Source organism: Triticum aestivum, chromosome 5D, assembly GCF_018294505.1.
Source record: "Triticum aestivum cultivar Chinese Spring chromosome 5D, IWGSC CS RefSeq v2.1, whole genome shotgun sequence".
Classification (NCBI taxonomy): domain Eukaryota; kingdom Viridiplantae; phylum Streptophyta; class Magnoliopsida; order Poales; family Poaceae; genus Triticum; species Triticum aestivum.
Window position 1 is genome coordinate 461,488,391 of NC_057808.1, and position 72,089 is coordinate 461,560,479.

The 72,089-nt window shown below is 47.4% G+C and overlaps 2 protein-coding genes across 4 annotated transcripts; one reads left to right on the top strand and one right to left on the bottom strand.

Moving 5' to 3' along the window:
* Positions 1–24,688: 24,688 nt before the first annotated feature.
* On the top strand, positions 24,689–26,329 carry LOC123122762 (uncharacterized). The gene is made up of 3 exons (XM_044543100.1): positions 24,689–25,472; positions 25,576–25,675; positions 25,766–26,329. Exons 1-3 carry the CDS (start codon positions 25,008–25,010, stop codon positions 26,098–26,100), a joined length of 900 nt encoding a protein of 299 aa, XP_044399035.1. The 5' UTR covers positions 24,689–25,007; the 3' UTR covers positions 26,101–26,329.
* A 263-nt stretch (positions 26,330–26,592) lies between these two features.
* Positions 26,593–30,653, bottom strand: LOC123122763 (uncharacterized). Of its 3 annotated transcripts, none has more exons than XM_044543102.1 (7): positions 30,437–30,653; positions 28,974–29,107; positions 28,821–28,880; positions 28,666–28,716; positions 28,422–28,516; positions 27,019–27,156; positions 26,593–26,885 (listed from the first exon to the last, which is right to left on the bottom strand). In XM_044543102.1, exons 1-6 carry the CDS (start codon positions 30,528–30,530, stop codon positions 27,153–27,155), a joined length of 438 nt encoding a protein of 145 aa, XP_044399037.1. In that variant the 5' UTR covers positions 30,531–30,653; the 3' UTR covers positions 26,593–26,885; positions 27,019–27,152. The 3 variants fall into 3 exon arrangements, with proteins under 3 accessions (XP_044399037.1, XP_044399036.1, XP_044399038.1); XM_044543101.1 differs by having other exon boundaries at positions 28,231–28,516; XM_044543103.1 differs by lacking the exon at positions 26,593–26,885 and adding an exon at positions 28,231–28,297.
* Between the last annotated feature and the right edge of the window lie 41,436 nt (positions 30,654–72,089).

Here is a 72,089-nt window from a genome sequence, read left to right on the forward strand (position 1 = left end):
GGTATTGCAATGCTTGGAAACAAGGCCTAGGGTTCATACTTTCACTAGTGCAAGTTCTCTCAACAATAATAACATAACTGGATCATATAACTATCCCTCAACATGCAACAAAGAGTCACTCCAAAGTCACTAATAGCGGAGAACAAACGAATAGATTATTGTAGGGTACGAAACCACCTCAAAGTTATCCTTTCTGATCGATCTATTCAAGAGTCCGTAGTAAAATAACACGAAGCTATTCTTTCCGTTCGATCTATCATAGAGTTCATACTAGAATAACACCTTAAGACACAAATCAACCAAAACCCTAATGTCACCTAGATACTCCAATGTCACCTCAAGTATCCGTGGGTATGATTATACGATATGCATCAAACAATCTCAGATTCATCTATTCAACCAACATAAAGAACTTCAAAGAGTGCCCCAAAGTTTCTACCCGAGAGTCAAGACGAAAATGTGTGCCAACCCCTATGCATAAGTTCACAAGGTTACGGAACCCGCAAGTTGATCACCAAAACATACATCAAGTAGATCACGTGAATATCCCATTGTCACCACAGATAAGCACATGCAAGACATACATCAAGTGTTCTCAAATCCTTAAAGACTCAATGCGATAAGATAACTTCAAAGGGAAAACTCAATCCATTACAAGAGAGTAGAGGGGGAGAAACATCATAAGATCCAACTATAATAGCAAAGCTCGCGATACATCAAGATCGTGCCAAATCAAGAACACGAGAGAGAGAGAGAGAGAGAGATCAAACACATAGCTACTGGTACATACCCTCAGCCCCGAGGGTGAACTACTCCCTCCTCGTCATGGAGAGCGCTGGATGATGAAGATGGCCACCGGTGAGGGTTCCCCTCCGGCAGGGTGCCGGAACAGGGTCCCGATTGGTTTTTGGTGGATACAGAGGCTTGCGGCAGCGGAACTCCCGATCTAGGTTATGTTCTAGAGGTTTCTGTATTTATAGGAATTTTTGGCGTAGGTCTCGCGTCAGGGGGGTCTCCGAGCCGTCCATGAGATAGGGGGGCGTGCCCAGGGGGTGGGCGCCCCCCCCACCCTCGTTGGTAGCCCGGAACTCTTCTGGCCCAACTCTTTTACTCTGGGGGCTTCTTTTGGTCCATAAAAAATCATCAAAAATTGGCACGTCAATTAGACTCCGTTTGGTATTCCTTTTGTGTAAAACTCAAAAACAAGGAAAAAACAGAAACTGGCACTGGGCTCTAGGTTAATAGGTTAGTCCCAAAAATCATATAAAATAGCATATAAATGCATATAAAACATCCTAGATGGATAATATCATAGCATGGAACAATCAAAAATTATAGATACGTTGGAGACGTATCAAGCATCCCCAAGCTTAATTCCTGCTCGTCCTCGAGTAGGTAAATGATAAAAACAGAATTTTTGATGTGGAATGCTACCTAACATATTTATCAATGTAATTTTCTTTATTATGGCAAGAATATTCAGATCCATAAGATTCAAGACAAAAGTTTAATATTGACATAAAAACAATAATACTTCAAGCATACTAACAAAGCAATTATGTCTTCTCAAAATAACATGGCCAAAGAAAGTTCATCCCTACAAAATCATATAGTTTGGCGATGCTCCATCTTCGTCACACAAAATATTCAAATCATGCACAACCCCGGTTTCAACCAAGCAATTGTTTCATACTTTAATTTTTTCAAAAAAATTCAACTTTCACGCAATACATGAGCGTGAGCCATGGACATAGCACTATGGGTGGAATAGAATATAATGATGGGAGTTGTGTGGAGAAGACAAAAAGGGAGAAAGTCTCACATTGACGCAGCTAATCAACGGGCTATGGAGATGCCCATCAATTGATGTCAATGCGAGGAGTAGGGATTGCCATGCAACGGATGCACTAGAGCTATAAATGTATGAGAGCTCAAGAAAAGAAACTAAGTGGGTGTGCATCCAACTTGCTTGCTCACGAAGACCTAAGGCATTTGAGGAAGCCCATAGTTGGAATATACAAGCCAAGTTCTATAACGAAAATGCCCACTAGTATATGAAAGTGACAAAATAAGAGACTCTCTATCATAAAGATCATGGTGCTACTTTGAAGCACAAGTGTGGAAAAAGGATAGTAGCATTGTCCCTTCTTTTTCTTTTTTTGGGCCTTTCTTTTTTTGCCTTTCTTTTTTTATTTGGCCTTTCCCTTTTTTTGTGGGACAATGCTCTATTAATGATGATCATCACACTTCTATTTATTTACAACTCAATGATTAGAACTCGATACTAGAACAAATATGACTCTATATGAGTGCCTCCGGTGGTGTACCGGGATGGGCAATGAATCAAGAGTGACATGTATGAAAAATTATGCAAGGTGGCCTTGCCACAACTATGATGTCAACTACATGGTCATGCAAGGCAATATGACAATGATGAAGCGTGTCATAATAAACGGAACGGTGGAAAGTTGCATGGCAATATATCTCGGAATGGCTATGGAAATGCCATAATAGGTAGGTATGGTGGCTGTTTTGAGGAAGATATAAGGATGTTTATGTGTGATAGAGCGTATAGTATCACGGGGTTTGGATGCACCGGCGAAGTTTGCACCAACTCTCAAGGTGAGAAAGGGCAATGCACGGTACCGAAGAGGCTAGCAATGATGTAAGGGTGAGAGTGCGTATAATCCATGGACTCAACATTAGTCATAAAGAACTCACATACTTATTGCAAAAATCTACAAGTCATCAAAACCAAGCACTACATGCATGCTCCTAGGGGAAGGGTTGGTAGGAGTTAACCATCGCGCGATCCCGACCTCCACACAAAGGATGACAATCAAAGAACACCTCATGTTTCAAATTTGTTACACAATGGTTACCATACGTGCATGATACGGGACTTGCAAACTTCAACACAAGTATTTCTCAAATTCACAATTACTCAACTAGCACAACTTTAATATCACCATCTTCATATCTCAAAACAATCATCAAGTATCAAACTTCTCATAGTATTCAATGCACTCTATATGAAAGTCTTTATTATACCCATCTTGGATGCCCATCATATTAGGACTAAATTCATAACCAAAGAAAATTACCACGCTGTTCTAAAGACTCTCAAAATAATATAATTGAAGCATGAGAGTTCATCTATTTCTTCAAAATAAAACCACCGCCGTGCTCTAAAATATATAAGTGAAGCACTAGAGCAAACGACAAACTACTCCGAAAGATATAAGTGAAGATCAATGAGTAGTCGAATAATTATGCAACTATGTGAAGACTCTCTAACATTTAAGAATTTCAGATCTTGGTATTTTATTCAAACAGAAAGCAAAACAAAAGAAAATAAAATGATGCTCCAAGCAAAACACATATCATGTGGTGAATAAAAATATAGCTCCAAGTAAAGTTACCGATGAACGAAGACGAAAGAGGGGATGCCATTCGGGGCATCCCCAACCTTAGGCTATTGGTTGTCCTTGAATATTAACTTGGGGTGCCTTGGGAATCCCCAAGCTTAGGATCTTGCCACTCCTTATTCCATAGTCCATCGAATCTTTACCCAAAACTTGAAAACTTCACAACACAAAACTTAGCAGAAAACTCGTAAGCTCCATTAGTATAAGAAAATAAATCACCACTTTTGGTATTGTTGTGAACTCATTCTAAATTCATATTTGTGTAATTTCTACTGTATTCCAACTTCCCTATGGTTCATACCCTCCGATAATACTCATAGATTCATCAAAATAAGCAAACAACACATAGAAAACAGAATCTGTCAAAAACAGAACAGTCTGTAGTAATATGTAACTCTCGAATACTTCTGTATTCAAAAATCCTACCAAATTAGGAAAACTTGAGAAATTTGTGTACCAATCCAGAGCAAAAAGAATCAGATCAAAAGCATGTTTCTGTGAATTATCAAAGCTAATTTACTGGGCGCAAAAGTTTCTGATTTTCAGCAGGATCAACACAACTATCACCATAAGCTATCCTAAAGGTCTTACTTGGCACTTTATTGAAACAAAATCTGTAAAACATGATGACTACAGTAGAATGATCATGTGAACACACAAAAACAGTAGGGGTAAATATTCGGTTGTCTCCCAACAAGCGCTTTTCGTTAATGCCTTTTTAGCTAGGCATGATGATTTCAATGGTGCTCACATAAAAGATAAGAATTGAAACATAATGGAAGCATCATGAAGAATATGACTAGCACATTTAAGTCTAACCCACTTCCTATGCATAGGGATTTTGTGAGCAAACAACTTATGGGAACAATAATCAACTAGCATAGGAAGGTAAAACAAGCATAGTTTCAAGATTTTCAACACATAGAGAGGAAACTTGATATTATTGCAATTCCTACAAGCATATCTTCCTCCCTCATAATAATTTTTAGTAGCATCATGAATGAATTCAACAATATAACCATCACATAAAGCATTATTTTCATGATGCACAAGCATAGAAATTTTACTACTCTCCACATAAGCAAATTTATTCTCATCAATAGTAGTGGGAGCAAACTCAACAAAATAACTATCATGTGAAGCATAATCCAATTGAAAATTATAATCATGATGACAAGTTTCATGGTTATCTTTATTCTTTATAGCATACGTGTCATCACAATAATCATCATAAATAGGAGGCATGCTTCCATCATAATAAATTTGCTCATCAAAACTTGGGGGACTAAACATATCATCTTCATCAAACATAGCATCCCCAAGCTTGTGGCTTTGCATATCATTAGCATCATGGGTATTCAAAGAATTCATACTAACAACATTGCAATCATGCTCATCATTCAAAGATTTAGTGCCAAACATTTTAATGCATTCTTCCTCTAGCAATTGAGCACAATTATCGGAATCCTTATTTTCACGGAAGACATTAAAAAGATGAAGCATATGAGGCACCCTCAATTCCATTTTTTTCTAGTTTTCTTTTATAGACTAAACTAGTGATAAAACAAGAAACAAAAAGATCCGATTGCAAGATCTAAAGATATACCTTCAAGCACTAACCTCCCCGGCAACGGCGCCAGAAAAGAGCTTGATGTCTACTACGCAACCTTCTCCTTGTAGACGTTGTTGGGCCTCCAAGTGCAGAGGTTTGTAGGACAGTAGCAAATTTCCCTCAAGTGGATGACCTAAGGTCTATCAATCCACGGGAGGTGTAGGATGAAGATGGTCTCTCTCAAACAACCCAGCAACCAAATAACAAAGAGTCTCTTGTGTCCCCAACACACCCAATACAATGGTAAATTGTATAGGTGCACTAGTTCGGCGAAGAGATGGTGATACAAGTGCAGTATGGATGATAGATATGAGTATTTTTATTCTGAAAATATAAAAACAGCAAGGTAATAAGCGACAAAAGTGAGCGTAAACGGTATTGCAATGCTAGGAAACAAGGCCTAGGGTTCATACTTTCACTAGTGCAAGTTCTCTCAACAATAATAACATAACTGGATCATATAACTACCCCTCAACATGCAACAAAGAGTCACTCCAAAGTCACTAATAGCGGAGAACAAACGAAGAGATTATTGTAGGGTACGAAACCACCTCAATGTTATTCTTTCTGATCGATCTATTCAAGAGTCCGTAGTAAAATAACACGAAGCTATCCTTTCCGTTCGATCTATCATAGAGTTCGTACTAGAATAACACCTTAAGACACAAATCAACCAAAACCCTAATGTCACCTAGGTACTCCAATGTCACCTCAAGTATCCGTGGGTATGATTATACGATATGCATCACACAATCTCAGATTCATCTATTCAACCAACATAAAGAACTTCAAAGAGTGCCCCAAAGTTTCTACCGGAGAGTCAAGACAAAAACGTGTGCCAACCCATATGCATAAGTTCACAAGGTTACGGAACCCGCAAGTTGATCACCAGAACATACATCAAGTAGATCACGTGAATATCCCATTGTCACCACAGATAAGCACATGCAAGACATACATCAAGTGTTCTCAAATCCTTAAAGACTCATTCCGATAAGATAACTTCAAAAGGGAAAACTCAATCCATTACAAGAGAGTAGAGGGGGAGAAACATCATAAGATCCAACTATAATAGCAAAGCTCGCGATACATCAAGATCGTGCCAAATCAAGAACACGAGAGAGAGAGAGAGAGAGAGAGAGAGAGAGAGATCAAACACATAGCTACTGGTACATACCCTCAGCCCCGAGGGTGAACTACTCCCTCCTCGTCATGGAGAGCGCCGAGATGATCAAGATGGCCACCGGTGAGGGTTCCCCCCTCCGGCAAGGTGCCGGAACATGGTCCCGATTGGTTTTTGGTGGCTACAGAGGCTTGCGGTGGCGGAACTCCCGATCTAGGTTATGTTCTGGAGGTTTCTGTATTTATAGGAATTTTTGGCGTAGGTCTCACGTCAGGGGGGTCTCCGAGCCGTCCACGAGATAGGAGGGCGCGCCCCCCACCCTCGTGGGCAGCCCGGGACTCTTCTGGCCCAACTCTTTTACTCTGGGGGCTTCTTTTGGTCCATAAAAAATCATCAAAAATTGGCATGTCAATTGGACTCCGTTTGGTATTCCTTTTCTGTAAAACTCAAAAACAAGGAAAAAAACAGAAACTGGCACTGAGCTCTAGGTTAATAGGTTAGTCCCAAAAATCATATAAAATAGCATAAAAATGCATATAAAACATGCTAGATTGATACTATAATAGCATGGAACAATCAAAATTATAGATACGTTGGAGACGTATCAACACTCTCCCCCTCTCGTTGCTATGCATCTCGTAGATAGATCTTGCGTGAGCGTAGGAAATTTTTTAAAATTGCATGCTATGTTTCCCAACAGAAGCTTGTGTTAATTTATTCTCTAAAATTACCTAAAAACTTGTTCTCATGAGGGAGGGGCTCCCATACGACGTGTTGTGCATCATTTTTGCGGCATTTCGCACAGGGCTCCCCTGACTTGGCATGTCCATGTAGCGAGTCGTGTTACTATAACGAGCCGATATAGTAGTGGCTTGGGCACTATAATGTTCAAAGGCTTTAGTCACAAACATGTTGGGATAGGGTAGAGGTGAGACCCATAAGATCCCGCGATCAACTCATGGCTCTGGCACATGGATAGCAAGCTTCCACGCACCCCTGTCCATAGCTAGTTCTTTGGTGATACTCCAATCCTTCAGGTCTCGACAGACTCCTCCCATGTCAAATTCGATCTACCCTGACCTCTCTTGACATTCTCCACATGCTTTAGTCGTCCGCTATGCACTAGAGCTTCTGGATGCCTGCACTGAATATGCCCAAACCATCTCAGACGATGTTGGACAAGCTTCTCTTCAATTGGTACTACCCTAACTCTATCTCGTATATCATCATTCCAGACTTGATCCTTTCTTGTGTGACCACACATCCATCTCAACATACGCATCTCCGCCACACCTAACTGTTGAACATGTCGCCTTCTAGTCAGCCAACACTCAACGCCATACAGCATTGCGGGTTGAACCGCCGTCATGTAGAACTTGCCTTTTAGCTTTTGTGGCACTCTCTTGTCAGAGAGAATGCCAGAAGCTTGGTGTCACATCATCCATCCAGCTTTGATTCGATGGTTCACATCTTCATCAATACCCCCAGCCCCTTGCAGCATTGACCCCAAATATCGAAAGGTGTCCTTGTGAGGCACCACCTGCCCATCAAGGCTAGCCTCCTCCTCCTCCTCGGAGCATCTCTAGCCGCGCCCCCAACACGCCCCCCTAGGCGATTTTTTCTTGCCGGTGCCCAAAAATCGGCCCAGTCGCGCCCCCAGGAGCCCGTTTTTCGCCAGTTTGGGCCGAAATTGGCGCCAGCAGACCCAGGCCGAACCCGGCACACTGGGGGCGCCCGGGGGCGCCAGGGCAAGCGATTTTGGCGCGAACTAATTGCGGGCCCACCGAGTCAGCGACACCCGCCTCGTCGTCCTCAGAATGCCTCGGTTTCCCGCGGAGAATCAATGCCAAGGCTGCCGCCGGTCAGCCTTCCATTGATTCCTCACGGGCGGTGCGGCGACACCTTCCCTCCCGTCACGCGTACACACGGCGTCGGGCGGCTATAAAATCAACGCCTCCCCTCGCCTCTGGCCACACACCGACGTGCTCTGCCACTCTCTCCCCATGCGCAGCCACCGCTGATGATCCTCCCCTCTCTCCCCAAGCCTAGCCGCGACGATGGGCGAGCGATTCCCCGGCGATGGGGCGGCGGCCAACGGCTTCGACCGCTGCTCGTTGCACGCATGGGAGGCGTATTTGCTCTTCGAGGCCAACATCCCGGCGCCTCCAGACATGCGCGCAGGGCCGGGCGGGTGGAGGCTCAGCGCCGGTGGCGTCCCTATTCCCCCGCCGCCCGATGTCAATGCGCGCACCGACTACTTCGCCGACGAGGTCGACCGCGTGCGAGCGTCGCTGACCAAGGAGCAGCGCGCCCTCCCGCAATACGCCGCTAACAACCATGAGGCGTGGGCGGCGTACTTCCAGCACCGGCAGGCACAGCGGCTGGCCTCCGCCAATGGGGCGCCGGTGGTGGGGCACCAAGAACAGCGAGGGGCGTCGCCTGTGGTGGGCGCCCCTGGCCGCATGCTCCACGAGGTTCTTCGGCACCTCGAGGGCGGAAACAACCCGCCACTGACATACCCTCCCGCGGACGCCGCCCCGGTCCCCCGCTAGAGCGTCGGGCAATGGATGCCCAGGAGGTTCGGCCCCTCCTCGTCTTCCTCCCCCCGCTCCTCCCCCCGCTCCTCTTCCCACTCCTCCGGCTCGCCGACGGTGTTTGCCGTCAAGGTCGATCCCGCAGCGGAGACGCCGCTCGGCCGGCGCACCCGCAGCGCCGGCATCATCATCAACAAGGGCGGCGGGCGCGCCTCCTCCTCGGCTCCTCCCCGCTACGTCAAGATGAAGACGGAGCCGGGGCTCGCCGCCATGAAGAAGGAGCCAGGGCTCGCCGGCGCGTGAAGGAGGAGCTCGACGACGCGGCGGCCTTGAAGTGGGTGCGTGAAGACTGGGCGCGGACGGAGCTGGAGCACCAGTGCCGCGCATATGAGCAGTTCGTCGCTCAGCGCCATGGCCGCGACGAGGAAGGCGTCGTCGTCCTCGACGACGCGCCACCTCCACTGGTCCGCCAGGGCGACGCCGGGCAGGGGTCCAGCAGGGGCGGCCGCGTCAAGGAGGAGAAGGACGGCGAGGACGATGGCGAGGATGGAGGCAACGTCGGAGACTTCGCCGCGCTCAGCACATTCTTCGGCCCGTAGTTGTAGTTGCGGCCCATTTTTTAAAAGTACTTCACTTTGCTATGTAAAAAACTATGTAGGTCGCCCAAGTAATGTCATGATCGCTGAATTTTAGCCGAATCTTTGTCCCGTTTGCCAAACTTTAGCCGAATTCCTTTTCAAAAAAACCCCGCCTTCTGGGGGCGACCCTGGGGCCGGCGGCTGATACGTCCATTTTGCATCATGCTTTTATATTGATATTTATTGCATTATGGGCTGTTATTACACATTATGTCACAATACTTATGTCTATTCTCTCTTATTTTATAAGGTTTACATGAAGAGGGAGAATGCCGGCAGCTGGAATTCTGGGCTGGAAAAGGAGCAAATATTAGAGACCTATTCTATACACAACTCCAAAAGTCCTGAAACTCCACGGAAGTTATTTTTGGAAATAATAAAAATTATTGGATGAAGAAAATACCAGAGGGGGGCCACACCCTGGCCACGAGGGTGGGAGGCGCGCCCCCCTGCCTCGTGGGCCCCCTGGTGGCCCTCCGGTGCCCATCTTCTGCTATATGAAGTCTTTCGTCCGAGAAAAAATCATAAGCAAGCTTCTGGGAAGAAACTCCGCCGCCACAAGGCGGAACCAATCTAGGGCTCCGGCAGAGCTGTTCTGCCGGGGAAACTTCCCTCCGGGAGGGGGAAATCATCGCCATCGTCATCACCAACGCTCCTCTCATCGGGAGAGGGCCAATCTCCATCAACATCTTCACCAGCACCATCTCCTCTCAAACCCTAGTTCATCTCTTGTATCCAATTCTTGTCTCTAAGTCTGAGATTGGTACCTGTAGGTTGCTAGTAGTGTTGATTACTCCTTGTAGTTGATGCTAGTTGGTTTATTTGGTGGAAGATCATATGTTCAGATCCTATATGCATATTAATACCCCTCTGATTATGAAAATGAATATGATTTGTGAGTATTTACGTTTGTTCCTGAGGACATGGGAGAAGTCTTGCTATTAGTAGTCATGTGAATTTGGTATTCGTTCGATATTTTGATGAGATGTATGTTGTCTCTCCTCTAGTGGTGTCATGTGAACATCGACTACATGAAACTTCACCATTATTTGGGCCTAGAGGAAGGCATTGGGAAGTAATAAGTAGATGATGGGCTGCTAGAGTGACAGAAGCTTAAACCCTAGTTTATGCGTTGCTTCGTAAGGGACTGATTTGGATCCATATGTTTCATGCTATGGTTAGGTTTACCTTAATACTTCTTTTGTAGTTGCGGATGCTTGCAGTAGGAGTTAATCATAAGTGGGATGCTTGTCCAAGTAAGGACAGCACCCAAGCACCGGTCCACCCACATATCAAATTGTCAAAGTACCGAACGCGAATCATATGAACGTGATGAAAACTAGCTTGACGATAATTCCCATGTGTCCTCGGGAGCGCTTTTCTCTATATAAGAGTTTGTCCAGGCCTGTCCTTCGCTAAAAAAAGGATTGGGCCATCTTGCTGCACTTTATTTACACTTGTTACTTGTTACCCGTTACAAATTACCTTATCACAAAACTATCTATTACCGATAATTTCAGTGCTTGCAGAGAATACCTTGCTGAAAACCGCTTATCATTTCCTTCTGTTCCTCGTTGGGTTCGACACTCTTACTTATCGAAAGGACTACGATAGATCCCCTATACTTGTGGGTCATCAAGACTCTTTTCTGGCGCCATTGCCGGGGAGTGAAGCGCCTTTGGTAGGTGGAATTTGGTAAGGAAAATTTTATATAGTGTGCTGAAATTTACTGTCACTTGTCACTATGGAAAGTAATCCTCTAAGGGCTTGTTCGGGGTATCTTCACCCGGACCAGTAGAGCAAAGAGTTGCTCCTCAACCTATTGAACCTACTGAAAATGTTTACTTTGAAATTCCTTCAGGTATGATAGAGAAACTGCTAGCTAATCCTTTTGCAGGAGACGGAACATTGCATCCCGATTTACACTTAATCTATGTGGATGAAGTTTCTGGATTATTTAAGCTTGCAGGTATGCCCGATCATGTTATCAAGAAGAAGGTCTTCCCTTTATCTTTGAAGGGAGATGCATTGACATGGTATAGGCTATGTGATGATATGGGATCATGGGACTACAAGCGATTGAAATTGGAATTTCATCAGAAGTTTTATCCTATGCATCTTGTTCATCGTGATCGTAATTATATATATAATTTTTGGCCTCGCGAAGGAGAAAGCATCGCTCAAGCTTGGGGGGGCTTAAGTCAATGTTATATTCATGCCCCAATCATGAGCTCTCAAGAGAAATGATTATTCAAAAAATTTATGCTCGGCTTTCTGACAACAATCGCTCCATGCTCGATACTTCTTGTACTGGTTCTTTTATGACGAAGACTATTGAATTCAAATGGGATTTATTGGAAAGAATTAAACGCAACTCCGAAGATTGGGATCTCGACGAAGGTAAGGAGTCAGGTATAACACCTAAGTTTGATTGTGTGAAATCTTTTATGGATACTGATGTTTTCTGTAAATTTAGCACCAAATATGGACTTGACTCTGAGATAGTAGCTTCTTTTTGTGACTCTTTTGCTGCTCATGTTGATCTCCCTAAGGAGAAGTGGTTTAAATATCATCCTCCCATAGAAGTAAAAGTAGCTAAACTTATTAAAGTTGAAGAAAAGACTATCACTTATAATGATCCTATTGTTCCTACTGCTTATGTTGAGAAACCACCTTTCCCTGTTAGAATAAAGGATCATGCTAAAGCTTCAACTGTGGTTCGTAAAAGCAATATTAGAACTTATACACCTCCTGAGCAAGTTAAAGTTGAACCTAATATTTCTATGGTTAAGGATCTCTTGGCTGATAATATTGATGGGCATGTTATTTATTTCCGTGAGGAAACTGCTAGAATTGCTAAACCTGGTGCTAAAGATAAACATAGACCTGTGGTAGGCATGCCTGTTATTTCAGTTAAAATAGGAGATCATTGTTATCATGGCTTGTGTGATATGGGTGCTAGCGCTAGCGCAATACCTATTTATTTATACAAAGAAATTATGCATGATATTGCACCTGCTGAGTTAGAAGATATAGATGTTACAATTAAACTTGCCAATAGAGATACTATTTCACCAATCGGGATTGTTAGAGATGTTGAAGTCTTGTGTGGAAAAACTAAATATCCTGCTGATTTTCTTGTTCTTGGTTCCCCACAAGATAGCTTTTGTCCCATTATATTTGGTAGACCCTTCTTAAACACTGTTAATGCTAAGATAGATTGCGAAAAGGATGTTGTTACTATTGGTTTGGGTGATATGTCTCATGAGTTCAATTTTTCTAAATTTCGTAGACAACACCGTGAAGAGGAATTGCCTAGTAAGGATGAAATTATTGGTCTTGCTTCTATTGTTGTGCCTCCTAATGATCCTTTAAAACAATATTTGCTAGACCATGAAAATGATATGTTTATGAATGAAAGAAGGGAAATAGATGAAGTATTCTTTAAATAGGGACCCATTTTGAAACACAACCTGCCTGTTGAAATCCTAGAGGATCCTCCTCCACCCAAGGGTGATCCAATGTTTGAGCTTAAACCGTTGCCTGATACTCTTAAATATGCTTATCTTCATGAAAAGAAGATATATCCTGTTATTATTAGTGCTAACCTTTTAGAGCATGAAGAAAAGAAATTATTGAAAACTCTGAAGAAGCACCGTGCTGCTATTGGATATACTCTTGATGATCTTAAGGGCATTAGTCCCACTCTATGTCAACACAAAATAAACTTGGAGAAGGACGCCAAACAACAAGTTATTGATCATCAGCGATGGTTAAATCCTAAGATGAAAGAAGTCGTAAGAAAGGAAATACTAAAGCTCCTTGAGGCAGGTATAATATCTATCACGTTGTTGATAGTCAGTGGGTAAGTCCTGTCCATTGTGTCCCTAAGAAGGGAGGTATTACTGTCGTTCCTAATGATAAAGATGAATTGATTCCGCAAAGAATTATTATAGGTTATAGGATGGTAATTGATTTCGACAAATTAAATAAAGCTACTAAAAAAGATCATTACCCCTTGCCATTCATTGGTCAGATGCTAGAAAGATTATCCAAACACACACATTTTTGCTTTCTAGATGGTTATTCTGATTTCTCTCAAATACCGGTGTCAGCTGATGATCAAGCAAAGACCACTTTTACTTGCCCTTTCGGTACTTTTGCTTATAGACGTATGCCTTTTAGTTTATGTAATGCACCTGCTACCTTTCAAAGATGCATGGTGGCTATATTTTCTGACTTTTGTGAAAAGATTTGTGAGGTTTTCATGGACGATTTCTCCGTTTATGGATCCTCTTTTGATGATTGCTTGAGCAACCTTGATCGAGTTTTGCAGAGATGTGAAGAAACTAACCTTGTCTTGAACTGGGAGAAATGCCACTTTATGGTTAACAAAGGAATTGTCTTGGGGCATAAAATTTCTGAAAGAGGTATTGAAGTTGATAAAGCTAAAGTTGATGCTATTGAAAAGATGTCATGTCCCAAGGACATCAAAGGTATAAGAAGTTTCCTCGGTCACGCCAGTTTTTATAGGAGGTTCATTAAGGACTTCTCAAAAATGTCTCGGCCTCAGACTAATCTATTACAAAAAGATATACCTTTTGTCTTTGATGATGATTGTGTAGAAGCATTTGAAATACTTAAGAAAGCATTGATTTGTGCACCTATTGTTCAACCTCCTGATTGGGATTTACCCTTTGAAATTATGTGCGATGCTAGTGATTATGCTGTAGGTGCTGTTCTGGGGCAAAGAGTTGATAAGAAATTAAATGTTATTCAATATGCTAGTAAAATTCTAGACAATGCCCAGAGAAATTATGCCACTACTGAAAAAGAATTTTTAGCAGTTGTTTTTGCTTGTGATAAGTTCAGACCTTATATTGTTGATTCTAAAGTGACTACTCACACTGATCATGTTGCTATTAAATATCTTATGGAGAAGAAAGATGCTAAACCTAGACTTATTAGATGGGTTCTCTTGCTACAAGAATTTGATTTGCATATTATTGATAGAAAGGGAGCTGAGAACCCCGTTGCAGACAACGTGTCTAGGTTAGAGAATGTTCTTGATGACCCACTACCTATTGATGATAGCTTTCCTGATGAACAATTAAATGTCATGAATGCTTCTCGTACTGCTCCATGGTATCCTGATTATGCTAATTACATTGTTGCTAAATTTATACCACCTAGTTTCACATACCAGCAAAAGTAAAAGTTTTTCTATGATTTGAGACATTACTTTTGGGATGACCCACATCTTTATAAAGGAGTAGATGGTGTTATTAGACGTTGTGTACCTGAGCATGAACAGGAACAGATCCTACGCAAGTGTCACTCCGAGGCTTATGGAGGACACCACGCTGGAGATAGAACTGCACATAAGGTATTGCAATTCGGTTTTTATTGGCCTACTCTCTTCAAGGATGCTCTTAAGTTTGTCTTATCTTGTGATGAATGTCAAAGAATTGGTAATATTAGTAGACGTCAAGAAATGCATATGAATTATTCACTTGTTATTGAACCATTTGACGTTTGGGGCTTTGATTATATGGGACCTTTTCCTTCCTCTAATGGGTATACACATATTTTAGTTGTTGTTGATTACGTTACTAAGTGGGTAGAAGCTAATCCAACTAGTAGTGCTGATCATAACACTTCTATTAAGATGCTTAAAGAAGTTATTTTTCCGAGGTTTGGAGTCCCTAGATATTTAATGACTGATGGTGGTTCACATTTTATTAATGGTGCTTTCCGTAAAATGCTTGCTAAGTATGATGTTAATCATAGAATTGCATCTCCTTATCACCCACAGTCTAGTGGTCAAGTAGAATTGAGTAACAAAGAGCTCAAATTAATTTTGCAAAAGACTGTTAATAGATCTAGAAAGAATTGGTCCAAGAAACTTGATGATGCATTATGGGCTTATAGAACTGCATATAAAAATCCTATGGGTATGTCTCCGTATAAAATGGTTTATGGAAAAGCATGTCACTTACCTCTCGAACTAGAACATAAGGCATATTGGGCCATTAAAGAGCTCAATTATGATTTCAAACTTGCCGGTGAGAAGAGGTGATTTGACATAAGCTCACTTGATGAATGGAGAACCCAAGCATATGAGAATGCCAAGTTGTTTAAAGAAAAAGTCAAAAGATGGCATGACAAAAGGATACAAAAGCGTGAGTTTAATGTAGGTCATTATGTATTGCTATACAACTCTCGTTTAAGATTTTTTGCAGGAAAACATCTCTCTAAATGGGAAGGTCCTTACGTCATCGAGGAGGTCTATCGTTCTGGTGCCATAAAAATCAATAACTTTGAAGGCACAAATCCGAAGGTGGTGAACGGTCAAAGAATCAAACATGATATCTCAGGTAATCCCATAAATGTTGAAACTAATGTGATTGAAACCGTAACCCCGGAGGAATACATAAGGGACACTTTCCGGAACGTTTCAGACTCCGAAAAGGAATAAGTACGTGGTACGGTAAGTAAACCGACTCCAAAACAGTTCAAATGGCAATTTTTCTCCGTTTTGGAATATTTAAGAAAATAGGAAAATAAGAAGTAGTCCGGGAAGGACACGAGGCTTCCACGAGGGTGGGAGGCGCGCCCTACCCCCCTGGGCACGCCCCCTGCCTCGTGGGCACCTCGTGCGCTCTTCGGACTCCGTTTTCTTGCACGATACTTCTTTCGGTCGGTAAAAATTCATTATATAATCTCCCAAAGGTTTTGACCACCGTATCACGCAAATATCCTCTGTTTTTGTTTCGAGCTGTTTCTGCCGTAGATTAGAGCAAGATGTCTTCTCAAGAGTCAGTCGGGGAGAGTCGGGTGTCTCATCCGACACCAGGTCCAGGGGCAAACAGCGATGCCTACCACTTTGGGCCCTCAACGGAGGAAGAGATGGAAGCTGACTTGAAAAGGATAGATGCCATGGAAGAGGATCAAGAAGTTTCTTCTCGTTTCCAGGCAAGAGTCACGATGGGGGAACTACAGAGCTCAGCTATCCCAAACTCGGTCTCCAATGTTAAATTTCTCTCTTATGAAAATATGAAAAGGAGTGTTACTTGTTCTCCCACAGCTATGCAGCATCCATGGGTGCAAGGAGCTTTAACCGTCACGGGTAAGCTCCGTAGGGAAATGATGGATCTTAAGTGGCAAGTCAACAAGCTCGAGGAGGAGAATCGTATCTTGAGGGGTATCATAGCCAAGAATATCACATCACCACCTCCGAAGAAGGAGACATAATCACATGGGTATGGGCACTCCCCTTGGCAACTGCCAAGCTTGGGGGAGGTGCCCCGGTATCGTATCACCATCACACTCCTATCTTTACCGTTTTTCTTAGTTCGATCCTTTTAGTAATATCTTGATCTAGTAGAATAAAGTTTTTAGTATGGTTTAGTTTTGAGTTTTGCCTTATGATCCCTTTATGTAATCAAGTCCGTGAGCTATATAATAAAGATTAGTGCTGAGTCAAGGGCTTCATTATCTTGCTATGATCTTGAGGGAATAAAAGAAAAGACAAAGAATAAAAAGAAATAAAGAGATCATATTGATCTTATGGAAAGTAATGACTTCACATAGAAAGAGTATGATGATTAAAATTTGTTGAGAGTTGACAAATATAGTTTTGGTCATCGTTGCAATTAATAGGAAGTAATAAAGAAAGAGAGGTTTCACATATAAATATACTATCTTGGACATCTTTTATGATTGTGAGCACTCATTAAAATATGACATGCTAAAGAGTTGATGTTGGACAAGGAAGACAACGTAATGGGTTATGTTTTCTTATATCTGAAATAAAGTATATTGTCATGGATCATCCAACATGTTGAGCTTGCCTTTCTCCCTCATGCTAGCCAATTCTTTGCACCAAGTAGAGATACTACTTGTGCTTCCAAATACCCTTAAACCCAGTTTTGCCATAAGAGTCCACCATATCTACCTATGGATTGAGTAAGATCCTTCAAGTAAGTTGTCATCGGTGCAAGCAATAAAAATTGCTCTCTAAATATGTATGACTTATTAGTGTGGAGGAAATAAGCTTTATACGATCTTGTGATGTGGAAGAAATAAAAGCGACGGACTGCATAATAAAGGTCCATATCACAAGTGGCAATATAAAGTGACGTTCTTTTGCATTAAGATTTTGTGCATCCAACCATGAAAGCGCATGACAACCTCTGCTTCCCTCTGCGAAGGGCCTATCTTTTACTTTTAATCTCTTACCCTTATGCAAGAGTCATGGTGATCTTCACCTTTCCTTTTTACATTTTATCCTTTGGCAAGCACATTGTGTTGGAAAGATCCTGATATATATATCTAATTGGATGTAAGTTAGCATGAACTATTATTGTTGACATTACCCTTGAGGTAAAAGGTTGGGAGGCGAAACTATAAGCCCCTATCTTTCTCTGTGTCCGATTAAAACTCCGTAACCACAAGTATTGCGTGAGTGTTAGCAATTGTGAAAGACTAAATGATAGTTGAGTATGTGGACTTGCTGAAAAGCTCTTATATTGACTCTTTCTGATGTTATGATAAATTGCAATTGCCTCAATGACTGAGATTATAGTTTGTTAGTTCTCAATGAAGTTTCTGATTCATACTTGACATTGTGAATAGATTGTTACTTGAGCATAAGAAATCATATGACAATATCCATATATGTTGTTGTTATAAGAATGATCATGATGCCCTCATGTCCGTATTTTATTTTATCGACACCTCTACCTCTAAACATGTGGACATATTTATCATTATCGGCTTCCGCTTGAGGACAAGCGAGGTCTAAGCTTGGGGGAGTTGATACGTCCATTTTGCATCATGCTTTTATATTGATATTTATTGCATTATGGGCTGTTATTACACATTATGTCACAATACTTATGCCTATTCTCTCTTATTTTACAAGGTTTACATGAAGAGGGAGAATGCCGGCAGCTGGAATTCTGGGCTGGAAAAGGAGCAAATATTAGAGACCTATTCTGCACAACTCCAAAAGTCCTGAAACTCCACGGAAGTTATTTTTGGAAATAATAAAAAATACTGAGCGAAGAAAATACCAGAGGGGGGCCACACCCTGGCCACGAGGGTGGGGGCGCGCCCTACCCCCTAGGCGCGCCCCCTGCCTCGTGGGCCCCCTGGTGGCCCTCCGGTGCCCATCTTCTGCTATATGAAGTCTTTCGTCCGAGAAAAAATCATAAGCAAGCTTTCGGGAAGAAACTCCGCCGCCACGAGGCGGAACCTTGGCGGAACCAATCTAGGGCTCCGGCAGAGCTGTTCTGCCGGGGAAACTTCCCTCCGGGAGGGGGAAATCATCGCCATCGTCATCACCAACGCTCCTCTCATCGGGAGGGGGCCAATCTCCATCAACATCTTCACCAGCACCATCTCCTCTCAAACCCTAGTTCATCTCTTGTATCCAATCTTTGTCTCAAAGCCTGAGATTGGTACCTGTAGGTTGCTAGTAGTGTTGATTACTCCTTGTAGTTGATGCTAGTTGGTTTATTTGGTGGAAGATCATATGTTCAGATCCTATATGCATATTAATACCCCTCTGATTATGAACATGAATATGATTTGTGAGTAGTTACGTTTGTTCCTGAGGACATGGGAGAAGTCTTGCTATTAGTAGTCATGTGAATTTGGTATTCGTTCGATATTTTGATGAGATGTATGTTGTCTCTCCTCTAGTGGTGTTATGTGAACGTCGACTACATGACACTTCACCATTGTTTGGGCCTAGAGGAAGGCATTGGGAAGTAATAAGTAGATGATGGGTTGCTAGAGTGACAGAAGCTTAAACCCTAGTTTATGCGTTGCTTCGTAAGGGGCTGATTTGGATCCATATGTTTCATGCTATGGTTAGGTTTACCTTAATACTTCTTTTGTAGTTGCGGATGCTTGCAATAGGAGTTAATCATAAGTGGGATGCTTGTCCAAGTAAGGACAGCACCCAAGCACCGGTCCACCCACATATCAAATTATCAAAGTACCGAACGCGAATCATATGAACGTGATGAAAACTAGCTTGACGATAATTCCCATGTGTCCTCGGGAGCGCTTTTCTCTATATAGGAGTTTGTCCAGGCTCGTCCTTTGCTACAAAAAGGATTGGGGCATCTTGCTGCACTTTATTTACACTTGTTACTTGTTACCCGTTACAAATTACCTTATCACAAAACTATCTGTTACCGATAATTTCAGTGCTTGCAGAGAATACCTTGCTGAAAACCGCTTATCATTTCCTTCTGCTCCTCGTTGGGTTCGGCACTCTTACTTATCGAAAGGACTACGATAGATCCCCTATACTTGTGGGTCATCAGCGGCTGGGAACCCGAAAGCCCCCACACCGATTTTAGCGTCGGTTCGCCCCGGGCAGCGATTTTACGCGCCCCCTAGGGGGCCAACGGCTAGAGATGCTCTCACATCTAGTAGTACTGAAACAGCACATCATGTACTCGGTTTTAGTTCTACTAAGCCTAAACCCTTTTGATTGCAAGGTTTATCTTCATAACTTTAACTTCCTATTTACCCCCGTCCGACTATCGTCAACTAGCACCACATCATACCCAAAGAGCATACGCCATGGGATATCTCCTTGTATATCCCTTGTGACCTCATCCATCATCAAGGCAAAAAGATAAGGGCTCAAAGCTGACCCCTGATGCAGTCCTATCTTAATCGGGAAGTCATCAGTGTCGACATCACTTGTTCGAACACTTGACATCATTCGATTTTTAATACACAGAAAATCTTATTTTGAAAAAGTGAATATTATTTGAGGTCATTTTTTAAAACCATGAATAGATTTTGGAAATGCGAACATTTTTTAAAATTGTGAAAATGTCTTGAAAACACGAAAAAATTGGAAAGTAAAAATAAAAATAAAAATTGAATTTGTTCGAAATCATGATTTTTGTTTTGGAAAGGTGAGACTTTTTCTGAAAACATGAACATTTTTTAAAACACAAAAATTTTCCATTTGATTTTCAAAAGTGGCCATTTTTTAAAAGGAAACATAGAAAAATGATTTTTCAAAAAAATAAAAGAATTGAAAAATATAATTCGAATGCGAGTAATTGTTAAAACATGAACAGTTCTTGAAAGCACGAATAATTCTTTAAAAGTTTGAACATCTTTTGTTCCAAAAAAAATTATAAAATAAATTCCGAAAAAAACTAAAAATTTTGAAATAAAAAATGAAACCATAATAAAATTCTGCGAAATAAAATAACTGGAATAAGGAAACTCGAAAAAAGATAACATAAAATTCCAAAAACCTGCCAGGGCCCAAAACCAGGTCCAGTACGTGGGGTAGGACCATTTCCCTGGTTCACTCACTCTCCTCTGTGCGTTTCAGCGGCAATTTAAGGCAACAAATGTTAAATAGGGAATGCCCTAAGAAGCGAAATCACTAGTTAAATGTACCCCTTAACTAGGTCACTCCTCCATCTTTTCTGATTTGATAAATGATCAATCCATGTACGAGACTTGTCGCTATCTAAGGGGTTGTTTGGTTACGTAGATTATAGAGAACTAGTTTTCTTTAAACTCGATTTCAGTTGTAACAACCAAAAATCTTGTTTGGATTGCCTAACAGAATCGTGGATATACAAAACTAAGTTTTACAAAAGCCCAAAAACCGAGTTTATGGAAAAACGACTAATCCACGTTTTTCTATATACTCGTTTTGGCTGAACACGGAGTCGGCCACGAGCACTGCGACGTTCTCCCAGGTACAACCATGGCGACGCTGAAAGTCCATTTGGAGGGTGAAACGTTCTATGCCAGGACATCAATGAAGCGCTCGCACCACTGGCGAGCTCGCCGCTAGGGGTCCGGACGTGGCCGCCGTCGTGTTGGGAGTTGGGACGGCAAGATGGGAGCGGCCGCCGAGGGCAGGGTGAGCATGGCCGACAAACTCCTCTTCCTGTACACCGGCGACGGCTACAACCTGATCTCTCCGGTCGCTGCACTCCAGGCGGAGGTTCATGGGAACTAACTACTGAGTATAAGTTAATCAACCAGCAAGGAAGTAATTCAACATGCACTTGAACAGCACGAGAACGGAGATGTAGTTGAAGGCCCATTCCAATCCTCCTTTTTGTGAAATTTGTAGCAACAAGAGAGCTCAGTAGAGCAGCGAATGCAGCGACGTCACACCAACTGCACTGCTCTCCGCCCTGACATAGCAGGGCGTGCATCCCGTCGCCGGGCGGTAGTGCCTCTGCACCCTAGACCCTAGTTCCTCTCCGGCTGCGGTTGAGGCGGGGTCGCGCGGCAAGCCGCCTGTTGCACGCCCTGCGTAGCCGACTAGCCCGCCACTTGGTTCGCTTCGTCCTCGACAACGCCGTTGTCGCGTGGTTCGCTTGGTCCATGGCGACGCCGTCCTCGAGGAACTGGCCCAAGAAGAGAGACTAATCGTGTTTTCTTTTTGTTTTCTATCCAAACAAAGAATTGTATACACTCACCTTAACAGAAAAACTAACTAAAACTGGTTTTCCTAAGAATCCTCTGAAAACTGGTTTTCTGAAAACTCACGTCTAATTCTTGGCATCCAAACAACCACTAAGAGTTCCTTTTTTTAGATTCGTTCTTTGAAAACGTTTTATATCTTGGACTGTCCATCCGACCGAACCAGATAAGATTCAAGTCTCTATACTCACTATGCTAGTATGGATCAATATCTAGCACATAGTACATGATGTAATATCAAAAAAAATCCACAGCGCCACGCCACCGAGATCCGCCGCCATCAATGTATAAGATGAAGCACCGCTCCATCAAAGAAGATGTCCTCTGTTCCCTCGAGCCCGTGTGTACCTCCATGAATGACGCCACCAAGGGGGAAACGACACCAGAGCGTCGTCGTCATCTGGTCTACTGATCTAGGGTTTCCCCCGGAGGTAGCAAAGAGGGGCCTTGAACTTCTCCACGGCGATGCCTTCAAGAAGGGAACGACGCAGACAACGCCACCACCGCCGGCCTTGGCAGTAGCCCAAAGCAAGTTTTCACCCATATCTGTTCGAAGAAACTCCATCTCTCGTGCACGGGCTGCCGCGTCCTGCGACGTCCCCGGGAGCGAGCTCCCAAGATCCGCCGCCACCGGTGCCGCCACAAGGACCAACCACCTGACTGCCATCCCTGACGAAGGGGGCGGCGCCACCAACATGTTCGGATCCGGCACCACGCCAACGCCTCCGGCCGCCCCAATCACATCGGTGAAGGAGGACAGCCGACGCGCGCCCACCACCGCTTAGCGCCGCCGAACGGTGCGCGAGCCCGACCACTCGGAGGATAACCGATCTGGGGTTTCCGCCACCGCCAGCCCCCTTAGCACCGCCAGGATCCCATCGGCCGCCGCCCAAGCGCGCCAACTCCGCCTCCATGCCGTACGCCCAGGGGCGCCGTCGCATCTCAACCAGAGGATCCCCTCGTGAAGAAAGGAGGAGGGCCTGCCGTCCGCCAGGCCGTCCGCCAGGCGAGCTTCGCTCGCTGGCCTCCTCCGGTGGCGGCAGGGAAGCAGGGGAGGAGGGAGGTCGAATGCGGCGGTGGCTAGGGCGCCCAAGTCGCCCCCCTAGAGGCGACGCGAGCGGAAGCGTTTTGTAAGAGACACTACTTCAATATCTGGTTTTAGTGAACTGTTTGAAAATTGGGGGAGAATTTCACTTCAGAAACATATTGCTTGACTTTGGCTATGGATATATTTGGAGAGTCAGCCGACATCCTCTAATATTTTTATTGTTGACGATGACGTAGGAGAAGGCTAACCGTGAGATGGTCATCTCTGGTGGATGGGAATATGGCGGAGATGTGAAGTTGGGGAAGAAGATGCTTTGAGATGGGTGTTAAACACATGTGTTATTCTGGATGGGGTCTCCCGTGATGGGAAAAGAGACCTGGTCTCAGATGATATTTTTCATGTTGAAACTGTACAATGATTAAAAAAAATCAAAAGTACAAAGGACTATTGTGTTTTTACTTGTTACTCACATGAATATCCGGTTTATATGCTTTGCATGATTAAGATAAATGTCTATTAACTAACTTGACTACGTATTAACCAAGCTCGAAAGAAAATTGGTGGCAGGGACATGGCATGAAAAAATGACATAGAAAAAGTTTGCATTATACATGCTATGTCTCCTAGTTTAGCACCATGTTTTAATGACATGATTTTTTTTCTTCGTATTTTTATAAAGGAAAAGGTCCATATTAACCGTACAGACTTGTTATCCATGCCCTAACTATCAAGAGGTAATAGTAATACAAGCCATCAGGTGACGTCGAATGGATGGTTCCTATTAATTGTTCAATCCAAGGGCTAACCCTCGTTGGCATTTTTTTATAGGAAAAATTCCGCGAGCACCACGCATCGGAGCCGGGTGTTTCTTTTTCGTGCCGTTGGTACCTGCTGTATTTGATCAAAACACGCTCGCGCACACACACAAGTGCCCGGCCGTGTCCATGATTGATGTGCCATGCCGCCAATAGCCGAGATGGAACACATTTATTTGCGAAATTGCAAGACTGACAAGTGTGAGGGCGCGCCTACACGCTGCTCACACAAGCTCTGGTGACTAGTCTGGACCTGGGATACTCCCAAGAGAGCAGGAGCCCCTTCCCATACGCTCCAGCTGGTAGCTAGGTTCTAGAGACAAAAGCACCAGGTGCACCGACCCCGAATGCAGCCCCCGCGCCCGCGAGAATGACAAATGTACGAACGACCACACACTTGCCCGAAAAGCTTCAAGCTTGAGACTTGAGAGTCTGCACCCGTACCTTTCGGCTTGCCACCACGGAGTGTGGCTCCGTCCTCGTACCAGCAGGAGAGAAAACGAAGACGGCGAGCGTTTTGCATCACGTGCCCGCGGACGAGGCCGGAGCGGCAAGGAACGCGCTGCCGCCGCACACGCGTCCGTCCGCCCGGCGGCTCGCCCGTCCACCTCGTATCGCCTTCCGCTGCCATCTCGCTCTCGTACCTGCCGTGACACACGAGCCCACGCGCGCGTCCGGCCCACCTTTCCTAACAGACGGCCAGGTTTAGACGGGCGCGCCAGCGTTCGCGCCCGGCGAAAAATCCCTGGATCTTTCTGGCCGGAAGGAAGTTTGCGCACCAAGTTGCAGCTTCAGGCAAACCTTTCCTCCTTCCTCCACGCGACATCGCTCTCTCGTGCTGCAGCTGCTGCTACGAGAGCGGTAGGTGCGCACAACGACTCTTCGTTCCTGTCGTTTCTCGCGCCAAATGACCATCTACGAGATACCAGCAGCACGATGCCGCCGCGGCACGGAAAAAGTACGCGCGCGCGCGCGGGCGCTAACACGTCAACGGAACCCTGGGCACCGTTGGTGCGGTTCGGCGCCGCGACAAAGCTTCTCCAGCCACAGGAACGAGACGCCCGCCATTGGAATCGTCCGCTCCTGATCTTCCACACGCCCAGCTCCTTCACCGCCACGGTTCATTCGCCCCGTCTATTCTTGGAACCTTCCCCGCCTTCTAGTTGCTGCACATGTTCCATTCCATGTCATTCCTCCCTCCCAGTATTTATACGGCCTCGTGGTTCGAAAGGTCCTCTGCACAGTCAATACTTCAGCTTCAACGCAGCGCAGCACAGGCAACGTTGGTTGAACACAAGGAGCTGACCGAGTCCAGCAATGGCGGCCAGGGCTGCAGGTACCGGCAGGCTACTCAGAGCGGCCACCGCCAAGGACAGCCGTCTGCCGTCGTCGTCTCCGGCGGCCAGCCGGCCGTCGTGCCGCATCCCGTCTCTCAAGTTCCCGTTCCTGTGGGGCACCAAGGCGGCGAGGCGCGGGATCGGCCGCGCCGCCGAGCAGAGGGCGGCGCTGATAACCCTGGGAGCGACCACCGCCAGCACGACGGAGGAGAAGCAACGCCTGCCGGGGGAAGCGGGCAGCGTGGATCTCCTGCTGCCTCTAGCGTACGAGGTCACCCGGAGGCTGGTGCTCCGGCAGTTCGGGGCGACGTGGCTGGCCCTTACGCGGCGTCGCTGGGCCAAGGTCGTCGAGGCCGTCATCCACCAGGGCATCGTCAGATGCCAGTCGTTCACGCTCATCGGCGTCGCAGGATCGCTCCTCGGTTCAGTCCCATGTTTCCTCGAGGTAACCAACTAAGCGCTTCTTCATCCTCCTATATGTGTGGCCATATATGCTGCAAGTCAAGTCTTCAAAGACTGATCAAACCTTTCTTCATGCGTGTCTGTAGGGTTGTGGCATTGTTCTGCAGTCGTTCTCCTTGCAGTTCCGTGCCATGTCGCAGACGATAGATCACGCCGAGATCATCAAGCTGCTCATCGAAGCATTAGGTACGTACCCGTACTTTTAATCACACACAAGGCACCCTGCGCCATCAATCTGATCGAGTCTGTTAGTAACTATTTTCTGTCCTCGTTCAGACATGTTCCTGATCGGCACCGCCCTGCTCACGTTCGGCATGGGGATGTACGGCATGTTCTACGGCTCCCAGCGCGTCCAGGAGCCCATCTACGAGAGGCTGAAGAAAGGGGCGAGGATCCGGTCCGTCACGCAGGCCAAGTCGAGGTTCGGCCACGCCGTCATCCTGCTGCTCCAGGCAGGCGTCCTCGAGAAGTTCAAGAGCGTGCCGCTCGTCACCGGCCTCGACATGGCCTGCTTCGCCGGGGCGGTGCTCGCCTCCTCCGCCGGCCTCTTCCTGCTGTCCAAGCTCTCGGCCCATCCGCAGACACGCAACAAGCAAGCCTCCTTCGCGTGAACGTGTCCAATGTCCCTGCTGCATAAGCAGCATAACATGCATTATTCATTTGTTCTTTCATTACAAGTTAGCAAAGCAAGACATAGTACTTATTAATAGAAAAGCGAAAACCTATGAAGCTCTTGTGCCTTTTCCTCTTTTCTCTCACTGCCCGTAGCGGTTTAATTTGTAGCTTGAGAGCAATGTCAATAAAGATTTCGGAGCGACTCTCTCTCGTGCTCCTTTGTCATCAGCCACGTAAAAACTCGTGGTGTGTTTCACTTTCACGTTGCCTCAGGAAATTCCAGTGGCCGCGTTCCGGCATCGACTGGGATGGGCGGCCGAGTGATTTCGATGGCAAAGGCGTGAGTGACGGTACCTGTGGCGCCGCGGCGTCGGCTCTTCCTTATTCGACCGTTCGCGGATTCTGCTCCGCCCCTCGCTGTCGCGCTGCCGCTTACAAGAGGGAAGAGGCGGTGTGGCGCGAGGAGGCAGGGATCACCGGCTCAGGCGTGGTGGTAATTTTTGGGACTGTCTATTTGATATTTGACTGTTTTACAATTTGAGAACATTCAAAAATCCTGACAAATGAACATATGACACCTGTACAGTCACAAAAACAGCTGACAGACATAAAGGACGTCAAAACGGGTCAGAGAAAGTAGCTGACCCGGTAACCCTGGACAACAAACCGCTCCAGAAAAATCGGCGACCTACCCCTCTCTTGATCTTCAGGGTCACACAGGACACAGCATGTGCCCAGCTTGCAACCAAAACCCTCCCGCAAACCACTGGACAGATCTCGCCTAACAGCACAAAAAGCGAATCAGAAAGGGGGAGAAGAAAAGAAGGGAGAACATGGAGGCGGCCATGGGCGATGGGGCAGAAGAAGAAGGAGGGCAAACAGAAACCAGAAGAGCTTCGAAGAAGATGTTGTACCTGACGAGCAGCAAGAAAGAAGGACATCAGAGGGAAATCGGCATCATGATCCACAGGTCAGCAAAAACAGTCCCAACTGCTCGCCAACTTCTCTCTTCACCTCTCACATGAACAAATCAGGGGAGGAAATTTCTTCATCTACAAAAAGAGATAGATCAACATCTGCTGTAATTCTAGGAAATTACATAAATTTTGGGATCAATTACATTGACATCATCATGGAAATTACATTGAAAACACTGAAGTTGTTTCGAAATGGAAAAAAATACAATGTAAAAAAATTCAGAAAACTTAAAAGAATAATTACAGAGGAAAATAAACAAATTCCAGTGTAAATCCCTAGTAAATTCTAGCGTAAGTAGCTGGTAATTTCCAGTGTAGATCCTAGTGTAAAACCTACTGCAAGTATCTTGTAATTTCCACTGTGAAAACATGTTTTACAGTGAAATCAGTAAAAACTACTGTAATTATCTTGTAATTTACACTGTAAAAACATGTTTTACAGTGACTGTAAGTATCTTGTAATTTAGATTGTAAAAACATGATTTCCAGGGTAAATCCCACTGTAAAAACTACTGTAAGTATCTTGTAGTTTCCAGTGTAAAAACATGTTTTACAGTGTAAATCCCACAGTAAAAACTACTGTAAGTATCTAGTATTACAGTGTAAAAACATGTTTTACAGTGTAAATCCAACAGTAAAAACTACTGTAAGTATCTTGTAATTTACATTGTAAAAACATGTTTTACAGTTTAAATCCAACAGTAAAAACTACTGTAAGTATCTTGTAATTTACATTGTAAATACATGATTTCCAGTGTAAATCCCACAGTAAAAACTACTGTAAGTATCTTGTAATTTCCAGTGTAAAAACATGTTGTACAGTGTAAATCCAACAGTAAAAACTACTGCAAGAATCTTGTAATTTACATTGCAAACACATGTTTTACAGTGTAAATCCTACAGTAAAAACTACTGTAAGAATCTTGTAATTTCCAGAGTAAATACATGTTTTATAGTGTAAATTCCAGAGTAAAAACTATTGCAAGAAACTTCTAATTTGCAGTGTAACTACTACTGTAAAATGCATGTACTTACAAGTTTTACTACACTGCAAATTGGCGAAAAAGGACACTGGAGGGATACTGGTAAGATTGAAATGAGAGAGGATAAAATCACGGCCAGACTCAGGATCAGAAACAAGTGGCTCACCATCTACTGGGAGGTCAAGGATGTCATGGATATCATACTTAGTTAAGGGGATGAATTTCCTTTTCAACTGAAACTCAGACACAGGAACATCAAACCTAGATGCAAGCCACTTAACAAGCCTAAGAGGAACCTCGCTACGGACAAAATTGAGGAGACAACCCAACCCATAATTCTGAATAACACCCTTGTACCTAGGACACATGCCATCAACAACTCCTGAGAAGAACTTTCCAGAATATCTAGTGAATGTTGAACACACAGGAAAATCAGACAATTGTTTCTGCCTCTACAAGAAAAAGATAATAAGAACGTCATTAAATCCAAAATAAACTAAATACACAAAGGGGAAACCCTAGCAAAACAAACATCAGACAAGCAATCAAAATGATAAGAAGAGAAGGAAAAAAGAAACACAAGAAGAGAAAAGAGACTTACAACATTCCTTCTACCAACAGATGATAATTTCCTCTTGAGCTGCTTGACTTTCTGTACAAAACAAATACATGAACATCAAACCAACATCTAAAAGGATAAATATAATCAGAAAAAGATAATCATGAAAAATAAAATTAGATCAGAAAAATACTTACATTAGTCACATAGAAATTGTAAAGTGCTTTATCAAACTCTTCATCATCAGCAGAGAAATCCTGAAAAAGGAAAAATTCAGACAATAAGCACAACACAGAAAATGAGAAACAGAAAAAACACAATGAAAATGAAAAGAAGACAAAGATAACTACCAAAGACATAACATTCTCATCAGCGAAATCATTAGGCACAGAAGGATCTTTTGAAGAATCCTGACTCTCAACTGAAGAAACTTGCGGAACATCCTTGGCCGAGACTTTCCGTAGTCTGCCCATTGATCTACTAGCTGAAAAACAAGAGAGAAAACAGGACTCAGTTATAGAGAGACTCCAAGTGCAAAACTGTGTAAATTTACAGTAATAATCGAAGAGAAATTTACACTGTAAGAGAACAAACTACACAGTAATTATGAATAAAATTACACTGTAAAGAGGCAACGGGTTGCAGTGTAGAACGCCATCGAATTATAGTGTAAAGTACATAAATTATGGGTACAATTACACTGAAAAAAAGCATCAGGTTACCCATTTTACACTGTAACTACACTGTACAATAACCTATAATTACACTGTAACTATGGGTAAAATAACGCTGTAAAAAATCATCAGGTTACGGTGCAACTAGAGAGTAACTATGCGGTAGTTAACGGTAAATTTACACTGTGATAACGCATCAGACTACACTATAAAACAGGGACAATGTATGCAGTAATTTAATACACATTGGATTACAGTGAAAAATCAGGACAAACTACACAGGAAAATAAACTGAAATTAAGAGAAAATTACACTCCAACATGCATACATGGGATTAGGGGGGCAAGTTAGCCACACAGAAAATTAGGGGGGCAAGTTAGCCACACAGAAAATTAGGGGGGCAAGTTTCACAGTACTTTAGTGCAAGATACAAAATGGGAAATAGGGCAAAAACAGGGGGAACAAATAAAACTACAGCACAGCTACATAGGGTGCATAAGATAGCAGTGAAGCTCTAGATTACAAGTTGCAGTGAACATATAGCGCAACTAACAGAGTTAAAAATTGAACAGCATAACTCAAGCACATATCTCTGCAAGACCTTGGTCTAACACGCATGAAATTCAAGAGGGTACACAAAAACCTTGGACTAACAAGTTGCAGAGAAGTTCATTAACCACCAGAATGAACAACATCATGGGACAAAACGTAAACAAACATGAAGAAATTCAACGACTATAACCACACCTTCACCTTCAGAGACAGGTTACGGGATCAACCACTGGAAATTAAAGCCTACTAAGCTACCTCCACATCGACAGCAGCAGAACTTATTCTCTAAACTTACCTACAAATCAACAACGGGAACACAATCGGCCCGGAATTTGGTCTGCACCCACAACAAAAACAGGAAACTACACAAGGCGCACTGCAGGCTCCTCCCAAAACTCACACGAACAACCATGGCACCGTGGCGGACTAGAACACCACGGCATCGACATGCACATCCCGCGGGAATCACATGCCGCGGACCACAAAAATCACATGCCGCGGATCCACGGAGCCAAAAAATCACCAGATCTGGAACTACACGGCCACAAAAAAGCATGGGCAAAGCGCGAGAGACAAGGAAAACGAACCAGAGCAGCCCGCGGACCAAGAGAAGAAGAGGGAGAAATCGCCTCCCCCTCTTCCGCCAGAGCAGCCTGCGGTGGATGAGCTCGAAATCGCCATGAACGCAAGCAATCGCCTCCCCTTCTTCCACCGCTCGAGCTCTCTCTCTCTCTGCCTTATCCAAATGCGAAGGGATGAGAAAGGGAAACGACCAGACACCCCGCTCCCAAATTCAAAAGAGACAAAAACCCAAACAGTGCCCGGCTGGGACGGGGCGGGCAGAGGAAAACGGGCGGAAGAAGAAAACCGCGCCCGATAACAAAAACCAACCCAAAAAACAGCAGACCGAGCGTGGATCTCAGAGCAAAGAACGGACGGACAGAAATTTGAATGTTGACCAATTGAAAAACACTTGATTGTAAAATAGCAAATCCGTAATTTTTACGGCCGTTTTTCAGTTCTCCACCCGGGCCGGAGAATCTAGCAAAAAAGTTTAAACGGAAACAAAAGATTTGTCTCGTCTCATTAATTAAGAAGATGTAGGATTGCCTAATTAATTAGTGAAAACCAGTTCAAAACCGTTGTGACGGCTCACTTAGGTAGCTACCCACGCGAAGACACGCCGTTGAGAAGAAATCATCGTCGAGGTTATCGCCGACCGTCATTGTCATCACTCCTTCGTGAGCCATCCACTTCGATTTCAGCATTGACGACCACCAGCGCAACCCTCGCCAAAACAGGCGTTGGAACCCATGCCGACCTATGTCAATCAGTCGATCACCCGCGTTGGCGATCAGATAGCTTAGACTCGGATGATGAACCTTGCATCAGAAAAGAGTTGAGCCTGCACCACAACCAGACCCTGCAAGCCAACATCGATCTCGTGCCATCGTCACCGCTGAGGCACCTACTCCGCAGCTCCGACTCCACAAAGACACGATGAGGCACAAGAACTCCTCGAACACATCGGATGACACCAACTACCGAATCCCCGCCTCAACCCAACTCCATTGGAAGTTGTCATCGCTGCCAGACAAGAAGCCATACAGCTCAGAACCAGGGTCTAACTCAAAGAACGATGTTCAATATAAAACGCCGCCACCATTCGATGTGGGAATATCTCATATCCGAGGTTTCCCCAAAACAATTATTCGCATAAAAGCTCAAAGGCACATGTGGGTTTCATGGCATGGTGGAAAATTTTAGTACCACCCTAAAAGTGGAGGAGAGATGGGACCAACATACTACCTCCGTCCTTGAAAAATAGTGTACTTCGAATTTTGTTGGAAAAGTCAAACTTTCAAGTGTTTGACCGTATTTATACAATAATACATCAATATTTATGACATTAAATTAGTAGCATTAGATTCATGATAAAATATATTTTCATCATATATCTATTTGGTTTCACAAACATTAATATATTTTTGCACAAACTCGGTTAAACTTTGAGATAGTTTGACTTTCTAACAAAGTTGGAAGTACACTCTTTAAAGGACGGAGGGAGTATAAGGGATTTGCTCCCACGTCCTATTGGATCATAAGAAGAGGAGTGGCACAAATGCTATTCATCACCCGTCTTGCCATGCCACACACGTGTCTCGTGTTTCGTGAACAAGCCGGGCTCAAACATATGTCATGTGTGCTCTTTATTTTTCCTAGATGAAACTGGATAATTAGTTGGTAATTAATTACATCTTTTTAGCGGATACATTACGAACAGCAACATCCAAACAACTCAGATCGTGCGTTCTTACCAACTTGGTCTTGGGCCTAACCCCGTGTCTCATGCCCGGCCACCAATATATTAGCGACAGAGCCATTGGCAACCCTAGTCGTCACTTAGAACAGATTGCATCTGCTCTACCTTCTCACGCACGAAACAATCCTCGTTCCTCCCGGTGTTTTTGCTTCCGGCCGACTCCATTCGGAAGACCACTGCATGGCTGCTCGGGAGAGCAGGCCTCTAAAAGCAAGGGTGGAGCGTAGTAGGGAGCAAACCGGGTCAGGACCTATCCTTTGTTTTGGAGTTGCTCTTAGAGTTTGGTACATACCCGGCCAAATAAGAGCGGATGGCCCACTAAGCAAGCTATTGGCCCGCCTTCACTTTGTTTCATGCTTCGACATTGTCTAGAACCTCGTCCTTTGTGATCCTACACCGGGAAATTAGCGATAAGGATTTTAGGGAGCGTCTCGACACGACTGCTCGCTACTGTTTGACTATATCCACGACTTCAGCTACTTCATCGACCTCCCCACCAATAACACAACACCGCGAACAAGAAGGTTGGTTCATGTGTTAGCCGTACTTGTTCTTATCATAAATGTTCCTATTCTATGCTTCGTTTAATCGTGGGGGCAATAGTTTTTCTCCCATGTGTCTTCTGCTTATGCCTCGGAATCCTCATCTTGTTTTGTCAAGACTACGATAGAAGGGAAAACCAGGTTCTAGTGATAAACGCTCGTCACGACTCCATCGTCTGGCGGGATTGGCTCATGGCATAGAGATCTTTCGCGGTATTACTAAGGTAGTGATCCATGAGGGGGCCTCTACTGCATTCGCAACCACTTAATCTCTTCTCTCATTATTACTTGAGGTTAGATGCCAGTGTTTACAGGGTTTTGGGCTATCCTTCATTGATCCATGATCTTCTGCCTCGCCTCTCTCATATTGTTGGAAATAAACTTGGGGTTTTGCATGCCATTTTGGACTCGATAAAACTGAATCTACATGTACCACACAACATGTTGGCAAGATCGATGGCCAGCTTCTCACAACCTGGAGTCCAAACTAGTGGACCTCTTCCCCACGCCTATCCGGAGAAATTTTACCCCAACAAATGCAGGCTATCCTTATGTCTCGCCCACAAAATCGTCTCTTCATCAACGACCATCATTCAGGAGAGACATTGCGACGATGGATTAGTGCCCCTTCTACCCGGATCCTAAGACTACCGATCACCCACTTTTGTATTGCTCCTCGGTTCAAACTCTTTGGGAGGAATTCACCAACCTTTGCGGGTTTATGTTTTTATTCTAGTTTCAATCGATTTATGTGCCAAAACTATATCCTTACATGTGTAATGTCGACTACGCTGGTTCGTGGGTCTTATATGCATCAACTGTTCATAACACTTTAGATGGGGTGACATAGGTTGAATCATGTTCATCGTGATGTTAAAAATTCTAAAAATTACACACATGGAAAGAATACACTCGCTGACTAGCGTAGGACTACTCCAAAAGGTATGTGTGAACTTGGGAATAACAACATAAAACACATTATTATACACATGCGCTATAGTGTGTGTGTGTGTGGGGGGGGGGGGAGGTGACAGGTCTGAATATATCGCCACGAGGAATGGAATAGTGAAAATAGTTCAATTTGTAAGCTCAATTCAACATGTATTCCATATATTTTTCTTAAACTCAAAGAAAAAGAAAGAAAGCAAGTTCAACAACCCTTCACACACCCCACCCACCCAACCAAGGAAAAACCCGATTGGGACAAAAAAACACATATCAACCTCCCGACAAACACGTGTTGACCATGTGGATATGTACATCCATGTATTGGCACTAGAGGCGACACTCGCAAAGCCGGGGGTTACTTTCTAACTGGTGATCTTTTTTCATGTGTTTTTTCATACTTTTTTTCACTTATACTTTTATCTTTCGCTTGTTTTGTCTTTCTATTTTGAGCTTATCTATTGACATTTTTATAAAACAACAACATAACAAATATTCTGACACACATGAGCAACACTTCTCCAAATATACAAAAAAAACTACATTTTTTGTTTGTAGAACATATTTTATGCATGAAATTGACCTCTCGTTTCAAATAGCAGGACATCCATATGCACGTACTTGGTCATTTATAATTTTTTTCCATATATAATACTTATCCACTAGTGCATTGGTTTAGCACTATTTTAAAATTTGTTAAGTACAAACATAATTTTGGCGATATTTTTAGAAAAAAAAAAGGGTTGCGCGAGCAGCTGTCCCATTATCATTTCGCTTTAAGCTGAGCCATTGTGCTCCCTAAGGCGGCAAATATGAACTCCCAGGGAAAAAATGTCGCTTGTTGTGGCAAACATGGGAGTCGACAGACACACTTTTTTGCATCGTAAGCTGGCCCAACAAGATTTGGCACAAATTTTCATTTCACTTTTCTATTGCCTTTTTCTTCTTCCATTTTTGGTTAATTATTTGTATTTATTTTTTCATTGCATATTCTAATATTATTTAATTATTCTATTTAAAAAATTTATTTTTAAGAACATTATTTTGAAGAGAGTGAACATTGCTTTAAATTACATCAAAATTTATTTTGATATATATACATATTTGCTTTCATGTCTGTGAACATTATTAAAAAAAAGTAAACATTCTTTATTCAATACTAAGATTTTTCTCTAAATATGTGGATACTTCTAAAGTTATTAAAATATTTATGTTGAGATATATGATAATATTTTTACACAGTATATTTTCTTTATTGTTTAATAAATTTTTTATTATTCTTTTAAAACTTTCTGAACATATAATTTTTAGATTCATAAAATGTAAAACCACTAGGTGCTAATGGCGGGCACTGTTACACCAAAAACCGAAAAACCAAACCGAACCAAACCGATTTAACCGATTAGTTTGTTTATTCGGTGTACGGTTGTTTGGTTCCGTTGGAACTTCGATCGCTATTCGGTGTTTCGGTGTATGTTCGGTTTAGTCTGGTCAGAAACCGTAATAACCGAAGTAGCCGAAATTGTTTACGATGCCTAGTTGCCGTGAGGCCGTGCCTGACTGTGAGGGCGGCCCATATGTACATCGGCCCAACATCCCGTGATTTATTAATGCGTACACATCCACACGTACTTAAACCCTAGCCATCATCCATCTCTCTGTCACTTCATCAGGCGGCGCCCTCCCTAACCCTAAGCTCGCAGTCAAATCCTCATCCAGCTGGCTCCGGCGAGTCGGTGCTCAGCAATCAGGAATGAATTCGTTTTTTCAATGAACGTCAAGCCAGCCTGACAAGTATTTCACTGGCTTCTCTAACTTTTCTAATCTCTCAAATATCAATACAAGTAGCGATAATTCATCCTGGAGCCCGGGCTCAGCTGCTCCCGGTCAGTAAAAAATTCAAAACAAATACTAGAAAAATTTAAAAAATTCCAAAAAAATTTGTGTGGTAGATAATTTGATGCGTGAGGTCCGCACCAAATTTTAACTCATTTGGATATTTGAGTAGGTCTCGGCAAAAAAGACAAATCGGGTCAAAACAGTTCATGAACAGTTTTCTTTTTTACAGACCCTGATTTTGTCTTTTTTGCACAGACTTGCTCAAATGTCCAAACGAGTTGAATTTTTCAGCGAACCTCACGCATCTAATTATCTACCACACAAAAACAATTTGGAATTTTTTGATTTTTTTTGTATTTTTTTTGATTTTTTCTGTGAGCGTGGGTGCAGCTGAGCCCGGGTGCAGATTCGCCGCACTCTACAAGTAGCTACTACACTAGTACATGACGTAACTTCATGCTAGTGATTAGTTTGATCTACTAGGAATATTGTACGTACTATTGTTTTTGCATCCAAGATTGTCATGCGCTAGTGTACAGCGGCGGTGCCAGCCAAAATAATCTGTGGGGTCAACTGTATTTTTTGTGAATTTTTTCTTCACGATGAACAGTGATTATAGGCTGTTTTTCAAAAAAGCTGTGGGGTCAGCCCCTTATAGTACGTACTTGTACAATTTCGATCCATGGATCTTCTTGCGTATATGTGCGGTGTGCCGTATCCGTGCCTCCCTCATGGAGCAAATTACTAATTATTCAATGTTTAGTGCATGTGCTTATTTTGATCATATATAATATGTATATGTATCAAATTCGAAAAAAAAAATGGTACTGATGGGTGCATGTACTTGTTTTTTCGGTTAACGGAATAAACCGAACCGATATATTTTGGTTAATATGGTTCGGTGTGTAATTTTGTCTGGTTATTTCGGTGGCCATTTCTCCAAAACCGAAATTATAAAAAACCGAATAAACCGAACCGTATTAACCATATTAACCGAACGCCCAGCCCTTGCACTAGTAGCCCACACATGTTGAAACACAACAAAGTGTGAGTGAATCTCACATTTTTTAACTTTTTCAAATGCTTGATTAAAAAAATTCAAATGCATGTTTAATATTTTTTGTATTGATAGTCAACACTTTTTCAAAGGCTTGATTAACACATTTTTATACATGGTCATCATATTTGCTATACACATTTGCATTTTTCAAATACTTGATTGTCTCATTTTCAAATGCAAGATAAATTTCTTGCATACATGGTCAACTTTTTTTCTATACATATTTAACATTTTTAAAAAGCTTGATTAAAAAATTCAAATACTTGTTTAACATTTTTTTCAAATACTTCTTTAACATTTTTAAATACATTATCTACTTTTCTCACACATATTTTATTTTTTTCGTATGCATGATAATTATTTCCCTATACATGTTTAACATTTTCAAACTTGTTTAACATTTTTTTAAATGTTTTATGTAAAGTGTTTTTTTGTGATATATTGTATTTAGAATATTTGGAAGTACAAACAAAAGTAAAAAGGAAATAAATAGAAAAGGGGAAAAACCTCAATAAAAACAATAAAAATGAGGTTGTGGCCTCCAGCGCAACTGGGCTGGCGCATCTCGTGCAGCCCTTGCCGCGAGGCTTCCCTAGGTCTTGATAGGCAGATCCCTCGTTAGCATCAAAAGGTCGAGCCTTCGATGAGGCGAGCGTAGGGCTGGGCCGGCCCACGTATGGGATTCACATGTTATTCGTTCCCTGCTGCTTTCTTCGATGTTTCCTGCGTTTTTCATTTTTCATTTTTCTTCTGTAGTTTCTTTGCTTCAGTTTTTTCAATGTTTTGTCCAGCTATTAGTCGTCTTGCTCTATTTTTTTCCTTTTACCTTTCGCTCTTTTCCTTCTCGTTTATTTTGCTTTATGTTATTTTCTTCTCATTTTTTTGTGTTATATAAAAGTTCAACGCGAATTACAAAAGGGAAAAGCTTCCCTCCAGCCGGCGGAAAATTCCAACGCGTCATCCACCTTCGCTAATCAACACGTGTCCCCATGGTCCATCCACATCTCTCTTCCTAACCTTATCTCTTCTACAACCTCTTCCATCCACTCATTTCTTCCCTTTATTAATTTGCAACCGCTTGCATCACTCATCTTCTACAAAGCACGAATGGTGTTTGCTAGCAATGATGGACTTCCCAAGTCCAGCAACCGGCCATGATAACAGCGGTGAGCAACGTGCTTGGAGCATTGAAGTTGCGAGTTGTACCATCACGCGCACCACAACTGCGACTCGCGAGGCGTCTGAAACACAGGCGGCTACCATCTGACGCCAACAGCCAGCTCGGCCGTAGTCGGCCATGGCGCTACCCCCTCAAGCTCCTCCTGCCGCCAAAACCTTCTCCGTCATGTCAATGTCTTTATTTGCAAAAAAGAATCTGCAACATGATCCTAGTTGCAAAAAAATTCTGGAACACCACCCATGTTGCAAAAGGATTCTATCGATCTTTACATTTTCGGCAACAAGGCCTTTGTTGCAAAAATAATCTGCAACAAGACCTCTGTTGCAAAAAATAAAAAAACACATTGCCAAAATTTCTGCAACAAGACCTTTGTTACGAAAATTCCTGCAACAAGACCTTTGTTACAAAAATTCCTACAACAAGACCTTTGTTGTGAAAAATAAAAATGTATAGGCTCGGGTGATTACAACAAGCTTACTGTTGCAGAGGGTCTTCTACAACACCAATCTTATTCCAAAGAAGTGGCTACTTACGCGGGTATATCGGACGGCCATTAATGTGTCGATCGAATGGTTAGCGAGGCGGCGGATATTTTCTTATTATCCACCGGCCGACGCGTAGCGTCACCCATTACAAAAATGGTCATCGTATATTAAGAAATGTTCAATGCATATTATTGAAAAGTTAACCATGCAATATAGAAATGTTCATCTTCACAAAAATATTCAACACACATTAAGAAAATGTTAATGATATATTACAAAAAAGTTCAGCATACATTACAAAAATGTTCAATGAATACTACAAAATTTTCACTATGTATTTGAAATTTGTTCAGCGTATTTAAAAAAAATGTTCAATGTATATGCAAAAAAATCAGTGTATACTACAGAAAATATCAAGGTACATTTGAAATTGTTCAGCATACATAAAATATTGTTCATGATTTTTTTAAAAAAATCACTTTGTTTTTAAAAGAAACGCGTTACAAAGATTTGTTCACGTTTTCAAACTTTTATTCGCATTTTTAATAAAGATTGTTCGCATTTTTTCAAGAAATATTGAAAAGGTTGAAGAAAGAAAAAAAAACAGATCTGCCATAGTAACTGTAGTACTTATAAACTAGCGCTGTAGTTTACCCAACCGTGGTCACTAGCTCGGCTGGCTAACAACGGTCGTTCGTTGCTTGAGGTAGCAAGTTCAACTCCATTAAAAAGGTCGTCATTTTGACGCACGCGGGCGTCGAGCAGTGGTGGGTGGACGGAAAGGAAGCTGGTTTGAAGAAAAATTAAATAGGATCGTAGCAGATTCCTACGAAGCAAATCTTGCGAAGTTAAATGGGCTAGTCCAATAGAGCATTTGGATACGCGACTCCTATGAAGTACTCTCTATCCTTTGCTACAAGCGAAGAATAGATGGTTACTGCTTTACTTGTGCTAATAATGTGGATATTCTTTGGGCCATGTTAGGCTAAACATATTGGATTTGCTAATGTGGAAAAGCCTAGCTAAACTTTTGTTGTTTTCAAGGTAAAGCCTAGCTAAATCTTGCTTGGAAAGAGGACCACTAACCCACCCAACCACTAAAAGCGAAAACTGCTCAAGAAATCTATGGAAAATAAAATGTGTCTCACGCCTTAAAAATGGTAAAAGAGTTACTACAGGATTTGCTTTTATTTAGTTGACTACCGTACCCGAAGTGAAAGGCATCGACATGTGAGTGCCTGCTCTCATCGATTGTCTTGAACACAGGTCACACATGTCCAGGATGCCATATTTTCCACACATTGAACGTCCATGATATTCAGTGTGAAGTATGAACACGGGGACAGTTTCATACGTTGAAATGCACATTGGCTGGATACGTACCGAGAGAAAGAGTTGATCAAGAGAACCTGCAGCTGGAATTGACAGGAACTGGATACCCACTCGTACGTGCATGCTGCGACTGAGAGGTAAACCTTGGTCGTGGGTGAGGGCATGTACAATGGTTCTATCTTAAGAATTCTATGTAGGATAAATGATGAGGGGGAGAAGAGAGAAATCATAAGAAAAGGCTTGTCTTCTCTTATTTAAAAGAAGACAAGAAATGATCTCTTAGCACAATATGTCTCACCATATTTTTCGGAATAGCTAGTATTGAAGATAAGGCTAAAAGATGACCCATTATAGACATGTTTTTTTGTCATCTCTAAATTAAATGCAATACCTAAGATAGGACTATTTTATCAACCATTGTACATGCCCTAAGTAAGCGCCTTTGACGTGCAAGGTGTGAACTTGGAAGCTCAGATAATCCTTCCATGTATAGATGCTCCTCCATTTTCGTAGCTATGCGCGTCTTTCCATCAGCCCAATCTTGCCAGCCCAAGCTTGAGGTAGTACCGCATAGGAAGACCATCGTGCATGACAGCCGTGATTTTGCCCAAGAAGCTGCTCCTTGATCTTTAGGAGTCCAGTTTTAGCTAACCCACCTTACGCATCTCCTTGCGTGAGAGTGAGACGCCACCTGCACCAGCACCCTGAAATCTGAATGCTGTCCGCGGGCCGATGCATCATTTCGTGACCCGGTCGGGTTCTGCAGCACTGTCCACCACTGTGGCTAGCCAGGACGCCGGACGCGACCCATCTACAGTATGCATGCCGGCCTTGTCTGCGACGAGAGCAATTATCATGTTGATGCAGGGGTGTACTCCGTACCACATTTCTCTCTCACCACGGTATCCGAAAATGGCTCCTGGACTCCTCTCTTGGTCTGTCCAGATAACCTGGACCGTATGCGAAAGTAAACGTGTAGTACGTATCAGCGTATTATCAAGGAGCTAATAGCATCTGCACTATACAAACTTGACACCCGTTTGTTACATTCTCTATAAACTTTTGACGTGGATCAACAACATGATGTGAAAAAAAGTCTCGGACCGTATTCAGTTACGTACGTATACTTGCGTGCCGCCTACTGCTGCACAGTAGCACTGCGTGGTGGGTGAGCAGTACAAACGGAAATCGAGGTGAGGTGGTTGCAGTGCAGGAAGAATTGGGTTACAGTTCGCCACGAGCTGGCCGAGGACGCCAGCGGTGGTCCGTCCGTCCGCGCATGTCGCGTGTCGTCGTCGTCGTCGCACGCCGTGCATGCTCGCCGATTTTCCCGGTTCTCGTGCTGAGGGGACAAGGGATCAGACAGGTCAGCATGGACGTGACGTTCGGTTCCGGGCCACGTAGGCAATGCGACCACATGGGCCGGGCTGAGCTGTAATGTCCAGCTGTGTGCCCACAGCCCAGACCAAACCAATCAAGCAGCTAGGCCGGATTACGGGTGCGCTACCATGCATGGGGCACTTGCCCAGCCACTCAGCCAGCGCCCAGCAGTGGCAGTTTCGCAAATACCACGTGACGGCATGGGCGTTCCCACATATCCGGTCCTCAACGGACGAGTTGGACTGGGACGGGAGAGGAGAGATCGAGCTTTGCCTTCTGCTGAGTCAATGATCGAGTCAGAGTCAAAGGACGGGCCATCATATTCATCGGGCACCCGGGTCAGAGATTCCAGTACGGGCCATGCACACCCCGGCCCTTGGAACAAGGTTTGATCAAGAGAGTTGGGGATGGCGAATCCATCTCCATGTGGACGGATCGTTGGATACCAAACACGGCCACTCTCAAGCCTACGGGACGTATTGGGGACGATCATATACATCGTGTCTCTGAATTATTTGATCATGAGAATGGTACGTGGGATGTGGATCTAGTTCGAAGGAACTTTCTTGCACCAGATGCGGATGCTATTTGAATATACCTTTGAGATCGGCTTGTGGTGAGGATTATCTTGCGTGGGACTTGGAGAGGTCCGGTGTCTACTCTGTTAAAACGGCCTATCGTGCTCTAGTGACTCGTAAAGAGCGCTTAGCTCTAGAGGAAGGAACGATAGCGGAGACTTCAACTTCAGATAGACCCATGTGGAACGCCTTGTGAAAATTAAAGGTTATTCCCAGAGTCCGTGTGTTTTGGTGGCGGGTCTTACGTGGAATTCTGTTGGACTACGCTACTCTTCAGCATCGTCATATTCGAACGACGGAAGTGTGTGATTTATGCAAGGCGTCAGTGGAAAACTTGTGACATGCACTGATAAACTGTTCACATGCCCGGCTGTTTTGGGCAGCAGCCCGAGATTTCTTGGGTCTAAAATTACCAAGGCTACACCCTGCCACTTGGGCGAGGGATGTGCTGATGGACGACATCATCGAAGACCAATAGATGCAAACCTATTACTGTTATGCATGCAATATGGTCTGATCGAAATCGATGGACTCATGACAAGGTGTCATATGATCCAGTGCAGGCGGTAAAATCAGTTCGTGATGATCTTATTATGCTTGATGTTCCGAAGCCTCCACGTGGTTTGTCAGGGCCCAGTGGCGTCCGCCTGTTGTGGGGTGGATCATGATCAACACGGACGGTGCTATCAACAATGAAGCTCGGTGTGCGGGAGGGGGTGGGATAGCTTGATCTCACATGTCGTTCATGGGAGCCTGGAGTAAACCCTTCCCGGGGGTGACAGACCCCCTCATTGCTGAGGCCTTAGCTCTACGGGAGGGAGTCATCTTCGCTTGGCTGCGTGGTTTCTCACATGTGCTGATGGAAGTGGATTGTTTAGAGGTTGTCAACCTCTGGTCGTCGCGTGACAGTTCGAGGTCAATTGTTGCGCCTATTCTAGATGATATTGGGGAGAAGCCATCAAGTTTTATCTCTTTTTCTGTTAGATATGTCCCAAAGGATGCTAATACTATGGCAGACCTATGTGCCAAACAGGCCTGTTCCTTATTGGTTTCAGACTGTTGGCTGGAGGGGAGTCCATCCTTTCTTCTTAGTAGCCTGAGGGCAAATTGTAATCATATCTTAGCTATGCAATAAAGCTCCCCAAGTTCGTAGCAAAAAAAAAGCTTAATCAGGCCGCCACCGCCGCCCCGTCGCGGATCCACCTCCGCCTCGCCACCCGCTTCCGATTTCTCCTACTTTCGGCCGCCGTCGCCCGCCGTCGTACGACCCTAATCGGCCCGCCACCGCTCCGCCCCGCACCGACTGCGTCGCCCCGACACCGCCACCTCCGCCCGACCCCTCCGCATCAGCCCCGACACCGCCGCCTCCGCCCCGACCCCTCCTCCTCAGCCTCGACATCACCGCCTCCGTCGTCGCCACCCCGACTCCGCCGTCTCCATGCCACCGAGGAAGAGCCCGAGGGGAAAGACGGGCTTCTTTGGCGTGAGGGTGAAACCCTCCGGCAACTTCGGGGTCGAGTTCTCCGACGCCAGCCGCCACTTTTGGCTCGGCACGTACCGCACCGTCCGCGAGGCCACGCGTGCCTACGACGTGGAGTGCCGGGAGGCCGAAAGAGTACCTCAACTTCCCGGAGATCGGGACCCAGGCGGATGCGGAGTTTCTCTTGCTGGGGGGCATTCGCATGGAGGAGATCAAGACAAAGAAGAAGAAGAGGCCCACCATTGTCGTCAGTCTTGGCGAGAGGGACGAGGCGACGATGGTGAGGTTCGCACGTGAGCATCTGGAGTATGTGCATGCCGAGCAGGAGTTCTGGTGGAAGCGCGACGTGTAGCAGAAGAAAAAGAAGGAGGACGAGGCCGTCCCCTCGACGGTGATCCCCGTCGGGTCCTCGGAGGAGGACTGGGGCGACTCGGAGGAGGAGGAGGGTTGTGACGGATCGGACAAGGATGAGTTCTGGAAGCAGTTCGAGAACTCTGATGACGATAGTAGTTTTGTCTTCGGAGTAGTTCAAGTTAGAACTAGTAGTAGTAGTAGTAGCAGATGAATATAGTACCTCGAAGTAGTAGTAGTTGAGTTTGCTATGTTCTTATTAATTATAACTATGTTTAATTATGTTTAAAATGAAGTAGTAGTTGAATTTGCTATGTTTGAAGTATAGGGATTTTTGTTGTTCAGGATTGGATGGCTTCCTCCCACATCAGGTCCACGGACCATGTCTAGACCGAAAAAATGACATTTGTGGTGTCCGTTTAGGTGCTAGATTTTGAGATGTCCTTAGTCTTTAAAAAGAAAAAAATATATTAAATAATTGGTGCACAAACTTGCTCACTACTTTGTAATAAAGTTGCACTTTTTGTAGTATGCGAAAACCCATAACATAATCGTGTAATTTTCGCACATATTGCATAGTACTTGTGTGTATGCATTTATACTCATCCTACATCCCAAAAATACCTAAAATAACAACTAATAAAATAAGCTTAGAACAAAAGGAGAAACACATAAAAACAGGGAAAAATGGAGAGAGGGGAGGGCTGGTCGGCACAGCTAATGGGCTTCAGCCTGGTAGCAAATCGTTTGACCCAGAAATGTGGTCAGTAAAAAAAGGCCAAACCAGCTCGCAAAACAGCCCTAGGAAAAAGGAGCACAAATCTCAAAGCCGAAATCAATGACCAAAAAATCAACTTACCTATAATCAATTTTCAGACGATTTACATATAGCTAAAGTGATTTAATAAAAAAATTGTGCAAGTGATATAATAAAGTTGAGCAGGGTTCCCTAAAAAAAGAGAAAACTGCTCAAGAAATTTATGGAGAGTAAAAAGTGTCAGACGCCCTAAGAAATGGCAAAATGTGTTGCTACAGTTTTTTTTAGTTAACTACAGGAATTGAAAGTGGTTGACATGTGACCGCTCTGATCGATCGTCTTGAACACAGGGCACAAATGTCTAGTCCGCAATATATAGTTTCCAACTTGCCATATATTGACGCGAAATGCTCTGAGATTTTCAGTGTGAACTGTGAAGTATGAACAGGGGGGCCGTTCCTACGATGAAATGCATGTTGGCTGGATACGTGAAAGAGCTAATCAAGAGGAACCTGCAGCTGGAAATTGACAAGAACTGGACATGGGTGTTTATTCGTACGTGAATGCTCAGACGGAGGAAAGGTAAGTCGTGATTAGTAAGCGCCTTTCTTGCAAGCCTTCAGCTATACGTACTGCATACGAGCAGCTATGCTTGTCTTTCCATCAGCCCAATCTTGCAAGCCTTCAGCTATACGTACTGCATAGGAGCACCAACGTGCACAGTGCATGACAGCCGTGATTTTGCCTTGAGAAGCCACTAGTTGATCTTCGATCGTCCAGTTTTAGCTAACCCGCCTTAAACATCTCCTTGCGTGAGACGCCATTGTACCAAGTACTACCAACACCCTGAGTACCATCCGTTCCGCGGGCCGATGCATCATTTCGTCGACCCGATCGGGGTCTGCAGCACTGTGGCTAGGCAGGACTCCGGACGCGACGCACGTACAGTATGCATGCCGCCCTTGACTGCACTGCACGGCGGCAGAGAGCCAGAAACGAAAGCAATTTATCTTGTCGACGCAGGGGTGTATGTGGTACCACATTTCTCTCTCACCACACGGTATCCGAAAATGACTTCTGGAGTCCAGATAACCTGGACCGTATGCGAAAGCAAACGTGTACGTATCAGCGTATGGTTGAGGAGCTAATAGCATCTGCACTATACAAACTTGACGTGCATGCGACCGTTTCGTACATACAGGTTCAAAGTATAGCAGACCGTATTCAGTATGTACGTTATGTGCGTACCGGCGTACCGCCTACCGCTGCACAGTAGCACTGCGTGGTGGGTGAGCAGTACAAACGGAAATCGAGGTAGTTGCAGGAGGAATTGGGTTCCAGTTCGCCGCGAGCTGGCCGAGGACCAGCGCCCAGCCTCTATCAAGCTTCGAAAATTCTAAACTACGGTTCCATACTAATCTTCATCCCCTGATTTTCGGGGGGTGTGGGCCCCTCATGCTGATTTTCTTCAATCAAATTACCCCAACTAAGCAGCCCCGTAGTGCCCGTAATCATAAGGCGCGTGCGTGTAGCATTGCTCATCAAGCTTAAACCTCAACTTCAATCCCATGTCCAGGATCAAGCCATTTTTCATCAAACATACGCGCATTTCCCTTGCAAACATCGCACATTGTGTACATAGTACCCGTCACGATCCGTTTACTGCTTTGCAATTGCAAGAGATACCAATGTATACCACGCCTGAGTTACGCCCGCCCACAGATGCGTCCGCGGACACGGTCGGCATCCGTGTAACTGTCAGCCACTACGGCTCAAGGTAGCCTCTAGCTTATAGCTAAGCCAGGGAGCAGCACATTTGTCCTACAGTGCGCGGGCTCGCCCAGCACTGCACAGCGACGACGAAGCAAGTAATTATGATGGATCCGATGTGCAACGCACGTAGTACCACGCCGCAATCCCTTTCCCTGTCACCGTGCTAACTGATAAGGGCTCCCGATCTAACCCAAATATATAGCCAATGAAAAGAGATCTGTCGATCAGTGTGAAAGAATGTTCCGATATGTGCCATCATCAACGGGCCTGGTTTAAACCATGGCCGAGTTCGCCTGCTCGGACCGGCGTGCATGCATGCACGTACGTTCGTGCTTTGGGAGTTGGCGAATTGTCAAGGACGACTTTGTCAAGGCTTATGTAGCAGATGAAAATGCGATGATGCAGATGAAAATCCAGTTGAGATAAATCCAGCCTTTCCAAGGGGCCGGTGCGTGCACGTCAAGTAGCTTGCTTTAACTACTCTACTAGTGCTCTACGTACTTTTTTTTTCAAGAATGACGGGGGGCAGGGCCCCACCGGTTATTGTATTACTCGAAAGACTTGGCAGTCATACAGAGTTTTTCATCGAAGAGATAAAAAACTACCAACTAAGCAGCAAAAACCGAAGAGGGGGAGAGGGAGAGTTACAGGGCCGAAAGAAAAAAGCACGCGTCTCCAGGAACAGCGCGCGATCAGGAGCGTTGTAACGGTGGCTCCAGAGCATGATGTGGTCCGCAGTTCTGGAGAGGATGTCGCCAACTTCGCAGTCGACGCCGTTGAACGTGGCGTTGTTCCGGGCTTTCCAGATCTGCCAAAGCAGCACTAGGAGCCCGTCCTTCCAGAGCGGAGGCGAGGTCGGAGCACCCGGGAGCGAGGAGAGAATCCCGCCAACCGAGTCGAAGGGGCCCAGTCCAAGGCGGCGCCAGGTGGAGGCTGCGCGCGCGCACGAGGTGAAAATATGCACAGCAGTCTCCTCCACGGAGCAGGAGGCACACATACTAGAGGGGGCGCAGTTCTTCGCGAACAGGTTCACACGCGTGCTGAGGCGGTCACGAGCCAGCAAGCAAGCGAAGATCTTGATCTTCCTGGGAAGTTTGGAGCACCAAATGTCGATGGAGGTCTGACAGAGCACTCCATTGGAGGAGAGAACCCGAAACGCAGCGCGTGAGCTGAACGCTAGGTCCTCGCCCCAAGCCATGAACCGGCGGTCCGGAGTGTCACCAAGCTGCAGGGCACGGATGAGAGCCCGGACCTCTCCCAGCTGAGAAGCAGCTACAGAGGAGAGGCGTCTCTGAAGATGAAGACCGTCGAGGGCGACCGCCGCCACGGAGGCGTTGGGGCGCGTGGAGTGGGAGAAGAGCGCCGCGTACTCGAAGCAGAGGGCACCACCGGGGCACCAGCGGTCATGCCAGAAGGAGGTAGTGCGCCCGTCCCCAAGCGCCACACGGGTGATGGCCCTGTACGTGGGGAGCCCCCGGCGGACGATGACCTCGAGGAAGGAAGGAGCCGAAGAGCAGTCGCCAACGTCCCCCCTGATGCTGCGGAGGAACCAGCTCTTCCAAGGGGGACAGTCCGGTTGGTGAAGCTTGTGGACGAAGTTGAGGAGCAGGCACATGTTCTGTCGTCGTAGATCGCGGATCCCGAAGCCACCCTCCTGCACATCTGCACACACATTATCCCAAGCAACAAGACAGCGAGCGCCAGAGCACGTATCCTTGCCGGTCCAAAAAAAGGCACGACGTCTACGGTCGATCATCTCAATCACACCAGAGGGAAGCAGATAGGAGCACATAAAATAAGTAGAGAGGTTATTAAGGACGGCATTACAAAGTACCATTCGGCCACCAGAGGAAAGGAGCAGGGCACGCCAGCCCGAAAGGTAACGGTCGAAAGAACGGATGAGGGGGTCATAGGCGGAGATGGGGAGCTTATGGGGAGACAGGGGGAGTCCTAAGTAGGGTTGAGGAAAAGAAGAGATAGGGCAGCCCAGGATCCCAGCCAAGGCCGCCGACAGTTCACCACTGCAGTGCATCGGGATGAACCCAGATTTGTGGAAGTTTATGGCGAGTCCGGTAGCGAGGGCAAAAGCGTCCAGCAAGGTTTTGAGGTGGGTAACCGAGGGAATGTCAGCGCGGCAGAGGATAAGGGTATCGTCGGCGTATTGCAGAACGGGGCACGGGAGGGAAGGGTCAATGGGGTGGGCGAGCCGCCCCTCGTCGGAAGCACGGCGAATGAGACGTTGAAGGACATCCGCAATGATAATAAAAAGGTAGGGGGAGAGCGCGTCTCCCTGACGCAGGCCGTTGCGACAAAGGATCCAGTCCCCAGGAACATTATTCAGGAGAACCGAGGTGTGACCGGTAGACAAAATAGCGCGAATCCAACCGCACCACTTAGAGTCAAAACCCCGAGCCGAGAGGACGGCAAGGAGGCTGGCCCAGTTGACGGAGTCGAACGCCTTCCGGAAATCGATTTTAAACACCACAGTAGGAGCTCGCCGGGTGTGGCAAACGCGAAGAAGGTCAGCAGCGTAGACAATATTCTCAGAGATGCGGCGGCCAGGGAGGAACCCGGTCTGATCGGGGTCAACTAGAGAGTGAATGTAGCGCTGCAAACGGGAGCACAACGCTTTGGTGATGGCCTTCATGATGCAGTTTTGCAGGGAGATGGGGCGGAAATCAGACGGCGAGCGAGCTGCCTCAAACTTAGGGAGAAGGACGAGGAAGGCTCGGTTTATGCGGGTGAGATCGAGAGTACCGTCATAGAAGTCATGGAAGACCCCTTCGACATCCGCAACGACAGTATCCCAGAACGAGGCGTAGAAAGAGGGGCCGAAACCATCCGGTCCGGGGCTGGAGAGACGGTTCATGTCGAGAAAGGCCCGACGGATCTCGTCCGGGGAGAAGGGGGCCGTGAGGTCACCGGGGAGCGGAGTCGAGTCGGGGTAGAGGTCCGAGAGGGAAAAACTCCAGCAGCAGGCTGGCGCCGTACCCAGGAGATCCTTGTAGAAGGTCCGGAGGGCAGCAGCTTTGTCCTCATGAGAATGGAGGTCGACCCCGTTGACAGAAAGGACGGGGATACAGTTTCGCCGGAAACGTGAGGAGGCGGAGGCGTGAAAGAAGCCAGTATTCTCGTCCCCATCCACGGCAAAGCGAACTTTGGCACGGAGCTTCCAGTACAGGACCCGCTCTTTGATGGAGAGGTGCAGGGCGTCGATAGTGAGAGTTCGGAGGAGACGCTCGAGGGAAGAGAGGGGGCGCAGCTCTTCAACGCGATCAAGGAAGCCAACGAGCACGCGGCAGTCCTGCTCACGGCGGGAAGCAGGCGCCGCCCGTCTCGTCCAGCGTTTACAACAAAGCCTAACTTGACGAAGACGAGCAACGAGTCGAGCAGTAGGATCCGGCCGAAAAGCGGAGGCCCAAGCTGCAACGACCGCAGAGCGGAACAATGGGTGCAGCGCCCAAGCCTTCTCATAGCGAAAGATGCGGGTTTTGGGGGCGGCGGAAGAGATCGACGCAACCAGGGGGACGTGGTCGGACGTAGAGCGGGTGAAGGATGAGAGGGTGGAAGTGGGAAACCTAGCATCCCACGACACGTTGACAAGGACCCGGTCGAGCCGAGCAAGGATTGGGGAGGACTGGCGGTTGGACCACGTGTAAAGACGGCCGCGGAGGGGGAGGTCAATTAGAGAGAGCTCATTGATGAAGTCATTAAAGAGTGCGGCCTCGGTCCGGCAGAAATTAGCATTGTTGCGGTCTTCGGGAGAACGAGTAAGATTGAAGACGCCCAAAACGGCCCATGGGATGGCGTCACCGGGGGCATGGCCGGAGAGCTCGGCAAGGAAGGCGGGCTTGGACGCGTGGTCGCAGGGAGCGTAAACATTCGTGATGCGGACAAGGGAATTGTCGTGACAGAGATTCAAGTCAACAGAGAGCACGCGAGGGGAGCAAAGGTTACTAGCGATGGAGAAGACGCGGCAGTCCCAAGCAGTGCAAAGCCCACCTGACGAGCCGACCGCGTCAGCCAGGAGGAACGAGCGCAACGCATTTGGGAGGAAGGAGTCAGATTTGCGCGAGTCCGGGGCTACAAGTTTAGTTTCCTGAAGAGCGAGGAAGGAGGGCTGCATGGCCTCGATATCCGCGCGTACGTCGCGGCACTTGCATGCAGTGCCAAGGCCACGCACATTCCACGTACAGAGGGAAAACGGGCTAATCATGGGAATCGCAAGTCTCCAGGCGCAATGAGAAGAAAACACACATCACAGGCTTGATTGGAATAACAAGTGGGCCTAAGGCCATTACATACCCCACGGGGGAAAAGAAAAAAGAAGAGAGGATAACGCGCTCCGACAACCCCTCATCGGGATCCACGGACGGGAGCACGGCAAGCCTGTGGAACTAAAAGGGAGCAGGGGAGGAAAGACACATGCAGGGGGCCCAACAGGAGAAAAACGCCGATGGAGAGCAGGGGCCCCGGGGAGTTGCATGCAGATCATGGGGCGCGGGCAGCCACCTCAGCGCGGGCCCCGGCTGCAAGAGCATCAGGGTCCACACCGCAGGGAGCACCCAGCTCCTGGAGCAGACGAAGAGGCATGGGAGGAACGACGCCATCGTCCTCGCCGATGCCCGCAGCCCTGATAGCAGCACGGAGACGCGGAGAGCCCTTGGAGGAGTCGAACCGCGCCGCCTTCACCGCTTTGGCCCGCTCAAGCATCTTCACGTAGGCGGCCGGCTCCTTCCCGGCAAGGCGCAGGCTGCGACGCCCCTCCACGAACTCGGAGTCGACGGCGCGTTTGCGGAGGCCGCGGCGCTTGCGCGCGGCGTGCTCGTGCTCGTCGTTGCAGAGGTCGGAAGGCGCCAGGAGAGGAGCCTCCGCATCAGCCGCGGCGAAGACCACCCCAGAGGAGAGGGAGGAGTCAGACGCAGCCTCGGACTCGGCCTCGCACTCCGGGACGAGGGCCGTGGCCGGCGGGAGGAGGGAGCACCAGCGGGTGGGGAAGGGCTCCGTCAGAAGGCACGAGAGGCGACGGCCGATCTCGCGCCGGAGGCGAGCCAGGGCGGGGCTGTCCTGGCCGCCCGAAGCGCCGGCCGGGGGCGTGGGAGCAAAGAGGGCCGCCTCAAGCGAGAGGGCCCGAACCCGCGGAGGCTCTCGGTGTCGATGTCGTCCATAGCCGAGGAGCGGCGCACGCGCGGAGAGGGTGGAGGCGAGCCGCCGGACGGCTCGAAGTGGTGGGAGGAGACGGAGGAGCCATCCTTGGCCACGGTCCAGGAGCGGACCCGGCGGATGGACACGTCCGTAGAGAGGTCGCCGTCGTAGTTGCGGAGAAGCAGCGCGTGCGGGACGTCGTCCTCGTGCTCCAGGCGGATGACGAGGCAGACCGCGGAGAAGTCCAGCTCGTTGAGGCAGAGGGGGTCGATGCAGCAGACGTTGCCGATGGAGCGGAAGGCATTGCGGATGCCGGCCTCATGCCAATGCTCGAGGGGGAAGCCGGTGGCCGAGAGTTGCGCGAAGCACGTGTACTCCCAGCCGAAGCGGTTCTCACCGTTCTCCGGCCGCTCGAGGAGGATGACGTGGCCGTCGAAGGGGAGCGGGAAGAACTCGCGAATGGCGAACTCTCGAGCGGGCTCCGAGGAGAAGATCACCATCAAGGCGCCGTAGTGGGACGGCGCCAGACGCACCGGAGGGTTGCCGGCACGCTGCTCAAACGCCCGACGCAGGAGGTCCGCCGGGCTTGGCGATGGTGGGTCGATGAGGGCATAGGCGAAGCAGCGGGAGTGCGCCATGTCCACCATGGGCATGAAGCACTCGGCGTACTCCGGGCGGCATCGCGCAGCCGGCTCATGAGCGCCAGCGGAGCTGCCGGCCGCAGGGTTGGGGCCCCCGGCAGCCGCCGGCTCCATCGAAGTGTCGGGGGAGCTCGCGCCGGAGGAGGAGGGAGCGCCGCGGGGGAACGGAGTCGGGGGCGTGAGAAGAAGGGCATGGTACGCTCGGCCTCGACCTCCCTGTAGTACCGGGTCATCCAGTGCTCACGGGGAGGGGAGCGGACGGGGGAGGTGGAGCGGGACCGGTGGAGGGGGAGTGGGAGAGCACGTCGGAGAGCCTGCAAGGGGACGACGGCGGAGATGAGTACCGGGGAGGTGAGACAAGGAGAGTGGAGGTGGGGGAAGAAGGGATGAGCACATGGGGATCAAACTTACATGGCGAGCTGATGTGGCCGGAACGACCGCAGTCACGGCACCGCACGGGGTCACGGCAATCTGGGACGAGGTGAGCCGAGGAATAGCACTTGTGGCACAGTTTCTTGACCGGCGAGGGGAGGAAGGCTAGGATGCGCCGAAGGCTGTGTGGAGGAGCTGCAGGGGAGAGCAGCGCCTCTTTATAGGAACGAGGCGGGGAGGGCGGGCCACGGGGGGAGAGAGGGGCCGGAGAAGCAGGGCATGGGCGCGCGGGGGCCGGAGAAGCAGGGCATGGGCGCGCGGCGCCGCAGAGGCCATCGCCGGGCAGCCGGATTCGCGGAGGAGAGGGGGAGTGGCTAGGGGAGACGGGCCGGGAGGGAGGGCGGGATTCTGGGGTGAGGGAGACGGGTCAGGAGGAGGGGCGAGAAGAAGAGAGAGAGCAGGGGGCGAGGTAGGAGAAGACGGGGCGGGGGGGAGAAGCATGGGGGCGCCGCGCACGGCGCGTCCGGGCGCCAGGAGGGGATGGGCGGTCAGCACGCACGCGCAGGATGGAGGGCGCGGCTTCTAGGGCGCACTGACCGGAGGGGATCGGGGGGGGGGGGTTGGACGCATGCAAGGGCGAGGGGATCGGGGCAGGAATCGGGACACGCGCAAGGTCCACGTCAACGGTGGGGGCCGGGCCCACCTGCATGTGGGCATGCGCAGCCGCGGCAACCGCGTCCGCCCTGCGGCGGTGAAGGAGCAGCTCCGTCCGGCCGAGGCGCAGGCACGCCGTGGCGACAATGAAGTTGGCGACGTCCGGAGACGCAGCCAGGGAGCAGAAGCAGCCGACGCCATCAGCGGCCACGGAGAAGCCGTCGGGGGCGTCCGTAAGCAAGAAATTCAAAGCATTCTTGACGAAGAAAGAGTTCACGCGGGGGGACGGCGTTGCCGGAGTGATCCAGAAACGGCAAGAGTCTACCGGAAACAACCGAGCAAGGGGCGAAGCAACCATGGTGTGAAAGTTGAGCATGACCGAGTCGAGGAACGCCGCACCTGGTTTTCTGAACTCGACGTGGCCGGGATCCCCCCGCCGGATGCCGCGCAGCAGGGCGTCGAAGCCATCATTGCGCGGGGCGAGCGTGGCGGTGGAGCGAGGCAGGGGCGTCAGGGAAGGCGCTGGGACGACGACGGGGTGCCCCTCTGAGCAGGCGGAGGCCGGAGGCGCGCGGGGGACGCGCCAGGGAGGGAGAGCGACGCGGAGGTCGCACCGGAGGGGAGGACGGAGAGGCTTCCAAGGGCGCAGGAGAAGACGATGGCCGTCCCTTGAGGGAGCGGCGACGAGGGGTCGCCGGGCGGCGACGTGGGGTCGCTTCCGCCAGGCCCGCGGGAGCGGGGAGCCATCCTTTAAACATAAGTTTGACAAGCCATGGAGAGAGATCGTCTTTGTCCTATATAGGGCTGGAGCTGAGCACCGTAGGACAAAGTGGTAGAGGAAGAGTAGTCGATGGCAGAAGAATATCTCTACGTACTTTATTATGTTTATTATGGTACTACTAAAGCAACGGCTGACAAGGACTCGCCTGTCTACCACTGATCGCTGATCCGCACCACTGTCGTATCAGGCTATCACTTTTAACTGTGCTGCCGTCTCGTATACTGATCTGGCCGGCCGCCTCTACTAATCCATACGAGCGATGCGTTTTGTACGAGAATATATTCAGCTCGTGAAGTCGATCCAAACTGTTGGCATCGACCAACATAGAGGCGATTTTATTCCCACAAAACTCGACGCCGAACCTGTTCCGTCTCTACTCAGATAGCATAGCATTAGATCTGGACCCGACGAGGTGAGGTCTCAAAGACGTACGGCCTTCTTTCTACTGCGCTTATCCGGTGGAACGAATTTGTTCGCCGGGTGCATGGCAAGATAATAAAAAACCCGGCCCCGGGAAAACAAGTTATCGACCGGGGGCTTCGTCCTCGGCTGCTACTGTCAGTTCATCCACGGAATATCTAGCTTTGCCAAGTTACAACGGCGAACGCACGGTCGCGAGACGTCGACCCATCCCCGGCCACCATCCACCCTGTGAAAGTATCAGGTGCTCTCACCCTTGGGATACTCCCGGTGCTTCAATGTCAAAAAAGTATTTTTAAAGTTTAAAAAATTTCTAAAAGAAAATGTGAATGTTCAAGAAATGTGACCACAACCCCTCAAAATTTCATATCCAAACTCAAAATGCACAATGAGCAACAAAATAGAAAAATCAGATGTCAATAGTGTCAGTGTTGTTTTTCTCTTTTGCTTTACACTATTGTGCTAAATTTCATATTTTTGTTTCTCAATGTGAGTTTCTAGATTGGATCTAAAAATTTTAGGGGTTGTGGTAATATTCCTGGTGAACATTCACATTTTTTTTGATTTCTTTTGGAACATTTAAAGAAAAATTATTGACATTGGAGAACCGGAAGTACGTAAGGCTGGAAGCACCTGATATTTCCCCATCCACCCCCAGTGCGCGCGCGGGCGGCATCAGTGTCGCATGTTGCACGCGAGCGCCGGGAGCCGGCCATGTCACGTGCTAGACGATAGAAAAGCTTAAAAAGGTCTCTGCTTGTCGTCTTCCTCGTACCAAAATGGCCTTTGGTTAGGGCATCTCCAACACCGACTCTCGAACCTCCCGTCTCCATTCGGATGGCGGAAGTCATTATAAAACAATACGGTCCTGTATCGGTCTACATTGCGGTCCGGGTGCGTTTTCTCCCGCAAACCGAAGATAAACGTAGAGGGTTTTCCCGGTGTCCATACCACTCTCAAGCCTGCTTCTGACCGCATGGACCCACCCAAAGCCTCCACTCGCCCATCCCGCGCTTTCCATCCCACGCCCCGCGCCGCATTAATGCCGGCCCAGAGCATGCAGCGGACGGCATTGATGACGCGACTTGATCGGACGGGCAGGCAGCACGGACGGACGCGACCTCTCAGGCGTCGCCGCTGCTTCAATGCAAAAGACGCGTCCCGAGAAACCAACTCTAGCCGTTGCGCCGCATTGACGTGGGTTGACCGCCCCTCCGCTTGGCCTGGTCGCGGCTATTTATGTTGGGGATCGTAGCAGAATTTTAAAATTTTCCTACGCTCACCAAGATCCATCTATGGAGTATACTAGCAACGAGGGGAAAGGAGTGCATCTACATAGCCTTGTAGATCGCGAGCGGAAGCGTTCCAATGAACGTGGTTGATGGAGTCGTACTCGCCGTGATCCAAATCACCGATGACCGAGTGCCGAACGGACGGCACCTCCGCGTTCAACACACGTACGGTGCAGCGACGTCTCCTCCTTCTTGATCCAGCAAGGGGGAAGGAGAGGTTGATGGAGATCCAGCAGCACGACGGAGTGGTGGTGGTGTTGGAAATATGCCCTAGAGGCAATAATAAATGGTTATTATTATATTTCTTTGTTCATGATAATTGTCTATTGTTCATGCTATAATTGTATTGTCCGGAAATCGTAATACATGTGTGAATGCATAGACCGCAACGTGTCCCTAGTAAGCCTCTAGTTAACTAGCTCGTTGATCAACAGATAGTCATGGTTTCCTGACTATGGACATTGAATGTCATTGATAACGGGATCACATCATTAGGAGAATGATGTGATGGACAAGACCCAATCCTAAGCTTAGCATAAAAGATCGTGTGGTTTCGTTTGCTAGAGCTTTTCCAATGTCAAGTATCTTTTCCTTAGACCATGAGATCGTGCAACTCCCGGATACCGTAGGAGTGCTTTGGGTGTGCCAAACGTCACAACGTAACTGGGTGACTATAAAGGTGCACTACGGGTATCTCCGAAAGTGTCTGTTGGGTTGGCACGGATCGAGACTGGGATTTGTCACTCCGTGTGACGGCGAGGTATCTCTGGGCCCACTCGGTAATGCATCATCATAATGAGCTCTATGTGACTAAGGCGTTAGTCACGGGATCATGCATTGCGGTACGAGTAAAGAGACTTGCCGGTAACGAGATTGAACAAGGTATTGGGATACCGACGATCGAATCTCGGGCAAGTAACATACCGATTGACAAAGGGAATTGTATACGGGATTGATTGAATCCTCGACACCGTGGTTCATCCGATGAGATCATCGTGGAACATGTGGGAGCCAACATGGGTATCCAGATCCCGCTGTTGGTTAGTGACCGGAGAGGCGTCTCGGTCATGTCTGCATGTCTCCCGAACCCGTAGGGTCTACACACTTAAGGTTCGGTGACGCTAGGGTTGTAGAGATATGTGTATGCGGAAACCCGAAAGTTGTCCGGAGTCCCGGATGAGATCCCGGACGTCACGAGAGGTTGCGGAATGGTCCGGAGGTGAAGAATTATATATAGGAAGTCAAGTTTCGGCCACCGGGAAAGTTTCGGGGGTTACCGGTATTGTACCGGGACCACCGGAAGGGTCCCGGGGGTCCACCGGGTGGGGCCACCTATCCCGGAGGGCCCCATGGGCTGAAGTGGGAGGGTAACCAGCCCCTAGTGGGCTGGGGCTCCCCCCATGGGCCTCCCCCCTGCGCCTAGGGTTGGAAACCCTAGGGTGGGGGGGCGCCCCACTTGCCTTGGGGGGCAAGTCCCCCCCCCTTGGCCGCCGCCCCTTGCCCTAGATGGGTTGTGGCCGGCGCCCCCCCTCCCAGGGGGCCTATATAAAGGGGGGAGGGAGGGCAGCAACAACACAGCCTTGGGCGCCTCCCTCCTCCCCTGCAACACCTCTCTCTCTCTCGTATAAGCTCGGCGAAGCCCTGCCGACATCCCGCTGCATCCACCACCACGCCGTCGTGCTGCTGGATCTCCATCAACCTCTCCTTCCCCCTTGCTGGATCAAGAAGGAGGAGACGTCGCTGTACCGTACGTGTGTTGAACGCGGAGGTGTCGTCCGTTCGGCACTCGGTCATCGGTGATTTGAATCACGACGAGTACGACTCCGTCATCCACGTTCATTGGAACGCTTCCGCTCGCGATCTACAAGGGTATGTAGATGCACTCCTTTCCCCCTCATTGCTAGTATACTCCATAGATGCATCTTGGTGAGCGTAGGAAAATTTTAAAATTATGCTACGATTCCCAACAGTGGCATCATGAGCCAGGCCTATGCGTAGTTACTATGCACGAGTAGGACACAAAGCAGTTGTGGGCGTTGAGTTTGCCACTTCTTCTTGCTGCTACTAGTCTTTTCTTGTTTCGGCGGCATTGTAGGATGAAGCGGCCCGGACCGACCTTACATGTACGCTTACGTGAGACAGGTTCCACCGATTGACATGCACTAGTTGCATAAGGTGGCTAGCGGGTGTCTGTCTCTCCTACTTTAGTCGGAACGGATTCGATGAAAAGGGTCCTTATGAAGGGTAAATAGAAATTGGCAAATCACGTTGTGGTCATACGTAGGTAAGAAACGTTCTTGCCAGAAACCTACAAACCACGTAAAAACTTGCAACAACAATTAGAGGACGTCTAACTTGTTTTTGCAGCAAGTGCTATGTGATGTGATATGGCCAGAAGAAGTGATGAATGATATATGTGATGTATGAGATTGATCATATTCTTGTAATAGGAATCACGACTTGCATGTCGATGAGTATGACAACCGGCAGGAGCCATAGGAGTTGTCTTTATTATTTTGTATGACCTGCGTGTCATTGAATAACGCCATGTAAATTACTTTACTTTGTTGCTAAACGCGTTAGCCATAGAAGTAGAAGTAATCGTTGGCGTGACGACTTCATGAAGACACAATGATGGAGATCATGATGATGGAGATCATGGTGTCATGCCGGTGACGAAGATGATCATGGTGCCCCGAAGATGGAGATCAAAGGAGCACGATGATATTGGCCATATCATGTCACTATTTGATTGCATGTGATGTTTATCATGTTTTTGCATCTTATTTGCTTAGAACGACGGTAGTAAGTAAGATGATCCCTTATAATAATTTCAAGAAAAGTGTTCCCCTAACTGTGCACCGTTGCGAAGGTTCGTTGTTTCGAAGCACCACGTGATGATCAGGTGTGATAGATTCTAACGTTCGAATACAACGGGTGTTGACGAGCCTAGCATGTACAGACATGGCCTCGGAACACACGCAATACACTTAGGTTGACTTGACGAGCCTAGCATGTACATACATGGCCTCGGAACACGGAGGACCGAAAGGTCGAGCATGAGTCGTATAGAAGATACAATCAACATGGAGATGTTCACCGATCTTGACAAGTCCGTCTCACGTGATGATCGGACACGGCCTAGTTAACTCGGATCATGTTTCACTTAGATGACTAGAGGGATGTCTATCTGAGTGGGAGTTCATTAAATAATTTGATTAGATGAACTTAATTATCATGAACTTAGTCTAAAATCTTTACACTATGTATTGTAGATCAAATGGCCAACGTTGTCCTCAATTTCAACGCGTTCCTAGAGAAAACCAAGCTGAAAGATGATGGCAGCAACTATACGGACTGAGTCCGGAACCTGAGGATCATCCTCATAGTAGCCAAGAAAGATTATGTCCTAGAAGCACCGCTAGATGAAGCACCAATCCCAGAAAACCAAGACGTTATGAACGCTTGGCAGCAGCGTGCTGATGATTACTCCCTCGTTCAGTGCGGCATGCTTTACAGCTTAGAACCGGGTCTCCAAAAGCATTTTGAGAAACATGGAGCATATGAGATGTTCGAGGAGCTGAAATTGGTTTTCCAAGCTCATGCCCGGGTCGAGAGATATGATGTCTCCGACAAGTATTTCAGCTGTAAAATGGAGGAGAACAGTTCTGTTAGTGAGCACATACTCAGAATGTCTGGGTTGCATAACCGCTTGTCTCAGCTGGGAGTCAATCTCCCGGATGACGCGGTCATTGACAGAATCCTCCAGTCGCTTCCACCAAGCTACAAGAGCTTTGTGATGAACTTCAATATGTAGGGGATGGAAAAGACCATTCCTGAGGTATATTCAATGCTGAAATCAGCTGAGGTAGAGATCAGAAAAGAACATCAAGTGTTGATGGTGAATAAAACGACTAAGTTCAAGAAGGGCAAGGGTAAGAAGAACTTCAAGAAGGACGGCAAGGGAGTTGCCGCGCCCGGTAAACCAGTTACTGGGAAGAAGTCAAAGAATGGACCCAAGCCTGAAACTGAGTGCTTTTATTGCAAGGGAAGTGGTCACTGGAAGCGGAACTGCCCCAAATACTTAGCGGACAAGAAGAAGGCCGGCAACACCAAAGGTATATGTGATATGCATGTAATTGATGTGTACCTTACCAGTACTCGTAGTAGCTCCTGGGTATTTGATACCGGTGCGGTTGCTCATATTTGTAACTCAAAACAGGAACTACGGAATAAACGGAGACTGGCGAAGGACGAGGTGACGATGCGCGTCGGGATTGGTTCCAAGGTCGATGTGATCGCCATCGGCACGCTACCTCTGCATCTCCCTACGGGATTAGTTTTAAACCTCAATAATTGTTATTTAGTGCCAGCTTTGAGCATGAACATTGTATCTGGATCTCGTTTAATTCGAGATGGCTACTCATTTAAATCCGAGAATAATGGTTGTTCTATTTATTTGAGAGATATGTTTTATGGTCATGCCCCGCTGGTCAATGGTTTATTTTTGATGAATCTCGAACGTGATGTTACACATGTTCATAGTGTGAATACCAAAAGATGTAAAGTTGATAACGATGGTCCCACATACTTGTGGCACTGCCGCCTTGGTCACATTGGTGTCAAGCGCATGAAGAAGCTCCATGCAGATGGACTTTTGGAGTCTCTTGATTACGAATCATTTGACACGTGCGAACCATGCCTCATGGGTAAGATGACCAAGACTCCGTTCTCCGGAACAATGGAGCGAGCAACCAACTTGTTGGAAATCATACATACCGATGTGTGCGGTCCAATGAGTGTTGAGGCTCGCGGAGGATATCGTTATGTTCTCACTCTCACTGATGATTTAAGTAGATATGGGTATGTCTACCTAATGAAACACAAGTCTGAAACCTTTGAAAAGTTCAAGGAATTTCATAGTGAAGTTGAGAATCAACGTGACAGGAAAATAAAATTCTTACGATCAGATCGTGGTGGAGAATATTTAAGTCACGAATTTGGTACACACTTAAGGAAATGTGGAATAGTTTCACAACTCACGCCGCTGGAACACCTCAGAGAAACAGTGTGTCCGAACGTCGTAATCGCACTCTATTAGATATGGATCTATCATGTCTCTTACCGATTTACCGCTCTCATTTTGGGGCTATGCTTTAGAGACTGCCGCATTCACTTTAAATAGGGCTCCGTCGAAATCCGTTGAGACGACACCGTATGAATTATGGTTTGGGAAGAAACCTAAGCTGTCGTTTCTAAAAGTTTGGGGATGCGATGCTTATGTCAAGAAACTTCAACCTGAAAAGCTCGAACCCAAGTCGGAGAAATGCGTCTTCATAGGATACCCTAAGGAAACTATTGGGTATACCTTCTACCTCAGATCCGAAGGCAAGATCTTCGTTGCCAAGAACGGGTCCTTTCTGGAGAAGGAATTTCTCTCGAAAGAATTGAGTGGGAGGAAAGTGGAACTTGATGAGGTGATAGTCACCCCTTCCGAACCGGAAAGTAGCGCAGCGCGGGAAAATGTTCCTGTGGTGCCTACACCGACTGGGGAGGAAGTTCATGATGATGATCATGAAGCTTCGGATCAAGTTACTGAACTTCGTAGGTCCACAAGGACACGTTCCGCACCATGTCCTGGAAATCATGTTGTTAGACAACGGTGAACCTTCGAACTATGAAGAAGCGATGGCGGGTCCGGATTCCGATAAATGGCTAGAAGCCATGAAATCCGAGATAGAATCCATGTATGAAAACAAAGTATGGACTTTGACTGACTTGCCCGATGAGCGGCGAGCCATAGAAAACAAATGGATCTTTAAGAAGAAGACGGACGCGGATGGTAATGTGACCATCTACAAAGCTCGACTTGTCGCTAAGGGTTATCGACAAGTTCAAGGGGTTGACTACGATGAGACTTTCTCACCAGTAGCGAAACTGAAGTCCGTCCGAATCATGTTAGCAATTGCCGCATACTATGATTATGAGATATGGCAGATGGACGTCAAAACGGCATTCCTTAACGGCTTCCTTAAGGAAGAGTTGTATATGATGCAGCCAGAAGGTTTTGTCGATCCTAAGAATGCTAACAAAGTATGCAAGCTCCAGCGCTCAATCTATGGGCTGGTGCAAGCATCTCGGAGTTGGAACATTCGCTTTGATGAGATGATCAAAGCGTTTGGGTTTACACAGACTTATGGAGAAGCCTGTGTTTACAAGAAAGTGAGTGGGAGCTCTGTAGCATTTCTCATATTATATGTGGATGACATACTATTGATGGGAAATGATATAGAATTCTTGGAAAGTATAAAGGCCTATTTGAATAAGTGTTTTTCAATGAAGGACCTTGGAGAAGCTGCTTATATACTAGGCATCAAGATCTATAGAGATAGACCGAGACGCCTCATTGGTCTTTCACAGAGTACATACCTTGACAAGATATTGAAGAAGTTCAATATGGATCAGTCCAAGAAGGGGTTCTTGCCTGTATTGCAAGGTGTGCAATTGAGCACGGCTCAATGCCCGACCACGGCAGAAGATATAGAAAAGATGAGTGTCATCCCCTATGCCTCGGCCATAGGGTCTATTATGTATGCCATGCTGTGTACCAGACCTGATGTAAACCTTGCCGTAAGTTTGGTAGGAAGGTACCAAAGTAATCCCGGCATGGAACACTGGACAGCGGTCAAGAATATCCTGAAGTACCTGAAGAGGACTAAGGATATGTTTCTCGTTTATGGAGGTGACGAAGAGCTCGTCGTAAAGGGTTACGTCGACGCTAGCTTCGACACAGATCTGGATGACTCGAAGTCACAGACCGGATACGTGTATGTTTTGAATGGAGGAGCAGTAAGCTGGTGCAGTTGCAAGCAAAGCGTCGTGGCGGGATCTACATGTGAAGCGGAGTACATGGCAGCCTCGGAGGCAGCACAGGAAGCAGTCTGGATGAAGGAGTTCATTACCGACCTAGGGGTGATTCCCAATGCGTCGGGCCCAATGACTCTCTTCTGTGACAACACTGGAGCTATTGCCCTTGCGAAGGAGCCCAGGTTTCACAGGAAGACCAGGCATATCAAGCGTCGCTTCAACTCCATTCGTGAAAGTGTTCAAAATGGAGATATAGATATTTGTAAAGTACATACGGACCTGAATGTAGCAGATCCGTTGACTAAACCTCTCCCTAGAGCAAAACATGATCAACACCAGGACGCAATGGGTGTTCGATTCATCACAATGTAACTAGATTATTGACTCTAGTGCAAGTGGGAGACTGTTGGAAATATGCCCTAGAGGCAATAATAAATGGTTATTATTATATTTCTTTGTTCATGATAATTGTCTATTGTTCATGCTATAGTTGTATTGTCCGGAAATCGTAATACATGTGTGAATGCATAGACCACAACGTGTCCCTAGTAAGCCTCTAGTTAACTAGCTCGTTGATCAACAGATAGTCATGGTTTCTTGACTATGGACATTGGATGTCATTGATAACGGGATCACATCATTAGGAGAATGATGTGATGGACAAGACCCAATCCTAAGCTTAGCATAAAAGATCGTGTAGTTTCGTTTGCTAGAGCTTTTCCAATGTCAAGTATCTTTTCCTTAGACCATGAGATCGTGCAACTCCCGGATACCGTAGGAGTGCTTTGGGTGTGCCAAACGTCACAACGTAACTGGGTGACTATAAAGGTGCACTACGGGTATCTCCGAAAGTGTCTGTTGGGTTGGCACGGATCGAGACTGGGATTTGTCACTCCGTGTGACGGAGAGGTATCTCTGGGCCCACTCGGTAATGCATCATCATAATGAGCTCTATGTGACTAAGGCGTTAGTCACGGGATCATGCATTGCGGTACGAGTAAAGAGACTTGCCGGTAACGAGATTGAACAAGGTATTGGGATACCGACGATCGAATCTCGGGCAAGTAACATACCGATTGACAAAGGGAATTGTATACGGGCTTGATTGAATCCTCGACACCGTGGTTCATCCGATGAGATCATCGTGGAACATGTGGGAGCCAACATGGGTACCCAGATCCCGCTGTTGGTTATTGACCGGAGAGGCGTCTCGGTCATGTCTGCATGTCTCCCGAACCCGTAGGGTCTACACACTTAAGGTTCGGTGACGCTAGGATTGTAGAGATATGTGTATGCGGAAACCCGAAAGTTGTTCGGAGTCCCGGATGAGATCCCGGACGTCACAAGAGGTTCCGGAATGGTCGGGAGGTGAAGAATTATATATAGGAAGTCAAGTTTCGGCCACCGGGAAAGTTTCGGGGGTTACCGGTATTGTACCGGGACCACCGGAAGGGTCCCGGGGGTCCATCGGGTGGGGCCACATATCCCGGAGGGCCCCATGGGCTGAAGTGGGAGGGTAACCAGCCCCTAGTGGGCTGGGGCGCCCCCCATGGGCCTCCCCCCTGTGCCTAGGGTTGGAAACCCTAGGGTGGGGGGGCGCCCCACTTGCCTTGGGGGGCAAGTCCCCCCCCTTGGCCGCCGCCACTTGCCCTAGATGGGTTGTGGCCGGCGCCCCCCCTCCCAGGGGGCCTATATAAAGGGGGGGAGGGAGGGCAGCAACAACACAGCCTTGGGCGCCTCCCTCCTCCCCTGCAACACCTCTCTCTCTCGTATAAGCTCGGCGAAGCCCTGCCGACATCCCGCTGCATCCACCACCACGCCGTCGTGCTGCTGGATCTCCACCAACCTCTCCTTCCCCCTTGCTGGATCAAGAAGGAGGAGACGTCGCTGTACCGTACGTGTGTTGAACGCGGAGGTGTCGTCCGTTCGGCACTCGGTCATCGGTGATTTGAATCACGACGAGTACGACTCCGTCATCCACGTTCATTGGAACGCTTCCGCTCGCGATCTACAAGGGTATGTAGATGCACTCCTTTCCCCTCATTGCTAGTATACTCCATAGATGCATCTTGGTGAGCGTAGGAAAATTTTAAAATTATGCTACGATTCCCAACAGGTGGATGTAGCGGGATCTCGGCAGGGCTTCGCCGAGCGTCTGCGAGAGGGAGAGGTGTAGCAGGGGAGGAGGGAGGCGCCCAAGGCTGTAATGTTGCTGCCCTCCCTCCCCCCCCTTTATATAGGCCCCCTGCGAGGGGGGGGCGCCGGCCTAGAACCCATCTGGAGGGGGGGCGGCGGCCAGGGGGGTAACTTACCCCCAAGTCAAGTGGGGCGCCCCCCCACCCTAGGGTTTCCAACCCTAGGCGCAGGGGGGAGGCCCATGGGGGGGCGCCCCAGCCCACTAAGGGCTGGTTCCCTTCCCACTTCAGTCCATGGGGCCCTCCGGGATAGGTGGCCCCACCCGGTGGACCCCCGGGACCCTTCCGGTGGTCCCGGTACAATACCGATAACCCCCGAAACTTTCCCGGTGGCCGAAACTGGACTTCCTATATATAATTCTTCACCTCCGGACCATTCCGGAACTCCTCATGACGTCCGGGATCTCATCCGGGACTCCGAACAACTTTCGGGTTTCCGCATACTCATATCTCTACAACCCTAGCGTCACCGAACCTTAAGTGTGTAGACCCTACGGGTTCGGGAGACATGCAGACATGACCGAGACGCCTCTCCGGTCAATAACCAACAGCGGGATCTGGATACCCATGTTGGCTCCCACATTTTCCACGATGATCTCATCGGATGAACCACGATGTCGAGGATTCAATCAATCCCGTATACAATTCCCTTTGTCAATCGGTATGTTACTTGCCTGAGATTCGATCGTCGGTATCCCAATACCTTGTTCAATCTCATTACCGGCAAGTCTCTTTACTCGTATCGCAATGCATGATCCCGTGACTAACGCCTTAGTCACATTGAGCTCATTATGATGATGCATTACCGAGTGGGTCCAGAGATACCTCTCCGTCATACGGAGTGACAAATCCGAGTCTCGATCCGTGCCAACCCAACAGACACTTTCGGAGATACCCGTAGTGTACCTTTATAGTCACCCAGTTACGTTGTGACGTTTGGCACACCCAAAATACTCCTACGGTATCCGGGAGTTGCACGATCTCATGGTCTAAGGAGAAGATACTTGACATTGGAAAAGCTCTAGCAAACGAACTACACGATCTTCGAGCTATGCTTAGGATTGGGTCTTGTCCATCACATCATTCTCCTAATGATGTGATCCCGTTATCAATGACATCCTATGTCCATAGTCAGGAAACCATGACTATCTGTTGATCAACTAGAGGCTTACTAGGGACACGTTGTGGTCTATGTATTCACACATGTATTACGATTTCCGGATAACACAATTATAGCATGAACAATAGACAATTATCATGAACAAAGAAATATAATAATAACCATTTATTATTTCCTCTAGGGCATATTTCCAACAATTTAAGTTGTGCTCCGGCGCCGTCCAGATCCGCACCCCCCTCGCCCGAGCACCACACCGTTCTCCTCCCCCTCGCCGAGCCCTTCCTCCTCTCCAAGCCTAGCGGCGATGCCGAAGTCCTAGTTCTCGGCGGCAAGCGGCCCCGGTGGAAGTTTGTCGTCGTGCGGATCGTGGTGTCACCGCCCTCATTCTCCGGCGAGGAGATAGTCATCTCCTCCGGAGACAAGCAAGACCAGCGCAACCGCGGCCCAGTCTCCTCTTGGAGACAACTCTGACGGATGAAGAATTCGTCCGTCAGACAGGCCAAGAAACGCCGTCGCTGGCCCGCGTGAAGGAGGAGCCACCGTTCCCGCCGCTGGTCCGCATTAACCGGGAGCCGGCATCCCCACTCCGATGGGGGAAGGACGAGTCGACGTCCCCGCCGCGCAACCGCAGCTTCTACATCGGCAGCCGCATGAAGCAGGAGCCAACGTCCCCCTCCCCGCGCAATAATGAGGATGTTGCTTTGATTTCTCTATGACCGGTGGTCATTTTGTTTTGTTTGATCACACATTTGTAAGGCTAAACTTGTTACCTCATATGTTGCGCATGATTTTGAACGTGATGAACTAGTATGATGATGAACTAGTGATGTATATATAAATTTCATGTATTCATATGCAAGCACTTGTCAATATATGTCCTATGAATATATATTTTTTTGCGAAATTGCGAGCCCCTGGCACGGAACAGATTTCGTAAACCCGTCCCGCAAGACGCGTTTATACCAGATCTGCTAGAGATGCTCTGCCTCCAAACCGGACAAGTAGGGATTTTTGTGATTAAGGATTGAATGGCTTCCTCCCACATCATATCCGCGGACCATGTCCAGATAGAAAAAAGGACATTTGCGATATCCGTTTTGAGGCTAGCGTCGAAGGTATCCTTACTCTTTAAAAGAAAAAAATACATAAAAAATGTTGCACCAATTTGCTCACTACTTTGCAATAAAATTGCTTTTGTAGTATGCAAAAACTATTAATATAATCATGTAATTTTCGCATGTATTGCATAGTATATCTGTGTGTACATTTACACTCATCCAACATCCAAAAGATACCTAAAATAACAACTAATAAAGTAAGCTAAAAAATGAGAAACACATAAAAACAAGGGGAAATGGGAGAGAGGGGAGGGCTGGGCGGCACAGCTGATGGGTTTCAGCCTAGTAGCAAATCGACTGACCCAAAAATGTGGTCAGTCAAAAAAATAAATCCCAAAACAGCCCAGGGAAAAAAGAGCACAAATCTAAAAGCTGAAATCAATGGCCAAAAAATCGACTGACCTAGAAACAATTTTCTGACAATTTACATATAACTAAAGTGATTTAATAGTTTTTTTATTTAAGTGATTTAATAAAGTTGAGCGAGGTTCCCTACAAAAAGAAGAAAACTGATCTAGAAGTTTTGGAGAGTAAAAAGTGTCACACGCCCTAAGAAATGGCAAAATGTGTTGCTGCTGTTTTTTTCAAGTTAACTACGGGAATTGGAAGGGGTCGACATGTGGCCGCTCTGATCGATCGTCTTGAACAAGGGCACACGACATGTCTAGTCCGCAGTACATAGTTTCGAAATATTGACGCGAAATGCTCCGTGATTTTGAGTGTGAACTGTGGAGTATGAACGGGGGGGCCGTTCCTACGATGAAATGCATGTTGGCTGGAACCTGCAGCTGGAAATGGACAGGAACTGGACATGGGTGTTTATGAATGCTCCGAGTGAAAGATGACTCGTGATTAAGTAAGCTGTAAGCGCCTTTGTCAGGTGAGGCGTGAACTCCTGTATTTTTGCAGCTATGCTTGTCTTCCAGTAGCCCAATCTTGCCAGCCTTCAGGTATACTGCATAGGAGCACCACCGTTCACAGTGCATGACAGCCGTGATTTTGCCTAAAGAAGCTACTAATTGATCTTCCAGCGTCGGCCAGTTTTAGCTAAACATCTCCTTGCGTGAGACACCATAGTACCAACACCCTGAGTGCTATCCGCGGGCCGATGCATCATTTCGTCCACCCGATCGGGGTGTGCAGCACTGCCCACCACTGTGGCTAGGCAGGACTCCGGACGCGACGCACGTACAGTATGCATGCCGCCCTTGTCTGCACTGCACGGCGGCAGCCACGAAAGCAATTTATCATGTCGATGCAGGGGTGTACTAGTACCACATTTCTCTCTCACCACGGTATCAGAAAATGACTACTGCTCTGTCCAGATAACCTGAACCGTATGCGAAACTAAACGTGTACGTATAAGCTGGACCTGGTCATGGACAACCCGGCCCACCAGCCCAAACCCGAAGCTCGACATTCAGGCCGGGCATGGGCTCCACTTTCTGACCCAAAGCCCGGCCCGAAAGCCCAATATATATATATATAAACATATTTTAATCGAATATAGGTATAATAAATTAATATAATATCCTGAAACTGATTAATTTAATTAAAACATGTCACTGTTCATGTACTTTGGGCCGGGCCGGGCTAGGGCTTGGGATTTTTTCTTCGGGCTTTGTCAAGCATGGCCCGATCCCGACCCGGCCCGACAAATGATCAGGTTTAGTATCAGCGTACTATCAAGGAGCTAAGAGCATCTACAGCCGGCGCTTCAAACCCGCGTCATATGCCCGAGCGGGCCTCTCGGTTACTGTCCACTCACGTTTTTTTAATTCACACAAGCTCCTTAAACGGGCTGACCGGCATCCTCCATATCCAACTCAAATATGGGGCGGATATGGGGGCGCCCGGACGCGATCGGGCTCGCCCAACACATAGGACTGACGAAGGGGTCCCACGCGGACTCGCGCGGAACCGACGGTTCGACGGACGCCTTCTTCCTCGCCGCGTGTGGACGCCGCGTGGCGCCGCTCCGGCTCGCCGCCCGAGAGCAAATCGGCCTATTTAAGCCGATCGGAGTCCCGCAACCCTAGTCCATCCACCTCCCCCCGCTCCGCGCCGCCAGTGTGAGCCCATCCACCTCCTCCATCTCCCTCTCCGACGCTCTGCCCACACTCTGGCGCTCCGCCATGGTCCGGACTAAGATCGCGTACTACGCAGTGCTCACGCCGAGATCTAGCAGGAGATCCGGGGGAGAAAAGCGCGCGCCCAGCCTACATCGCTGTCGGAGCCGGAGGAGGAGCAACTGGGAGGAGAGGAGGAGGAGGAGCTGGCGCCGATAGAAGTGGAGGAGGCAGAGGAGCCGGACCAGCAGCTGCCGGCCATCAACATGGAGCAGGCGGAGGCGGAGTTCGCCGTCGCCTAGTCCGACGAAATGGCAGAGCAACGGGCCATCCTGGAGTCCATCCAGGATGAGTCCTATATGGAGGCCAACCGGGTGTTTCTCCGGCGGAAGCAGGCGGAGTCTGGCGCGCTCTTCGCCGAACTCGACGCAGAGATAGAGGCGGAGGAGGCCCGAGAGGAGCAGCCGGAGGAGCTGCAGCAGCTGCTGCCGGCCATGTTGCTCGAGTCGGGCACGAAGATCGTCGACATCTCCGAGATGAGTAGCTAGGTGATCGACGTAGTACGTAGGTTAGTTCATTTGCATGTCTTAGTATAGATTTAGGAAACTATTATATGATGTTTGGATGTAACAAGTGAAATTTAAGGCGTGCGCGGTCACTGTCTGCGGACGCGTCTGAATGCGTCCGTGGACGTTTCAGGGGTCATATGTGGCTGTAGATAACACCTGCGCTATACAAACTTGACACCCGTTCTGTACATAGTATACACATTTAAAATGTAGCAACCGGATCTACAACATGATGTGAAAAAGGGCTCTGGCCGTATTGAGTTATGTACGTACGGGCGTACCGCCTACCGCTGCACAGTAGCACTGCGTGGTGGGTGGGCAGTACAGACGGAAATCGAGGTGGTTGCACGAGGGATTGGGTTCCAGTTCGCCGCGAGCTGGCCGAGGACGCCAGCGGCAGCGGTGGTCCGTCCGTCCGCGCATTTCTCGTGTCGTCGTCGTCGTCGCCGCACGCCGTGCATGGTCGCCGGTTCTCGTGCTGAGGCGACAAGGGATCCGACAGGTCAGCATTGACGCAACCAGCAGCTGCTGTGACGTTACGTTTCGGGCCACGTAGGCAATGCGACCGCATGGACCGGATTGAGCTGGAATGTCCACCTGTGTGCCTAGTACACAGGAGTAGGCACTAGCAGCATCGAGAGCAGAATAGAACCAAACCAATCAAGCAGCTAGGCCGGATTACGGGAGCGTTGCGGCCATGGCCATGCATGGGGCACTAGCCCAGTCTCCCAATCCTATTCCGGCAATCAGCCAGCTCCCAGCAGTGGCAGTTTCGCAAATACCACGTGACGGCATGGCCGTTCCCACATTCGCCAGTAGTTGCTGCACCACATATCCGGTCCCCCACGGACAAGTTGGACTAGGACGGGGGAGGAGAGATCGAGCTTTGCCTTGTGCTGAGCCAATGATCGAGTCAGAGTCAAACGACGACGGGCCATCATCGGGCACCAGGGTCAGAGATTCCAGGACAGGCCATGCATACTTGTCAAGCTTAACCTCAGCTTAATCCCCTGTCCAGGATCACGCCATCGTCCACCATCAAATACTCGCGCATTTCCCGTGCCAGACATCGCACACTGTGTGCATAGTAACCATCACGATCCGTTTACTGCTTTGCAAGAAATACCAACAATGTAATCACGTCCGCCCACAGATCCGTCCGTGGACACGGTCGGCATCCATATAACTGTCAGCCACTACGGCTCAAGGCAGCTATAGCATGTAGCTAGCCAGGGCGCAGCACACTTTGTCGCACTGCACAGCGACGACGAAGTACTCATGATGATAGATGTGCACCGCACGTACCACGCCGCAATCCCTTTCCCTGTCGCCGTGCTAACCGATAAGGGCTCCCGATCCAACCCAAATGATGAAATGAATAGCCAGTGAGAGAATGTTCTGATATGTGCCATCATCAACGTGTGTATCTGGTTTAAACCATGGGCGAGCTCGCCTCCCCGGGACGAAATTACAGATATGCCGTGCATGCATGCATGCACGTAGTACGTGCTTTGGGAGTTGGCCAAAACAAGGCGCGAAATGTCAAAACCGCCTACTTGCCCGCTCCAGCTGCAGTGTAGGGCGAAGTGCCAGATCTGTTCAGTTCACATTAAACTCAGCTGTGTGCCGAGAGCCCTACCTATGGACACATGCGTGGACACGGCGTCCACCTACAAGTAGCTGCACGTACTACCCCAAATCTCCAAGAAAAAGAGAACCTAAATCAGTTTGATTACGCGAGCACGTACCACTCCCTTCCAGTGGCAGTTCCGCGAATACCCTGCGACGGCATGGGCTATACCACCACACCTAGACGGACCTTACATGAGCTGAGCTTTCATGGCTTCACCCGCCATGCGGATGCGGAGACGGCCGGGTCGGTCCCCACGGAGAGGAGAGAGAGATTGTCGAGCCAAAGTCACTTGCCAGAGATTGATTCCCGATACGGGCAGCACAGCAGCGCCACCCCAACCAAATGCCGTCTTTAACCTTGCCTTAACCTCAACCTAATACCCCGTCCAGCAGGTCCGCCATTAACTAGCGCTTTTCCTCCACGGCCAGCCCAACCCACCCTGTTCCATGCAAGTCCCCGCTGTTGCTAGGCGCAGCATTTCGTACGTGCCAGCTGAGCCACTACTCAAGCCTCAAGGAGCAGTAGAAACGCGATGATCGAGATGAAAGTCCACTTCAGATAAATCCAGCATTTCCAACGGGCCGGTGCGTGCACGTCAACTAGTTTGCTTTATCTACGTACTAGTAGTACTTTTTATACTAAAGCAACGGCTGACAAGAACTCGCCAGTCTACCACCGGTCGCCGCTCGATCCGCATCACTGTCGTATCAGCCTATCACTTTTAACTGTGCTACCGTCTCGTATATCTGCCCGGCGGCCTCTATCTATCCATACGCACGACTCGTTTTCTACAAGAATATATTCAGCCCGCGAAGTCGATCCGAACGGTTGGCATCGACGAACGCAGAGGCGATTTTATTCCGAAAAAACTCGACGCCGAACCTGTTCCGTCTCAGATCGAAATTGCTGTGCAGACGAAACTGCACACACGATGTGTAGCCGACAGTCAAATCCAACCGTAGAACAGTGCTGCTGCTGTGCATCACATGGCTTGAATTTAGCATCGTCCACAAATCGTCTGCGTGGCATCGTGTGTATAGCAGCGTTCGTCTCAGATAGCATAGCATTGGATCCGGACCCAACGAGGTGAGGTCTCAAAGACGTACGGCCTTCTTTCTACTCCGCTTATCCGGACCCCAGGACGGATGGCAAAAAACACAAAATTAACTTGAGGACAAAAAGAATTCATAAACTGAACAGCTTTAGAAAAAAATTCCCTCAACTGACCCTTTCATGTGGCGCCCGACAGCAAGGCGCCACACTATATTGTGCAACGCCTAGTTCTCCGGCGCTACACGTCTGACCAACGTGGCACCGCTGGGCCCCTCGTCGAGTAGTG

Bases quoted from the DNA above. Each gene is read 5' to 3' on its own strand.
- LOC123122762 (XM_044543100.1), top strand. From the start codon at position 25,008: ATGGCGGCCAGGGCTGCAGGTACCGGCAGGCTACTCAGAGCGGCCACC. The intron at 25,473-25,575 runs GTAACCAACTAA...GCGTGTCTGTAG, and splicing joins CAGTCCCATGTTTCCTCGAG to GGTTGTGGCATTGTTCTGCA. The intron at 25,676-25,765 runs GTACGTACCCGT...GTCCTCGTTCAG, and splicing joins GCTGCTCATCGAAGCATTAG to ACATGTTCCTGATCGGCACC.
- LOC123122763 (XM_044543101.1), bottom strand. From the start codon at position 30,530: ATGGCGATTTCGAGCTCATCCACCGCAGGCTGCTCTGGCGGAAGAGGG. The intron at 28,717-28,820 runs GTAAGTATTTTT...TGTTTTGTACAG, and splicing joins ACAATTTCTATGTGACTAAT to AAAGTCAAGCAGCTCAAGAG. The intron at 27,157-28,230 runs GTGAGCCACTTG...CTCTTTTTGTAG, and splicing joins CCTTGACCTCCCAGTAGATG to ATGAAGAAATTTCCTCCCCT.